General features: G+C 39.4%; 1 pseudogene; it reads right to left on the minus strand.

The window, feature by feature from the left end:
- Nucleotides 1-25,894: 25,894 nt before the first annotated feature.
- On the minus strand, nt 25,895-26,548 carry LOC149184124 (pentatricopeptide repeat-containing protein At2g03880, mitochondrial pseudogene; annotated as a pseudogene).
- Nucleotides 26,549-72,089: the final 45,541 nt, after the last annotated feature.

Raw genomic sequence — 72,089 nt, forward strand, 5'->3', positions numbered from 1 at the left:
TATACCCAACAATGAGAAGGAATTTGAGGTGATTTACATGAAGATAGTGTTATCGGGAAATCTAGTGTCTATGCAGAGCTGCTAGTCCCACTAAGACTGGTAGCTATCTTAGAAACAAACAAACTAAAACTACTTTCATTTTCCTTTATGAGAAGTAGATAAGAGGGGAACAAAGGAGACCAACCTCTGTCTTGCGCTTGGTTCCTTGCTTGATTCCTCTCCCTTCTGATAGATCTTTGCCACTCGCTTCCTCATCTACCCAGCTTCAAAGAGCACCTGTGGAATCAAAGCAGCATAACACTATCCAAGAACAGAGATCTACTATCACAAACAATATAGGACCAGATATATATTGACCACATGAATGCATATATCATCAATCATACAAGAATGTGGAGGAAAACTTGAATAGCTTTATTAATATCAAGAATAGCAAAGAGGATTACAACCAATTGTTCTGACCCAGCGTCATCCTCTCAGCAAGAAATCCCTTCTTCACCTCATGAAAAGCTTAGATCACCCAACACTATGATGTTACACCAAGAAACCGGCAGCACTTCCTTGCAAGATACAAAATTCCAGCCTCTGGATCTCTAGGATGAGGGATCCATATATAGATGATTGCAGGGAGGTGAGTCAGCTTCTGAGATTTGATTAGTGTCCTCTCTCTGGTAGTTCTTGATTCCACTTGGAGATTGATGATCTCTTACTCATCCTTGGGCAAATTCAGAGAGGCAAGTGTCACAGGAGAAGTTTCTGGAAGATTCCATGATCATCCACCTCGCAAATTGACTCTGCCATTTGTCCACTCTCGCCCATCGCACCCCATAGAAGGGATTTCCAGTATGCATCGCACCTCCTGTGTGCATTTAGGTGGGATGCATAGCACTTTGACCATGGAGCAGGTGAGATGGTCCAACTTTGACTAGTTCTGAGTAGTTTTTCATGGAGAACTTCTGGGAGATGATGTAATCAACTGACCTTGTTCTTTTAGGGGATGGAACAACACTTTTAGGGACTTAGGAGTCCTTCGTTTATGGACATGTTTGATTGGGGTTGTAGTGCCCAAAAATAACTATAACAGTTACCCCCTAAAGCATGATGTCGTTAATCTTTTGATGTCGGGTGAAATGCTTTATCATGAGGATCCGAAGTTTTTTCGAGATGGAAGGTGACCTATAATAAGATAAAATAAAATACATTATCTTCATAATATTTTCATGATCTAGCTGAGGCGGGCATTCCCATGCTCAGCTTTATATATTCATTTTCATGTACATAAGACAGACAATCGTCTTTGTGCAGACTGATGATTCTGGTAGAGCCATCATCCCTTAGATTGGATGATTATCTGTGCAAAAATGATGTACATTTGATGTCTTTATTTTCCTGAATATATATCGCAGCCTGGATCGATGAAACTAGATTCGGGGTCTTCAATCTCATTCGATCTTCACTCAAAGTACAAGTTGATCCATGTGAGAGATGTTCTGGAGTTGAACATGGAAAGACATCACCTGATTACTAGCCAGTGATGTAAGTTGTTTACAGGCACGAGAGGAATCACCGATAATGATGATGACCCTCAAGGTATGACAGTACAATTCACGTGGGCTGAAAAAGGGACTTGGTGTCAAACACCACGCAAAATCTTTCAGTCGAAGGCCATTGATGTAAACCTATTGCCGGAAGTGAGAAACTTGCCATTGAGGCATGCAAGCTTCAAAGTACTGAAAGGGTTGTTCCTAGATCGACTTCCTGGATAATGAGCTGATGTAGACAAGAATCGATCTGTCATAGGAGGGCCTTAATGAATCCCACATCTACAACACGGAACGGAGCAAATGATTTTAATGGAGGTGAAAACGATTTGATGAAATAAGGTTCAGGTTGGTGGTCATGAAAGAATGGAGTGTAAATGTATTGCAGTGGATGAGACACAGGTGAATTGTCTGAGCGACTTCTCTTGAACATATCGGTGACACTGACATGATGGATTGGTAGCGTTAACCCAAAATGTGGATGGTGTGATGGACCAATGGTGATATTACCAGTGAACGGAACAACCCAACCCGACTCGGATGTGAAGTGAAAGTGTCATGTTCAAGAGCGACTTGCTACCAATAAAGTTTCTTCAAGTTTTCTTCCCAATTTTTCCCCAGTCATTACTGACCAATACTTCTTTATTTTTGTCAAGCTTGAGGAGGATAACATATGCTTGTTCTATAATTTTCCCTTCGGGCAAACCCATCGCTATGTTTTAACGAGCCTAGCGATAATGAAACTCGTTCTTGTTTGTATGGACAAGTTTGTCGCTATTCGGTTTTAACGAGTTTAACGACAAAGATAACTCGGTCCTTTTCAATTTTAGAGAGTCTGAAAGGGACGTAAAGAAAACTCCAACAATCCTTTTTCGTCATATAATCCCTTAAGTCCGAAAAAGTATAAAATAATACAAAAGGGATGAATTTTCGGTAATTTTAACGAGCCGAGAAAAACAAGCGCTCGATCTTTTTGTGTAATAATCCCTCAGGTCCAAAAAGATTAAAATCTAAAGGAGGGATAACACTTTCGATCACTTTAACGAGCTGGAGAGGCCAATTACTCGACAATCTTTTCATATTTTACGAGTCAGATGAAAAGAGCTTAAAGGAGACTCGTTTTTTGAGGAACGAGTGATAAATTCGGGTAGCAGTTGATTCCAGGTAAGGTTTGAAATTTTCCAATCACGGCAGTGTCACAAGGATGGCTAACAGGATCACTCTTCGCAGTTGTTCCTCAAAAAGGGTAAACAATCAAATGGAGGTGAATGATCGGCCAAAACAGAGTGGAGGTGATGATGAGAAGATGACCAAGGCTCAAATTTTGATGATAATGCATTCACGATGGTTATTTACCGGAAATTGGTTCATTTTTTAATGAATGAGCTTAAACTCTGGGGGAAACATTTGCTCATTGCTTATGTTTAATTTTTAACGAGCTTGAACTCCACATAAAAACTGTTCAATACAATGGTCATTGATTACCTTGATTTTACCATTGACAACTTTGTTCCTTCAAAGGTTGTACTGCCTACTCAATTGCTTCATCAAACTAGTTAGAAAAGAATAATATACGCTTGAAAAATGAGTCAGAAAACACTAATATTTTACTTGAATTACGTGAAAAGTAATTTAAAAGTGGTTTTTACCTCTCATTTTACCATTTCATTTGAACTTTGGTTTGTTGGAGCTTTGGAGGTGCTTTCCCCCTTGATTTTCACTAGCTGATTCTGGGAGATTATGTGGACGATTCTTGGCACCGTCTGGACCAGGTAAGAGCTAAACCTGAGCTCTTTAGTTTCATTCTTTCCTTTCTAAATTCTGAGCATGTTTCCTGGTTTTTCTGAGCCCCTGGGGTTTGAAAAATTTTCCCTGGCTCCATCACACCTTTCCTACATCGAAAAGTGCGATGCATACTAGCCTGGCCATTGGCTAATCAACATGCATCCCACCCAGTACACTGTTTGGGGTGCGATGGGCACAAGGAGGGAAACTTGTGCACAGTTTTTCATGGAATTTTTTGCCTGTTTTTCACCAAATCAGGATCCTAACTCTTCTCTTGTTTGTTTTCAGAGATTCATCAGAGAAAAATGTATGTTACATGGCGAGAACGTGAGCATTAATAAGAGGACATGCTTGCTTTACATGATCCGGGTACGGTAACTGCACTGCGAAACTGTGGCCTGCTGAAGTTTTTTCGCATCTCTAACATGAGGCAACAAATCAAATTGTTGCAATATTTTCTTGATGCATGGGATCCTACTGACCAGGTGTTCCAGATTAGGGGAAAATCCATCCCCTTGACTGTCGTGGAAATCTATTTTTTGACCGGTTTATCGAGCCGTGGTGCCCCTATCTCATTATCAGGTTCGGCCCATGGGGGTGAATCCGTGAGAGATAACATTCGCCGGTATTGCAGAGAGGGATCTCAGCTGAGTAAGGACGACAAGATCAATATCTGAGATGTCACTCACAGGTCCTTGAGGACCATTCTGTTCACTTTTGCTAGACTGGCTGGTAGTGCGGCTCTTCATGTGGCCAACAGGTCTTATATGCAGTATGCCTTGGAATGCCTTGAACCAAAGGTGTTCAACTGGTGTGATGCAGTACTCTCTGTGATGAAAGAACAACTGACCAAGGTAAAAAATAGAAGATTGAAGAACTTTGGTTATGGTTCTATTTTGACCGCTTTTGCCTTGGAAAAGATCCCACTGATGCAGCCACAGTATATTCCACTTGGTTTACCTCTGCCGACTGAGCCACGGATGCAAAGATGGGTTGACTTCATGGCCCAACATGCGGGTCAGTCCCAGATTTCTTTCTCTGATACCTTCTTTGAGTGGCTCAACCGTCAGCAGATGGTTTTTGCTGAGTGTCCATATGTTGGTATGGATTTCCAGGGTGATTCGGATTTGGCACTGCTGGCTGGCGAGCAGTGGGGTGCCATAGGTAAATTCTCTAACCAAATTCCTGTTTATTGCTTTTCATAATGTTCTTATATTTTCTTTACTCAAGACTAATCAAAATTCATGTGATCATGCAGACATTGGACCAGTTCGACCAGCAGTACGTCCGAGAGCGCCAGCTGCCACTCCAGCAGGAGAGGCTGTGGGGAGGGCTATCCTTCGCGACCTTGATGTGGCCGAGACTCTTTCAGCATTGCAGGATCAGGTCGAGGGTCTCACTCTTGGTATTCTAGATGTGAGGACTGACGAGCTGCCTCTTAGGCTGCAACGACATACTACTGGCGTGCCAAGTCGATGGACTCGGCTTTTACGCATGATTGCACAGGCGGTGACTTGTTATCATCAGCACCATTAGACTAGGGTGCCCTCTAGCATTTTGAGTTTTGGGTCATCTGACCAATTTTGTCTTAGTTACAGAACATTATGTGTAAACTACAAACAGTTATATATATATATATATATATATATATATATATATATATATATATATATATATATATATATATATTTGATTTTCAGAGTTTTATTTTGGTTAAGTTACATGATCCTGATGCAAATATTGATTAAATGCTTCTTTTATAAATGTTGCAAATGTCTTTCTAGCAAATAATTTGCCAATGAGTCCGTTAATGTGTCTAAGTTTCTGGAAATATGCTGATATTGAATAGAATCAAACTGTATTTCCAAAATCTTGACCCTCAAGAACATGCGATAGATAGCCGGATTTCGGACGGAGTAGATACCAGTGAGTTGTGGGATGACGAGTTGTGAGTCTAGCCTAACGACAAGTCGGCGTATGCCATGTGTGATGGCATCATAGAGGATTTCTATCAACGTGCTATATTCAACGATGTTATTTGTTGATCGACCAATACATACCCCTCTGAAACTTACTAACTCGCCGCTTGGATCAAAAATGGCCCAGGCCGCAGAAGACAGGTTCTGCGAACTACGACTCGCTCCGTCGGCATATCCAAAAAATGATTCCAATAGGTTCGACATCTGCAACAAATGTTAAAAAATGGATTACCTGATCAGAACAATTACCCTTAGCGAAAACAAAAATTTAACAAAAGCATAGGGGTTACTACACTGAATCATGCGTAGTAACGCTTAAGATACAACTCGTTACGGGGTTGCGCCAGTGGAATCCCATCATAATCCACTAACTCGTAGGCCCCTTTTGCTAATACACGTTTAAAAATATAGGGGCCCATCCACAAAGACTTTAATTTACTTGCTCCCAATTTATCGGATTCCTGGTCGTGAAGTAAGACCAAGTCACCTTTTGAGAAGACACGGGGTTTGACATTCTTGTCGAACTGCGCCTTGACTCGTTTCTTATGGGCTTCGTTAGCCAAAGAGGCATCACGATGGGTTTCATCCAATTGGATTAGTTCCAAGGAACGAGCCTCCTCTTTTGAAGTTCCGGGGGGAAGGTCAACTGTGAGTTTGAGGGACGATATTTCACACTGAACTGGTAAGATTGCTTCTAGGCCATACACCAGTTGAAAGGGTGTAAACCTATTTGCATTCCTTACCGATGTTCGGTATGCCCACAAGGCTGAGTACAGGATCAGGTGTCAACTCCTTTTGTGGACTCCAATCATCCTTTTCAGCATCTGCTTCAGGACCTTGTTGATTGCTTCAACTTGTCCATTGGCCTGCGGGTAATATGGAGTAGAGCTATCGTGGGACAACCCCAATTTGGCAACCAATTCAACCATCATGTGATTGCGAAAATGCGATCCATGATCTGTGACTATGGCCTTTGGAACGTCGAATCTGGCAACTACATGATTGAAAAAGAAAAGGGCAGCCGTTTCGTCGGTGTTGTTTAATGTAGGCATTGCCTCGGCCATTTGGTAAAATAGTCTACCGCGACTATGATATACCCATGTCCCCCGGTCGAGGTGGGGTTACATGTCATGAAATCGATGCCCCATTTGGTGAATGGCCCAACAACAACTACTGGTTGCAGGGGTGTGGGTGGTCTTCTGGTTTTGATATCGAAAATTTGACACACATGGCAACTTCTAACTGCGGTTATGAAATATTTGAACATTGTTGGCCAGAAGTATCTTGCTCGTAAAAAGTTTTGCGCCGTAGCGTAACCAGATTGATGCCCCCCACACGCACCTGAATGGCAATCATTCAGGACTTTTTCGGCCTCCTCATGGGTGAGACACCTCCTCAGAATTGTATCGACACCACGACGGTAAAGCGTATCACCAACGATCATGTAGTCTTTTCATTGGTATCGAATACATCTTTGTTCCGAGCGAGAGGTATTAGACCTATATTTTTGGGTTTGGAGATAGATGATTATATCTCCATACCATGGATTGCTTGAAGATATCAGAAACAAAGATTCATCTGCGATGGTTTCTTCGGATGTTTCATCGTTGGACGACGATGGGAGATCGCATAGTAATTCTGCGAAAACTAGGGATTTCTTCGATTTGGATTTTACAAATTCCAGATCAAAATCTTGAAGAATTGCTATCCATTTTGAATATTTTCCCCCCAGCAACTGTCGCGACAATATATAAGTCATGGGGTTGCAATCTGACAAAATGGTGGTTTTTCGAAAGAGGACATAGTGTGAAAATATCTGTATCACTTGAACAACTACGAGAGCCAGCTTTTCAATGTAGGAATACTTGCTTTCTGTATCATTTAAGTTTCTACTCAAATAATATATAGGATGTTCAATGCCATTGTCTTCTTGAACTAAAACCATTGCGATGGTTGTATCCGCTGCATTCAAATACAAGTTAAAGTTATTTTGATAATCAGGAGCGTACATTAATGATGCTTTTATTAGGGATTCCTTTAAACCATCAAAGGAAGCTTGCGCGACCTGATCCCAGACGAAGGGTACCTCTTTTTTCAATAGACGTGTATAACCTTTAGCAAGTTCGGCGTAATTTGGAATGAACCTCCTCAGAAAGTTTGCTTTCCCTTGGAGTTTCTGAATCTAAAGCAAATTTGAAGGTGGAGGCAAATTTATGATTGCCTGAACCTTACATGGGTCGAGACGAATCCCATCCTTTGAGACTACAAAGCCAAGAAAACGACCAAAACTGACACAAAACACACATTTGTGTGGATTGAGTCGTATCTTGTAGTGTCGGCAACGTAGAAATATCGCTCTCAAATGCTGCGGATGATCGGTCCGCTTTCGCGAATGAGCCAGAAGGTCGTCGAGATATGGTTGAACGATGTTTTTGATGTCATGGAAGGCATAATTCATTGCCCTCTGAAATGTTGCCCCTGCCTTCTTTAAACCAAAGGGTAACTTGTGAGATGCAAATGTGCCCCATTGACAAATAAATGCAGTCTTTGACTGGTCCTGTGGGCGGATATTTATTTGATTATACCCGGAGAATCCATCCATAAATGAAAAGATTTCACATCCGGCGCATTCATCAATTATCTGGTCAATAAAGGGTGTAGGGTAGTTGTCTTTTGGACAAGCTTGATTTACATCCCTATAGTCGACGCACACTCTAATCGTTCCTTGTTTTTTCATTACCGGAACAATGTTCAATACCCAATCGGTTAGAGGAACCGGGTAAATAAAACCAGCATGGAGAAGTTTTTCAACTTCCGCCTTGATGGCAGCGACTTTCTTGGGGTGCACCTTCCATAGCTGTTGTCGTACTGGTTTGACATCTGGATACATATTTATTTCATGTTCAACTATACTCGAGTCAATGCCTGGCATTTCATCATATGACCAAGCAAAGACATCTCTGAATTCGCGAAAAAGAACTTCGTATATTTCCAGTTCTGAAGGAGAACAACATTTTCCAACATAATATTCTCTACAACATCTGTTTTGGTCGAGATATTTATGGTGATAGTCTCTTCGATATTGGACAAGTTTCGCTCAGAATCCACCGTGTTTATAGTATTTGATAGGAAATCAAAAACTGAAGGATGATGAAGGTCATCAGGAGTATCTTCTTGACAATCTGGAAGATGGGAACGATGGTGGTAGTCTTCCCATGGCACCCCATCAATTATCATTGACTGAACAATTCCTTTGTCTGTGTAATGTACTTGCGACCAAGGATCTGAAGGGGTGCCATATTCCTTAGACCTATCTATCCAAACGCTTGATGAGCGTTGATTTGGGTTTGCCTCCCATGCCAAAAACATTGATTGCTACAATATTTCTATTGGGCTTGGAGGCAATACCTGTAGATGATCCATGCTAATATCATTTTCTGAGATCTTTTGAATAGAAGATATCACATTGCAGGTTCCTTCCGTCGCCACTTCCGTCAGATTGATTGGAGGTGGGAGGGCAAAAGTCCCCATTAATATAGGGTCTTTTAGTAGGCCTACTCCGATATTTTGAAGTGAATGGGGGCTTCCATGGATCATCAGAATGCTTCCCGTAACTTGGGAACTATTGGGGAGAAATGTTTGTTGGTCGACGATTGTAATTCCCCCTTGAAAGGGAAATGCAATCTTCCTGAAGTAGGTCAACACAACCCCAGCCATAGCATATATCCAGGGCCTTCCCAGTAGGATGTTGTAATCGAGGTTTCTGTCAATTACTTCAACATCTATTTCTACTGTTCCCCCCCCCAATTCGACTTGCAAGTTACTTAAAATCCCATATGGGGTATATGTTCGTCCATCAAATGCTTTTAATGTCGTCGAAGATCGCGACAAGGTTGGAGATCCTAAAGTTTTCCAGCAACTCATCGACATGATACATGTAGATGCCCCCTCATCAATAATTGTTTGATGAACAGTTTTGTTGAGGGCTTTCACTTGAATGAGGAAAGCTAGTTGAGCTGGTAACTAAGGATCATATCATTTTTTATTAAAGGACACAAGATTAGAATCCTTTGGGTCAATCCCACCTATTGCTGATAATAAAGCCTGCTTTTGGGAGGGGCAATTTTGCAGTACCTCAAGTGTCGACATAGCGGATGGCGATTCGGCCAAATCTTCCACTATATTATAATGTTGTGATGCTCTGGAATGAGGATTAAATGTCGACTTGTGTACTACTCCCTTTGGCAGTTTTATTGTTTTCTCTTGAATGATGGGCGACGTAACTTCTGTCGAAGTTGTTGTCGAACTACTAGGTTGATCTTCATCCTTGTTGTTCGACAGCTGTGGATTCCCGTAATCTTTATTCCTTGTCATTATCAAAGCATCATTTTGCTGTTTCGAAACCGACAACATCAGCACTTGGGACGGGGAAGCATTATCATTGGCAACCAGATTTGTTCCTGGATTTGGAAACGATTTAGTTAATACCGCCGAGGTTTTTGAATTCTTGAAGAATTTTTTAAGCTCAGCTTTATATGGACAATCTCTTATCCAATGATCCTCATCGCATATAATACATGGACGATTTGGTTTCTTATCTCCAGAAGGGTTTGCAGAAGATTTTTCAGGTGATGGTTCCTCCTGTTTCTTCTTCTTCCCTTTGTTTTTCTTCTTGCCTCCTGGTTGCTTGGTTTCTTTGCCTTTGTCAATTGAGACGGAATTTACTTCCGAGGAGAGAAGTTTCTCATTTGCATTTTGACTAGAAATCTTACAGGCCTTTTTAGATGTAACCTTTGTTGATTTCGTGTCTGTCGTACTAATCACGCCATCGCCGGCATGAGAGTCATTGTTCAATTTAGGAGGAGGAGGAACGGAAAATTCTGGTCTGGGAGCGTCAGGGATTTTATCGTAGAGCATGCCAGACTGAGTATAAATCAAGTCTAAATATTGTGCACGAGCAATAACTTGCTCTTCAGTAACGACTCCTCCCTTTGCCACATTTTCTGTAATGGAAGGTAATAATGACTTAATAAACCATTCAGCTAAAAACTGATCAGGAACGTACGTTTTTACCATTCTACGATGACATCGCCACTCATGAATATGATCGAATATGTGAGTGGCTGTTGTTTTCTTCAAATTGGTAAGAAGTTCTGTTCTCGTTTCATAACTTATGGGTAGCTGAAAATGGGTTAAAAAGGTTGTGGCTAGGGTACTGAAGTTATCAAACAAAGCTCTAGGTAATTAGATATACCATTTTGCTGCTGGACCAGTTAAAGTTCTCTGAAAAAGGTGAAGCCTAATTGAATCATCGTTTAGGGTGTTTGATGAGCACCACAGATGAAGGGTCATCACATGATTCGATGGGTCTTCACCCGGATTTCCATTAAATTTAGGAATATCTTATGGAAGTTTATGCGGAATCGCTGGCCACCAAGGGGCGTAAGAAATTGGATCGTTCGTTAGCTGATTTAGATCCGATAACTCTAAAGTCGCCACGAAGAGTAACTGTTGATTCAGGTTTGGCAAAGCATACCCAGGATAAGATGGAATTGCCTGAGTAATTGGTCTTTGCATACCAACATAATGCATTTGATGCTGGTAACTTTGGTAAGGTTGATGGGCATAACCATTATAGAATGGTTGATTTTGACCATTTTGAATATACGGCTGCCCATTATTTGCAAAGATTTGTTTCTCAGATCCTTGGTAAACTTGTTGGAATTGCGGTTGTTGATATTGCACCAGCCATGGTTGTGAAGCCATGTGCGGTTGTCCAATACTGGCTGTTTGACCAAGATGAGGGGTAATTGTACCCGTTTGGGCTTGTGTCATTCCACTAGTTGGCGATTGTGGTTGAGTCGCAGGGATAAGAGGTTGTTGCATTACGACCTGAGAAACCTGAGGTTGGCATACAACAGGCACGCTTGTACTTGCAACATTGTCACAATAGCTGGCATAGTTGGTATATTTGACATAGGTAAACATTGTTGCATCGAGTATACAACTCTTGGTTGTTGAGGCAGTATTGGCACCCAACCGCTAGACGTAATTCCAACATAACCTAAATTTTTTTGTGAACTCTTGTATGGTTGTTCTCCCGGAGGAGACAATGAAAGGGTATATTGCCCCCCATACGGCGGTAATCTGGTACTCAAAGGAATGATCTACCCTTGAGGACCGAATTGCCCAAATTGACACCGTGAAGGATCAATTTGCTGAGACCCAACATAAGAGCTTCCGGATATTATTCTGGATGAACAAACGGGAACGGACCATACTGTCGAAATAGCCCCTGAGTGGGTCCCATCTAGCGATTGAGAGCTAGTTGGGACAGATGGTATGCCGGCAAACATTGTTGGAGTGACAACAGGAGCTTCTGTTGTTGCTGTGTCTGATGACACAGTCCTAGACGTCGACAGTTGTTCAGACATTTCTAGTTTATCCAAAAGATTTCCTATCGATTCTACAAGAGCTTCCGATAACGGTAGACTAATTTTTGATGAAGAAGGATATAGGGTGATCCCGACTCCAAATTGCGATGGAGTACTAGATGGAGGGTCCTCCACAATCTCTTCTATAGCAATCAAACCAGGTGGAAGAGGTAGACCGTCAGGTTCGTAAAATATTTCTGGTGTCAAAGAAGGTATAGATTCCGCAGCGACAAATGTTTGGGGAATAACACCTTCCAAATCAGCTGTAGATGGAGCTGGTTCAGTAATACAAGTGTTTACCTTCACACTAGGATCAACTCTACTGTCCTTTGGTGGCTGCAGAACTTCTTCTGTAAAGACAGGGATACCAGGAATGTTTGGAGTAATCGGATTCTCCAATGGTGTCGAAACACTTGTTCCAACTTTACCAGGGGATTTCGAACCGGTTAAATGAGTTCGCTTCGTCCGTAACAGTTTTGATTCTGGAGACAAAGACAGTTGACTCGTAAGCCTCCGCGAACGACAGGGTTTCAATTGACTTTCTTCCATGATTGCAGATTACTCGATCAACTAAAAATCAAGGGGAAATATGTTTTCGAATTAAATGAATTTTAGATGCTTTGACACAACTTGTTTTTTCAATTTTTAAGAGTCGAGAAAAAACAAAAGATGACTGTAGTTGCCTTCGATTTTTAATGATCTTGAAGTGACAAGTGCTCAGATGGACCTTTTCCTTTAAGGAGTTTGAAAAGGAACGAAAGAGACTACTCTGGAAATCTAGACAGAGGGATTACCAAACCAATCGAAAAATTGCAGAATACTTTTTATGGTACGACAGTCAATCTTCCCGAATGCTGTGTTCAGTGCATTGCGATCGATAGGGCGGCAGACACAGCTTCTTATGGATAAAGAATATAGCCTATTGTGGTCTCCCAATATATACTCGACGGTACGTGGGAGCACAAGTCCGTACTGGCACTTGTCGTCTCAAAGTAGAGGAATCAACCCAACCAGCAATGAAAACAACAGTTACCAGGCTTTATGACGCCAGAATACATCTCTAGCCTAGACTTCTAAATGTTATGCGTTAGGTTCCAAAGCATTTTTAGATTCATTAAATTTATTTTACAGTTGATCTTGTTTAAGAAATTTTCCTTTCAGGTTCACCGCGTGATGTAGATATATAATTCCTAAGATGCAATCTAATATGATAAACAATCGTTTAATATTCTTTTTGCAATGAAAATCCTAGCTACTAAAGAAAGATAGATGATATTCTTTCAACATAGAGCAGAGAGCACACACTATATGCACTGTCCTAAATCAAACCAACAAACAGTCTAAATGTAAATGCACATGCATGTATTTTTTTTCAGCCTTCTTAATGTGTGAATGATAAAAAGAAAGCTAAGTGCAAATATAAATTATTTTTCAAAGCAACATTACTAACAAGCTTCTTTTCAAGACAAAATGAAGACAATGACGAAACTTTGTGATTTGGAATGGAAAACTTGCTTTCAACACTTGAAAAACTATTACTTCAAATCAAATACAAGAGTAACAGTGTAATCGACTATCAAGAACAATCGGATTCTCTTCTATGACTGAAAACGACACTTGCGACACTTCCAAATCAAGAAACGATAGTTCAATTACGCTACTTCTTTGTAAAAGAGAACTGAAAATGGCTCACAATACATAAAAACATTTACAGTTCTTTGCACAATGGAGGCAGAATAATGGCAAGGAAGGGGGTTTCCATAGAGGTATACTGACTACAGACAGCAAAACTTCTGAATAGAGCTGAAAAGAGTGAAGAAAAACCCAAGTCTGGAGGCAAAATTAGCCTTCTCTGACCATCGCACCTGTTACATAGGGATTCCAGTATGCATCCCACCTACTACACTCAGGAAGTGTGATGCGTACTGATATCCTTGAAGAGAGGGTGCGATGGTACAGTGCGAGACTTTTGATCCAGTTCTTGATCACAGTTTGCAGCACAGTTCAAGGATTTAGGCCGAGCAAGTGATAATCAGTAAACAAATCACAAGGGTAGATATAAGGAGGTTACTAGAGCCACCACAAGGGCAATTAGGATGTTTACAAATCAATTTTTTAGTTTATAAACAAAACCCGGAGATAGACTGAAGTAGCATTGATCTACTTTGCACTTGCATAGCAAATGCAGTTCGAAGTCTAGCTGGCTTGACTTCAGGCTAAAACAAAAAAGTATAGAAAAGCAAACAAGCTATTCGCTCCCCAGCGGAGTCACCATTTTGTTATTGGGAAATCTAGTGTCTATGAAGAGCTTCTAGTCCCACTAAGACTGGTAGCTATCTTAGAAACAAACAAATTAAAACTACTTTCATTTTTCTTTATGAGAAGTAGATAAGAGGGGAACAAAGGAGACCAACCTCTATCTTGCACTTGGTTCCTTTCTTGATTCCTCTCCCTTCTGATAGATCTTTGCCACTCACTTCCTCGTCTACCCAGCTTCAAAGAGCACCTGTGGAATCAAAGCAGCATAACACTATCCAAGAACAAAGATCTACTATCACAAACAATATAGGACCAGATATATATTGACCACACGAATGCATATATCATCAATCATACAAGAATGTGGAGGAAAACTTGAATAGCTTTATTAATATCAAGAATAGCAAAGAGGATTACAACCAATTGTTCTAACCCAGCGTCATCCTCTCAGCAAGAAATCCCTTCTTCACCTCATGAAAAGCTTAGATCACCCAACACTATGATGTTACACCAAGAAACCAGCAGCACTTCATTGCAAGATACAAAATTCCAACCTCTGGATCTCTGGGATGAGGGATCCATATATAGATGATTGCAGGGAGGTGAGTCAGCTTCTAAGATTTGATTAGTGTCCTCTCTCTGATAGTTCTTGATTCCACTTGGAGATTGATGATCTCTTACTCATCCCTGGGCGAATTCAGAGAAGCAAGTGTCACAGGAGAAGTTTCTGGAAGATTCTATGATCATCCACCTCGCAAATTGACTCTGCCATTTGTCCACTCTTGCCCATCGCACCCCATAGAAGGGCCTTTCAGTATGCATCACACCTCCCTTGTGCATTTAGGTGGGATGCATTGCACTTTGACCATGGAGCAGGTGAGATGGTCCAGCTTTGACCAGTTCTGAGTAGTTTTTCATGGAGAACTTCTGGGAGATGCTGTAATCATCTGACCTTGTTCTTTTAGGGGATGGAACAACACTTTTAGGGAATTAGGAGTCCTTGGTTTATGGACATGTTTGATTGGGGTTGCAGTGCCCAAAAATGTCTATAACAGATAGATTATTGACTTTGTTGTCACTAATCACATCCAAACTTTGATCCTTGTGAGCATCTAATACCAATGGTCACTTCTCTTATGCCAAACTAATGACAAGAGGCTTTTCACTAACCCTTTATTCCTAATTACCTTGGGTCTTCTTCGACTAATATAGGTTTCTACTAGGTTGACTCTCAACACTTTTGGTTGAATTTTTTTGAATCCATACCTTTCTCTAGTAAGGGTATGAGTAGATAAAGCTAAATGCCCAAAACTATGGAAACACCCACACTTAAAGGAAATGCATTCATAGTATAAAATGAGCTAGTAGAGTTTGTCCCGTGCTTAATAGTCATTTTGATGTAGGTGCATTTGAGCACAAGATATAAGAGTCTTGACAAGAGCTTAAAAATGTGATGGGATGGTCACATGTTAAACTGAGAAAAATTAAATGTTTTTGTTAAGTTTTGAATATTTAATTTAGGAGTGGGTTTTGGTTTTAGAAATAAGAAGGAGAAGTTATGAATCTCATTTAGATGTGAACTTGATAATTTATTTTCTGGTAGTCCAAAAACATAGTTTTTTTTTTTTTTTTTTTTTTTTTTTTTTTTTTTTTTTTTCAGTTTCCCTTATTTTGTGGAGAAGAAAAATTGATTCATATTCGTGAACCTTTGTTTGTAACAGTCAGTTTTAGGAATAAAAGAGTTATTGGAGAGAGGGGAAAATACCTCTGAACATTTCTTGAATCTGTGTGATCTGGAATATAATTTGTGTGAACTCGGGATTATTTGATTTAATGTCTAACTAGAGTGAATGCGACAAAATACTTACATATAATTGTTCAACTAATTTACACAAATGAATTAATCCTTTAAGGTTTCAATTTTTGGGTAATAGTTCATTTTCCTATTGATTCTTTTTGTATCAGTTTTAAATAGCATAAAGGAATGTGTCATTGTACTTTGGAGAAGTCGAATGTGTGTGGTTTTGCAGCGATTTAAACTAGTTTTTTTTTTTAGATTGGTGCATTTGAAATAATGTACCCTGGTGAATGAAGGAAGAATGAAATCATAGACCATGTAGAAGAGCAAGGCAGTTTTAAAAGAATTGAGTTGATTCCTTTTCTCCAGAAATCACAACTTAGAGTCTTTAATAATATGCTACTAAACCATTTTGTGGCAAACTGAATAGTTGGATTGAAGAACCCATCAAGGAACCTGTTGACCAAATAAATTAAGAATTGTGTGTGAATTTAGAAATAAAATAAAATAATTAATTAATATATATATATATATATCTTTCAACATGTTAGTTGCACCAATTTTGTCGTATCACAACAAACTTCTGCATAGTTGTTACTATCTACAATGTAAGAGAAGATGGTTGTGCGAGCAAGAAGACCACGAGGTCAAGGAGGGAGACCCATAGCTAGTGCAGAAATCATAGAAGAGATAAGGAGACTGTGAGCTCATCTAGAGACCATGGAGGCAAGAAGACAATGAGATCCTGAGGCTAGATATATTAGTGAATCTGAAGAGGAAGTTGAGGAAGGAGGAACAACACCTATTGAGGAATCTCTAGAAGTTAAGATATTGAGATCAGTGTTAGGCTCAACTTCAATACCGAAGCCTAAACTATCTACCTATTATAGCAGCCTGACAACTGAGAATTTGATTTATTCGATTAGTGAGTTAGATGAGTATTTTTAATATGAGGAGATTGAAGAAAATAAAAGGGTGAAGTTTTTTGTAATAAGGTTGAAAGGTCATGTTGTACTATGGTGGGACAATGTGTAGGATGAAAGGAAAAAGAAGGAGAAACCATTGATAAAAATTTGGGACAGTGTGGTAGTAAAGATGAAGAGTAAATACTTACTAAAATATTACCAACTCTCTACAGGTAGAAGTAGAACCTTAGGTAAAGGTTGCTGAAATTCAGAGAGTATGCTGAATAATTTTACAAGGTTAATTTGAGGGAAGGTTATGTGGAATATACCCTAGAGAAAACATCGAGGTATATCAATGGTTTAAGAATGGATATTCAAGATGAAATCAATATGTTGTCTCCAAAGACAATGGAAGGAGCATGCAAGTGTGCCCTGAAGGTCAAAGAGAAGATAACAAGAAAGAAGAACTTAGGTAAAGGTCATGGTTTTGCTAAGGGAAAAGGAAAATCAACTTGAAAAGGAAAGTTTCCAGCTCAAAAGAACGATGTTGGCAAATCAAATCAGCAAGGATAGCCAGAGAAAGGAAATGACCCCAAAGGAGGAAGACCTTACCAGAGAGATAAAGGTAGGGGAAGGGGCAGAGAGACTATCTACCAGTGTTACAAATGTAACACGTTGGGTCCTAGATATTTTTAGTGACTTGAGAATGATAACATGGGACGGAGAGATGTGTATATAGCTCAACCAAAAGTAATAGAAGCACAAGCACTTATGGAAGATAATGTGCCAGAGACTCAAGAATCCTTGATGTTGAACAAAGTCTTGTTGAATCCATCCAAAGAGATTGTTGAAAAGCCTTATTTCAATTTGTTTTCAAAGTGAAAGGTAAGTGTTGCAAACTAGTGATTGACAGAGGAAGTACTGATAATCTAGTTCCACATAAATGGTAGAAAAATTGGGATTGAAAAGAATTAAACACCCAAGATCACACAAGGTAAAGGTCACCAATTGTGGGTGAGTGAACAAAGCAAAGTGGAGTTTTAAATAGGCAGATATAAGGACAAAATAATTTGTGATGTCATGCCATTGGATGTCTGCCACATCCTTTTGGGTCGACCATGGCAATTTGACAGGAAGGTGGTGCATGATGGAGAGAGTAATACCTAAGTTTGAAAAGGATGGCATCCACCATATTCTTGTACCATTGAAAGAAGAGAGTACAACTGAAACAAGTAGCCAAGAAGTATTGTTGTTAAATGGCAAAGAATTTATGCAACAAATGGAGAAAGAGGAAGTCATCTATGCAGTAATCTACAAACCAAAGGTAGCACTTCTACACAATGAAATTGCAATTTTACCTATTAAAGTTCACGAAATGTTGCATGAGTTTAATGACATTGTAGTAGATGACTTTCCAAGAGATTTTCCACCTAAAAGAAGTATCAACCCTCACATTGATCTGATACTAAGAACAAGTCTTTTGAATAAAGCTACTTACTAAACGACACCTAAGGAGAATGAGGAAATAAGGAAACTAGTTCAAGGATTTTTAGACAAAGGGTTGATAAGAGAGAGTTTATGTGGTGTGCCTACACTACTAAGTCTAAAGAAATATGGAGAGTGGAGGATGTGTATAGATTATCGAGCAATTAACAATATCACTATCAGATACATATTTATGTTGCCACGGATGGATGATATGATGGATTGTTTGAGTGGAACAACTTATTTTTCAAAGATTGACTTGAAAATTGGTTACCATCAGATCCGGATTAGAGAAAGGGACAAGTGGAATACAGATTTCAAGACCAATGATGGGTTGTACGAGTGGTTGGTCATGCCATTTATACTGACAAATGCACCTAGTACCTTCATGAGGTTGATGAAAAAAGTCTTGAAGGAATTCATCGGTAAGTTTGTTATTGTTTACTTGGATGATATCCTAATTTTCAGTCAAACTGAAGAAGAACATCTTCTTAGACATTTGAGATATGTTTTAGAAAGACTGCAGCAAAAAATTTGTTAATTAACATGAAGAAATGTTCTTTTATGAAGTTTGAGTTAGTATACTTAGCCTTTGTTATTTCCAAATATGGACTGAAAATTTTGTTGTGTTTGTGTTATATTCTTTCCACAACTAGCCCTAGGAAAAAATAAATTGTGCAGACCCAATAATAGTTGGGCAGACCCAAAGATGGTAGGCATACCTACCCATAGTTTAGTGCATGGGTTTTCACATGGTTTTAGGCATGATGGTTTTCTGTGCATGGTATTTTGTAGAATCGGTCAAGAACTGTGATTATTTTCTAATCCAGGGCTAATGGATTGGGGTTTATGAATGTTTTGACATGTATATATATATACACACACACACACACACACACATATATATATATATATGTGTGTGTGTGTGTGTGTGTGTGTGTGTGTATGTATGTATGTATTGTAATATTTAAAGGAATTTAATGAAAAATTAATCTGGTAGTCTTGGTTTTGGGATCCAGGGGAAAATGGTTGTGTATAATTGTTTTATATTCTCGTCATTTCTTTTTTTTTGTTTTAATAATTTGTTTGCAAGTAATTTTTGTACACGGATAAAGCCTACATTTGGTATCAGGGTTGTTTTGGCTTCAAGGGAATGCCTTTGCTGCTAAGGGGTTTTTCTCGAGCCTGTGGTAGACCCTGTTACAGTGGGAGATCTATAGGATTTATTCTTGTGATGAAATAATATGGCGAACAGTGGAAATATAGAGATCGAGAAATTCAATGGACAAAGTTTTGAGTTGTGAAACCTCAAAATGGAGGATTTGTTGGTGCATAAAGATCAATGGATCATGGTAGATCTAGGTACTAAACCAACGGCAATGTCAACAGAAGACTAGAAGAAGTTGGATCAGAAGGCAAAGAGCACAATAGAGTTGTGTATCTCAAATTCATTATTGTTGAATGTATCAAGGAAATCTACGATGAAGGATTTGTGGGACAAGTTAGGGGCTTTGTACCATTCTAAGTCTTTGGTGAACAAATTTTCTTAGGGAAAATGTTGTATAACCTTATGATGAAGAATGGGGACTTGGTGACATAGCATTTGAATGCCTTTAATACTATGGTAAGCTAGTTGCTATTTGTTGATATAAACATTTCGGGCAAAGATAAGTGCATCACTTTGCTATGTTTTATACCTGATTCGTGGGATAGTCTGGTTGTTGCAATAGGTAGCAATAGAACTACATTGAAGTTTGATGAAATACTCTCATCCCTTTTATCAGAGGAGATGAGACGGAAAAATATGGAGAGCTAGAATGGAGATGCCTTGTTTATATGAGGATGGTCCCAGAATAGGAAAAAAAAAATCCTTGAGTGGGAGATCTAAATCTAGAGGGAGATATAAATCTCTAGGAAAACCTATAAAGGTGTATTGGAAATGCTGAAAGGAATGGAACTACAAAAAGTACTATAGATCTAAAGCTCTCGATAAAGGAAAGGAACCTAATGATGCTCCTTTTGTAGAGGTGAAAACCACCTCAAATGAAGGTGGGGATGTGTACTTGTCTTCTTCTTCAAGTACACATGTAGATCATGAGGCATGGTTGATTGACTTAGGTGCATCCTTTCACTTCGCTCCCCATAGGGAGTGGTTCTGTGAGTACGAGAAATATGATTGTGGTGATGTCTTCTTAGGTGATGACAAGAAGGCCATAATCATCGGACGCAGAAAAGTCAAGCTGAAGTTGCAAGGTTGAAGGATTATAACACTTCCTCATGTTATGCATATTCCTACATTAGCCATAAATATGATTTATATAAGCAAGATGGATGATGCAGGTGTAAAACCTATGTTCGAGAAAGATACCTGCTAGATGGTTCGGGGAGCACTAGTATTGATGTGGTGAGTTCAGATTGGAACTTTGTACAAGCTTTTGGGTAGCACTGTTATTGATGGGTGCAACAATTTTGTGGTTCCTGAAAGTGGAGCATAAAACCTAGTGGGCTCTGGAGAAAATACCATGTTATGGCATCAAAGGCTTGGACATATTGGAGAGAAGGACCTTTGAATACTTCATGGTAATGGTATGATAGAAGGTATGTCTAATTTCTCCCTGGATTTCGACTTATGTGAACATTGTGTATATGGGAAGAAGAATCATGTGAGTTTCCTTTCTAGTGCTAAGAGGGTGAAAGAGATATTAGAGCTCGTGCACATTTATGTGTTTGGACTTGTGTCGATTCCATCACTGGGTAAGTCTATGTACTATCTCATTTATAGATGACTTCTCAAGGAATACATGGATATATTTTCTCAAGGAGAAATCTAAAGTCTTTGACAGGTTTAAAGAATTTAAAGCTCTGGTAGAAAATCATACAGAGAAAAAGAACAAGTGTTGAGGACAGATAATGGTGGAGAGTTTTGCAAGAAGGAATTTGAAGATTTCTGTAAGAAGTGTGGTATTAATACATGGTGGCTTGATACTGGTGCTACAACTCATTTTTCCAACAATATGCAGGGATTTCTTACGATCCGAACCATAAATCCAAATGAAGATCGTTTTCTCTTTATGGGAAACAGAATGAAATCTTCAATTGAAGGCATTGGGACTTATCGTCTAATTCTAGAAAGTGGATATGTATTAGACTTATACAGTACCCTTTATGTACCTTCATTATCTAGAAACCTTATTTCCGCAAGTAAATTGGATATTTCTGGTTTTAGATGTATGATTGGATCTGGTTGTTTTGATTTATATAAGAATACTGATAATGTTGGTTCTGGTATTCTAATTGATGGTTTATATAAATTGAAACTGAATGACACTTATGCGAATTCCTTGTTGAATGTAGTAAATAATGTTGGATGTAAACGTAGCAGGTTGAATGAAAATTCTGCTTTCTTGTGGCATAAACGACTAGGTCATATATCCAAAGAAAGAATGATGAGATTAGTAAGTAATGAAATTTTGTCAAATTTTGACTTTAGTGATCTAGAATTATGTGTGGATTGTATTAAAGGTAAACAAACCAAACATAATAAGAAAGGAGCCACTAGAAGCAGCCAGCTTCTTGAAATAATACACACTGATATTTGCGGACCTATGGACACTCCAGCCTTTAATGGAGAAAAGTATTTCATCACTTTCATTGACGATTTTTCACGTTATGGTTATGTCTATTTGCTTCATGAAAAATCTCAATCTGTGAATTTCCTTGAGACGTTTGTAAAGGAAGTTGAGAGGCAATTAGATAAAAAGGTGAAAATCATAAGGTCTGATAGAGGTGGTGAATATTATGGTAAATATAATGAGTCAGGCCAGTGTCCAGGTCCATTTGCAAAATTCCTCGAAAGTCATGGCATATGTGCGCAATACACAATGCCAGGTACACCACAGCAAAATGGTGTAGCAGAAAGGCGCAATAGGACGTTAATGGATATGATTAGGAGTATGATGTCAGATTCTACACTACCTAAGAATTTGTGGTCGTATGCTCTCAAAACCGCTAACTATTTGTTGAATAGGGTTCCTAGTAAAGCTGTTCAAAAGACTCCTTTTGAGTTATGGACTAACAGGAAACCTAGCTTAAGACACCTGTATGTTTGGGGTTGTCCAGCGGAAGCGAGAATTTATAATCCACATGAAAATAAATTAGATTCTCGAACGATCAGTGGGTATTTTTTAGGTTACCCTAAGAAATCTAAAGGGTATGTGTTTTACTGTCCTAGTCATAGTCCAAGAATTGTAGAAACTGGTAATGCAAGATTCATTGAGAATGGTGAAGTCAGTGGGAGTACTAGAAGAGAAATAGTAGAAATAAAGGAAACAAGGGTAAATGTTACATTGCCTAGAATAGTTCCTCCATCTACTATTACTCCAAATGTTGTTCCGGCTGTTGTAGAACAGCATGATGATAATGAACAACATATAAATGAAGAAGTACTTCCTGAAGGAAATGACTTACATAATGCTGATATGCATGAAACAAAACAAGTAGCATTAAGAAGACCTCAAAGAAATCGTAGGTCAGCTATTTCTGATGATTATGTGGTTTATATGCAAGAATCAGATTATGATATTGGAATCAATAAGGATCCAGATTCGTTTTCACATGCTGTAGAAAGTAAAGAGTCAAAGGAATGGATTAATGCCATGAAAGAAGAAATGAAATCCATGCAACATAATGAAGTTTGGGATCTCGTTGAATTACCACATGGCAGTAAAAGAGTCGGATGCAAATGGGTTTTTAAAACCAAACACGACTCTAGTGGTAATATCGAACGGTATAAAGCTAGACTTGTTGCTAAGGGTTACACTCAGAAAGATGGTGTTGATTACAAGGAGACATTTTCTCCTGTTTCGAAAAAGGACTCACTAAGAATAATAATGGCATTAGTAGCTCATTATGATTTGGAGTTGCATCAAATGGATGTGAAAACAGCCTTTCTGAATGGAGATCTTGATGAGGATGTTTATATGGATCAACCTGAGGGTTTTTCTGTAGAAGGTAAAGAAAAATTGGTGTGTAAACTTAAGAAGTCAATATATGGGCTTAAACAAGCATCCCGGCAATGGTATATTAAGTTCAATACCATTATTACATCTTTTGGTTTTAAGGAAAATACGGTTGATCACTGTATATACCTAAAGATCAGTGGGAGCAAGTTTATTTTTCTGGTCCTTTATGTTAATGACATCTTGCTTGCTGCAAATAATTTAAGTATATTGCATGAGACTAAGGAATTTCTCTCAACGAACTTTGAAATGAAAGATATGGGAGAGGCATCCTATGTGATTGGAATAGAAATATTCCGTGATCGATCACAAGGAATATTGGGATTGTCTCAGAAAGGATATGTCGAAAGGATTCTAGAGAGATTTGGAATGAGTAAGTGTTCACCTGGAATAGTTCCTGTACAGAAAGGTGATAAATTCAATCTCATGCAATGTCCTAAGAATGATGTTGAACGAAAGGAAATGGAATCAATTCCATATGCATCTGTTTTTGGTAGCCTAATGTATGCTCAAACCTGTACTAGACCGGATATCAGCTTTGCGGTCTGTATGTTAGGGAGGTATCAAAGTAATCCAGGAAGGGAACATTGGCAAGCTGCAAAGAAAGTTTTGAGGTACTTATAAGGCACGAAAGATTACATGCTCATGTATAGAAGATCCAATGAATCAGAGGTGATTGGATATAGCGATTCAGATTTTGCTGGATGCATCGATACTAGAAAATCGACTTTTGGTTACTTGTTTATGTTTGCTCAAGGCGCCATATCATGGAAAAGTGTGAAACAGACTATCGTTGCTTCATCCACTATGGAGGCAGAATTTGTGGCATGTTTTGAAGCCACAATTCATGCATTATGGTTGCGGAACTTTATTTCAGGACTTGCGGTTGTCGACACCATTAGCAAGCCGCTGAAAATTTATTGTGATAACTCTGCAGCAGTATTTTTCTCAAAGAACGACAAGTACTCTAAAGGTGCCAAACATATAGAACTGAAGTATCTTGTTGTGAAAGATGAGGTTCAGAAACTTATGATTGCAGACCCTTTGACGAAAGGGTTACAACCAAAACAATTTAAGGAACATGTTCAAAGAATGGGTCTTGGTTGTATTAATAATAATTGATGTGTGACATTCTGAGCTCTTTTATGTGTTTCTGATATACAATTATGTGTCTCTTGTTTTAATGTAGTAGTACGTATTTTATGTAATTTTAAACAAGAAAGAGTCTTATAAAGATATTATGTTTAATCATTATGATATAAGACATTATGTGGACCATTATGCTGTTTTATATAAATTATGAGTATGAATTGATGGATTGCTGGTATTGTAGTATATGGAAGGGAATGCATTGAATTAATAGTGCACAACTGCCATAACTCTCAGCAATTTATCATGGTATGATGTTCAACACTTAATATTATGAATAGTCGGGTCAAGTGGGAGAATGTTAGAAATCTGCTATTGGAAACAGCAAATGCTTTTAACGTTAAAGCAGTTTCTAATCTTAATGTGACCCGATCTGATCTTAAAGCATTTAGATCTTATCTTAAAGCAGTTTCTAATCTAAAGCATTAGATCTTAAGCGTTGAATTGGTATATGATGGACGTACCAGACTAGAGTTAAATAATATATAAAGGATTGGGTCCTCTCTCTCCCACACAAGAGTTGTATTCTTCTCCATCAAGAAACGCATAAAGGAAGTGAGGGCAAGAGTAGAGAAACTGAATTCTGAGAAGAAGACAGAAGACAGAAGATAGAAGATGGCAGCAGAAACCGAATTCTGAGAAGAAGACAGAAGACAGAAGATAGAAGACAGAAGATGGCATCCATTACATCTTCCGCTGTTAATCAAGGTATGTCATTTTAAACAACATATTAAGTTCTGAAGGTGAAATATTTGGTATTGATGATGCAACTCCAAATGTAAAATATAGCTACTAATAGCCCAAAGATCATCAATACCAAATATTTCACATTCAGAACTTAATATGTTGTTTAAGATGACATACCTTGACTAACAACGGAAGATGTAATGGCTGCCATCTTTTGTCTTTTGTCTTCTGTCTTCTTCTCAGAATTCGGTTTCTCTCCTCTTGCCCTCACTTCCTTATGTGTTTCTTGATGGAGAAGAATACAACTCTTGTGTGGGAGAGAGGACCCAATCCTTTATATATTATTTAACTCTAATCTGGTACGTCCATCATATACCAATTCAACGCTTAAGATCTAATGCTTTAGATTAGAAACTGCTTTAAGATAAGATCTAAATGCTTTAAGATTAGATCGGGTCACATTAAGATTAGAAACTACATAACGTTAAAAGTAGAAACAACATTTGCAGTTTAAGATTAGAAACAGCCATTTGCTGTTTCTAATAGCAGATTTCTAACAGCCTATGCTTTTAGCTTGCTTCAGTTAGCATCAGCAATCCAAGGCCATGTTTATTCATAGGGTGCTTCAACTAGCATATCAAGTAATCCCCACCAGAAAGTTTTCCATCCTTTAAATAATGGTAATGATCGACATCTCTGGAAAGAATTTCTCATTTAACTGTCTGGAAGATGAAGCTGGTTCCAGAGCTGCAGTCACCATGCACATTAATGTTCTTGATAACTTACAAATCTCTTCTAGAGAACTTGTTTAACATTGCTAGCTCGTTACTATGGTGCCAAAGAATTTCCACTGATTATTCAGCAAAAATCTCAGTAACATGCCCTGCTACATTTATCTCCCAAGATAGACTATTCAAGTTTACATTGATCGGTGGTATTTCTGGGTGTGACTTGTCTCCTATACAGAAAGAATGGACCTTTTTATTGATCTCAATCCAACTGCATCCAGGAGTCCTGTTAACTTCTTTCTCTTTCATCAATTTCCGTATCTTTTCAATGTCATCCCACCTTTCAGCTGCAGCATAGATGTTTGACAAAAGGATATAAGGTGCAGAATTTTTAGAGTCCAACTCTAAAATGCATTCTGCCACATGTACTCCCAGCTCTATATTGTTATGCATCCTACAGGCACTCAGCAAGCAACTCCAGACAGCAACATCTGGTTTTATTGGCATCTTTTTGATAAAGTCATGTGCTTCATCCAAATGCCCTATGCGGCCAAGAAGGTCAACCATACAGCTATAGTGCTCAACTGAAGGTGTTATGTGATAATTTTCTCTCATGCAATTGAAATAATAAAAACCCTCGTCCACTAAGCCTGCATGGCTGCAAGCAAACAAAACACAAACTAAGGTGATGGAGTTCGGGTGCATGCCAGACTGTTCCATTTGCTTGAAGAGTTTGAGGGCTTCCTTGCCAAAGCCATGCAAAGCATATCCTCCAATCATTGCTGTCCATGAGACAATATCTCGTTGATATAAAAATTTCGGGCAAAGATAAGTGCATCACTTTGCTATGTTTTATACCTGATTCGTGGGATAGTCTGGTTGTTGCAACAGGTAGCAATAGAACTACATTGAAGTTTGATGAAATACTCTCATCCCTTTTATCAGAGGAGATGAGACGGAAAAATATGGAGAGCTAGAATGGAGATGCCTTGTTTATATGAGGATGGTCCCAGAATAGGAAAAAAAAAATCCTTGAGTGGGAGATCTAAATCTAGAGGGAGATATAAATCTCTAGGAAAACCTGTAAAGGTGTATTGGAAATGCTGAAAGGAATGGAACTACAAAAAGTACTATAGATCTAAAGCTCTCGATAAAGGAAAGGAACCTAATGATGCTCCTTTTGTAGAGGTGAAAACCACCTCAAATGAAGGTGGGGATGTGTACTTGTCTTCTTCTTCAAGTACACATGTAGATCATGAGGCATGGTTGATTGACTTAGGTGCATCCTTTCACTTCACTCCCCATAGGGAGTGGTTCTGTGAGTACGAGAAATATGATTGTGGTGATGTCTTCTTAGGTGATGACAAGAAGGCCATAATCATCGGACACAGAAAAGTCAAGCTGAAGTTGCAAGGTTGAAGGATTATAACACTTCCTCATGTTATGCATATTCCTACATTAGCCATAAATATGATTTATATAAGAAAGATGGATGATGCAGGTGTAAAACCTATGTTCGAGAAAGATACCTGCAAGATGGTTCGGGGAGCACTAGTATTGATGTGGTGAGTTCAGATTGGAACTTTGTACAAGCTTTTGGGTAGCACTGTTATTGATGGGTGCAACAATTTTGTGGTTCCTGAAAGTGGAGCATAAAACCTAGTGGGCTCTGGAGAAAATACCATGTTATGGCATCAAAGGCTTGGACATATTGGAGAGAAGGACCTTTGAATACTTCATGGTAATGGTATGATAGAAGGTATGTCTAATTTCTCCCTGGATTTCGACTTATGTGAACATTGTGTATATGGGAAGAAGAATCATGTGAGTTTCCTTTCTGGTGCTAAGAGGGTGAAAGAGATATTAGAGCTCATGCACATTTATGTGTTTGGACTTGTGTCGATTCCATCACTGGGTAAGTCTATGTACTATCTCATTTATAGATGACTTCTCAAGGAATACATGGATATATTTTCTCAAGGAGAAATCTAAAGTCTTTGACAGGTTTAAAGAATTTAAAGCTCTGGTAGAAAATCATACAGAGAAAAAGAACAAGTGTTGAGGACAGATAATGGTGGAGAGTTTTGCAAGAAGGAATTTGAAGATTTCTGTAAGAAGTGTGGTATAGCACGGCAGAAGACTACTCCATACACACCTTAACAAAATGGAGTTGCAGAATGAATGAACAGGACGTTGATGGAAAAGGCAAGAAGTATGCTCAGTGGTACCAAGTTAGGACATGAATTATAGGCAAAAGCAGTGGATACTGCATGTTACCTGGGTAACATATCACCTTCATCAACGTTAGAGGATAAGACTCCACATGAGGTATTGACTGGTAAGAAACCCTCTCTTTCACATATGAGGGTATTTAGTTGTGATGCATATTTACATATTCCAAACGAGAAAAGAAACAAGTTGGATAGTGAATCTGAAAGGTGCATCTTTATTGGCTATAAGGATGGTTTAAAAGGTTATAAGCATTGGAACCTAGAAACAAGGAAGGTTGTGTACAACCACGATGTGGTGTTTAGAGAGGTGAAGGATGTTATAAAACATGAATTCCTACCAAAGGAACCTGAGAAGATAGAGTTTGAGCTAAAGGAGGAAGAATCATACTCTACAACAGAACAATAATAAGAAGAGGAAGAACCATAAACTCCAGTTTTGAGAAGATTGGTTTAAGAGAGAGAAGGAAACAATAAAGGTATAGTCCATTTGTGTTATGTTCATATTTTGTTTTATCTATTATAGATGATGATCCTAGAACTGTCATGGAGGCAGTAGATTCAAATGATAGCAAACTATGGAAAGAGGCCATGGTTGATGAAATGGAATCTTTAGACAAAAATGAGGCTTGGGATCTGGTGGAGTCGTCGGCTGTGTTGTCCCTTAAGAAACCAATTTCTTGGATGTGTAGAAATTGTGCTTAAGACGTTAATGTTTATTATTCTTGTCACTTATTTGTTTGATGTATCCTCAAGTGAAGGGCCTGAAGGACCTGAATTTTAACCCTTAATACTTAGGTGATATGAAAGTCTCAGAATGCCATATGATTGCTGAATATAAATGTTGAGTGAAGAATGCCTTGAAAAGTTAGAGACAATATGTCGTTTTTTACAGAAACTATTTTCTGTAACACTTTGATAAGTTAAAGATAATATGTTGTTTTTCACAGAAACTATTATCTGTAACTTAGAAGAAATGTAGAAGTAGGAACTTTAAGTACAGGAGCGCTCTTTTTATAATTTTTCCTCCTTTTATACATCATGGGACTGTTGGTAACCACCAAAAATGTCAAACTGCTTAACTATCTCCTAACTGTCTAAAGTAAAAGCATTTAAAAAATATTACATTGGAGGGTAAAAGAAACCTCATTCTTCTAAGGAAAACAAGATAACAAGAAGTAATAGAAATTAGAATATGATTGGTGATTGCTGCTCATTGTTCGAATCTGTGGCTTGAGTAGGTGGTCTGAAGACAACTAAACTACTTTAACGCAGCAAAGTTGCATCTTTACAAAATTCCATGCATGGACCTGTGGGTTATGGGCCCACGTATATATCGGAAGTGTTCTAATTGGCAGAATCACAAAACAAACCTAACCAATCACCACCGGTCCTTCCTTAAACATTTATGGCCGGAACCAAAGAAATTAAGACTCTGGTTCATAATCTTATCATGTTTTCCTTTTCCACAAACCTTTACCTTCCCCACAAAAGCGAAAGGAAACAAAATTGTAGTTCATAAACTTCTCGGGTCCGAAATTTATAATAAAACCCATGCACTTTTTGACTTGATATTCATCAGATCTCGTCCCTTCTTGATGAGCAGTTGTGATCGATCTGGACTTCAATGGATTAAATCACATTCCATAAACCATCACATCCATTTTCTGGATTAAACCTCATCCTTGTTAACCACACAATTACCGTCGGATCTGAATCCTTCAAGTGGACAACCCTGATTAACTGAGGTTTTAACTCAATTTTATAATTTCTCATGTCCGGTTTTAGAGTTATCCTCCACGCTTATTAGCACGCATTTACCATTAGATCTGTTTCCTGACGATCGAATGGCTTAGATCTTCTCCTGGGTTTCTTAAGTTCGAAAGCCATCAATAATATAAAACAAAGCACTTCTTTCGGACTTCCACAGTCTCTTTTAATTCCATTAGAACATAATTTTTTTTTTTTGATAAAATTGAAAATGAAATTTAAACGACAATGGATGCTACAACATTTGGCTCCACCTGGAGATATTGTTTTTTCCACAAAAGCACTAAGAACAACAGATCAGTGCCTTCACCTCGGGCATGGAGTCACATATTTCTTAGCCAATTTAAATTCTATGGAATTTGTATAATGAATTCACTATGGTATCTACAATGACAGGATGCTTGTGCTTTAGAATTGAAAATAATGTTTGAGGTACTGCCCATTGAGAGGCAGCTGTAAAGTTTGACCATCAAGATTCTCCAAGAAGAATGTATTCTTTGCCCTTGCTTCTATAATTCTAAATGGGCCATACCAAAGAGGATCAAACTTCCCATGTTTGCCCTTATCTTCTCTTCTAGTATCCCACCTTAATACCAGGTCTCCAACTTTAAAATCAATTTCCTTGGCCTTTCTGTCAAAAATACCCTTCATCTTTGATTGATACATAATCAAATTATCTCTTACTTTATCCCTGCTTTCACTCAACTCCACTACCTTATGCATCCTTCTTATCAGAGAATTGGGCTCTTTTTTTGCCTCCTGAATCATTGCAATCGCAGGCTTCACAAGCTGACTTGGGAACAGAGCTTGAGTTCCATACACTAACTCAAAAGGTGATTTGCATGTAGACCTTTTCGTAGTCACTCGGAAAGCCCATAAAGAAAACTTTAATTTTGAATCCTAGTCTTTTTGATTCTCTACAATAGTTTTCTTAAGAATTTTCATCAATGTTTTGTTAGTGGATTCAACCAATCCATTTCCCTGTGGATGATAAGTTGTTGAATGAGATAAAATAACATTATAATTTTGAAAAAAAGCAACAAACTTACTTGAACTGAACACTTGAGCATTGTCTGTTATGATTTTGATAGGACATCCAAATCTGCTGAAAATATTTTCCTCTACAAACTTCATCACCACCTGGTCATTTTCCCTTTTAGTAGGTATAGCTTCCACCCCCTTGGTGAAATAATCAGTAGCTGTAAGAACCCACTTGTGTTGTCCACTTGAAGGTGGATTAATTTATCCAACAGATGCTAACTGACTTACCACATTATTAAACGCATTCAGATGCTCTGTCACCAAGTCTCCATCTTTCATCCTCAGTTATATAGCTTTTTCCGTAGGAACAACTTATCCACTAGAGACTTAGATTGGTACAAAGTCCCTAACTTGTCCCAAAAATCTTCGTTGTAGCTTCCCCTGATACATTCAGAAATACTAAATCTGAGACACACAATCGTATTCTGCTCTTTTCCTTCCAATGCAACTTCTTCCATTGTTCATCAGTCACTCCTGTTGGTTTAGTACCTGGATCTACCGCAATTCACTGATATTTATCCACCAATAGATCCTCCATCTTGAGTTTCCACAACTCAAAACTCTAACCATTAAATTTCTCGATCTTTATCTTTCCACTGCTCGCCATCTTTTTTTACCACTAGAATCGATCTCGCAAATCTCCCACTGAACAGGGTCTACCACAGGCCCAAGCAAAACCCCTCAGCAACAAAGGCATCCCCTTGAAGCCAAAATTTCTCTGATACCAAATGTAGGTTTTAACCCCGTAAAGAAATTGCCTGCATACGAATTCTAAAAACACAGAAAATGAACAATGCGAGAGCATAACACATAAAACACATATACACAGAGATTTTCCCCTGGATTCCAAAATCGGGACTACCAGCTTGATTTTTCATTATATTCCTTTCAATGTTACAATACATATTTATACATGCTGAAGCATCCAATACCATGGACCAAAAACCATCGCATCCAAAACCATGGACCGAAAAACCATAGGTAGGTTCGCCCAACCTAATATAGGGTCCAAAAAAAAAAATTCCTGGGGCGCTGCCCCAGACCCCGTAGAGGGGGGCTACTCGCCCCCCTGTGACCCCCCCACTGTGCAATCGGCAGAATGAAGGGGGGGCTCCGCCCCCCCTCAACCCCCCGGTTAACTACGTAGGTTAGTTGTGGAAAGAATATAACACAACCCAATACCCATTGTCTGAATGGTTCTTCTATGAAGACTGGGATCAAAGGCAAGGGAGCTAACCTTTTCTTCTCAACAAAAAGCTGACACTTCTGACAGCTTATGACAAACTTGTATATATCACCAAATAGGGTGGGCCAATAAAACCCTACCTGGAGGATTCATCCTCTGTTAAACATAACAATAAAACTCCCACAGGATCCTTCCAATACAATCTACCCTCTACAATCACATATGGATGTGATTTGATTTTTAATGCTCTATATCTTGTTCTATCCAAATATTTAGGACAAGAGAGAAAACATAAATAATGAACTATGTGCTTGTACCATTCTGAACATAAAAATTTATATCGGATCTTCATACCTAGGTTTGATTTTTCTTCACCTTCTTCAATTATTTCCTCATTCACAGGTGTTAGCAAGTTGATTCCCAGTGCCTGAAAATTTGACTTTGTCAACATCTTTGCCAATCCCTACCCTTTCACCAGCTTTGTGGGCTTTATGTCCAGGTCATACTCTTGAATCTTGGCTATCCATTTTCCTCTTTTGCCTTCCACATCACTATGGACTAAGACATCCTTTATTGCAGCATTTGGCACATAAGCAATGATCTGTGACTGCAGCACATAAGTCATGAAGGCCTTTAGGGCTTTTACCAAATCATATACCTATTTTTCAATAATATTTTACTTTAGTTTAGCATCTCTGAGAATCTTGCTAAAGAAAGCAACTTCTTGCTCTTTTTCTTCATCATTTTTCTGCAACAAAACAACAACTATCGAATTAAGTGATGCAAATGAAAAAATTTGAAAAGGATTTTGATAATCAGGGCTAATTAAAACTGGAGCTACTTGTAATGCTTATTTAATCCTAGAGAATGACTCTTTGGCTTCCTTGGTCCAATGCACCTCATTTTCCTTCTTGACCATATTGGTAATTTCTTTTACAATTTCATCATAATTAGACACAAACCTCCTTAAAAAAATTATTTTTCCAAAAAAAAATTGAATGTCTTTCTTACTCCTTGGCAGGGATTTTTTCTGCACAACTTGCACCCTTGCTGAATCTATCTTCACTCCATCTCTAGAAACAATGTGCCACAGCAGTTGGCCTTCTTCTAGAGCAAAAATAGACTTCTTAGGATTCAAAGAAAGCCCAAATTTTCTACATTTCTCAAAAGTCTTTTTAAGATGGTCCAGATGCTCCTCATCGGACTTAGAGAAAATAGTGATGTCATCCAAGTATATCACTACAAACTTATCACCTAGAAATTCAATGTCCATAGCCCTCTGAAATGTTGTACCTGCATTCATCAACCCAAAAGGCATTGGAGCATACATGAAGGTTCCCCAAGGAGTTTTGAATGCAGTCTTTTTCTGATCTTCTTTATCAACAGCCACCTGGTTATACCTAGAGAACCCATCCAGCATTGACATTCTAAATGATCATGTTACCTTCTGCAACACATGATCCATTTTAGGTAACGGATAGTTATCTTTTAAGGAAGCCCTATTCAGATTTCTAAAATCCACACATAGCCTTATTTCTTCATTTTTCTTCCTTACAAACACTAAATTGGCCACCCAATCAGAGTACCTAAGTGGAACTATTATCTTGGCATCAAGCAACTTTTTGACTTCTTTCTCAATCAATGGTAAAAGCAAAGGGTTCATCTGCCTGAGTTTTTGCTTAAATGGTTTAATCCCTTCTTTCAAGGGAATCTTGTGTTGAATAATATTTACATCATATGTTTTGAGATCCTCATAGGACCAAGCAAAAACATCAATATAGTCCCTGAAAAGCTTAATATATCTCTCCTTATAATTAAATGGAACTCCATTAGATAATTTGATCAACTTGGGCTCCTTCTGGGTTCCAATATTGTGATATTGAATCTGTTCATCCTGTGGAATTTTCTTTGAACTAACAGCTACATCATTGGAGTTAAAAATTCTTTCAAGAGGGACAAGCCCCCTTGGTAAAACATTATCTTTCAATTGAATAATTTTTTGATTAACTATGGAATTTTTAAAACCACTTACTTCTGCACCTTTTGTTGCTTCATCTTCATCCTGATCAATCTTGGTGCCCTAAAAATATTTAATCATAGTCAAGAATTCCTTAATCTACTAATCATCCTAAAAAATCTGCTAGTGTTTTATATTATCCGAAACAGAAGGCATGTGCCTCATTTCAACCCCATATCTTAGTTTTGGATTTATAAGAGGCCTAAAAGTACTGGCAGCCATAACCAAAGAGTCTGCTAATATGTTTCCATCTCTTGGAATGAACTGTATGTTGAAAGCCTCAAAGAAGTTCTCAACTAAATCCCACACTTCATTTATGTATGCCCTAAGCCTAGGGTGTTTTGTTTGACAATGGTTCTTTATTTTCTTTATAATCAACTCTGAATCTCCAAAAACGAAAATTGACTGGACTCCCATTTTTTTTGTTGTTTGCATATCAATGATCAAGGATTCATATTTTGCCACATTATTAGTCACTTCGAACTCCAATTTAAAAGAAAAAGGGATCATATTACCTCCAGGTGTAACTAAAAGGAAACCAACACCTGTTCCTTCTTTAGAATAGGCTCCATCAAAGAAGCACTTCCACACCCCTTCTGTTTGCAACTTTGTATTTACACTAGCTGAAGTAAGCTATCTCTGGTTATCTTCAGCCAATTTTGTATTGTCATGTAGCATGAAGCAAGAAAAGTCATCTTTTTCTTGGCTATATACAGGTGAATTACTTGCTCCGTTCTTTGTGAATTTTTTTACAAATATTGTTTCTCTGTACAATCTTCTTTCTTCTCCACCAAAAATTAGTATGATATCATAAGTACAATCCAGTAAAAACACCACCCAATTTATCCCCCCATGACCTAGATAGCAACATTCCAAACCTAGCAAGGATATCTGCTACCACTAGATCCATTACCAAGCTTCTAGTTGGGATCTGGGCTAGTGACACCACCATATCTTTAATGACCCCGAGACACTTGACTTTATTTGAATCAAAAGAATACAGGTCTCTGTAAGGTTTAGTAACTTGTAGGTTTAGTTTTTTCATCATTGATAGTGGCATAAGGTTATGTGAAGCTCCTGAATCAAACATACAATTATGCAAGAGGAAATCATGAATCAAAAAAGAAATGCATAAAGGAGGTGTTGAAGAATCTACCTCCTCCACATGTGGACCAAAAACTAGTACTGGTTTATCTTCTTGCAGATTCATAGTGTCATTTATATTCACATTCTGAGATAGATTAATAAACTCAGCAATCTCTCTTTGATAAACTGGTGTTTTGACCAACTCTATGAGGGGCACCTGAATTCTGATTTTTTTTAACTCTTTAGTAAGACTAAACACATGAACCTGTTTAATATTCCTTTCATTTTTATCTTCACTTTTATTCATCACTGAAATCTCATGTGGAATGGAAACAATTCTTTCTGAAGGAATTTTGTCACTTTTATCTTGAGAAGACTCACCTTGAAGTATTTGAGTCTTGCTATTTGTATTTTGTTGTCGCTTTCCTTTATTTAATTGTTTTGCAGGTTGTGGTTCTTGTGGATTCTCCTTTTGTAGGGGAGCTGGAACTTGCTACTCACCTTCATTTTCTTGAATTCTAGATCTTTTCCTTGATCTCAAGTCATATTTCTTATGTAATTCTACCTCCATAAAATCAGTAAATTGCTTCCAATATTCATCAATTTCATTGTCATCATAAATGGCATTTGTTTCAGTATATTCTTCTCCCTCAACACCTAGTTCATCTTCATCTACTGCATATAATGTGGAAATATGATCATCATGGTCCCTAGAATGCTCTGGTACTTCATCAAGATCTGCCTCTAAGTAAAGTGGTTCTTGAACCTAACCTTGGTCTTTTCTCTCCTTCTGCAAAATTTGCATAGGTTGTATTCTATATTTAGGATTAAAGTTTCTATTATGTTGTGCTTGCCTCTGAGAATTCTTACTCTCCAATTCCAATTTAATCAATTTATTAGACAAATTTTTAATTACATTATTCATATCCTCTAATGCTTAACTTTGAGAGGATTCCACTTTAGCCTTTCCCTTATCTTGAGTAGGTTGTGTCTCTAGTGCTTTACCTGTAGCCACCAGATTTGCTTCTATTTCTAAGGCATCAGTTTGGATCTGATCAATGGTTTTGGGTCTTCTCTCCCTCAATGTGAACCCAAAATCTTATTCAAATTCCCCTGAAAAAGTTATTTTTGCACTAGTAGGAGGGGGCTTGATCTCTACTAGAAGACCGTTGTAAAGTTTATTGAACCTTCTGATGAACTCAACAACACTTTCATCAGATTTCTTCTTAATAGCATTAAACTTTGTGAGTGAATACCCATGGTCTTGTTTATCTCCCCATCTCTGAGTGAACAAGCACTCCATATCTTCCCATGTAGGAATAGAGTTATTATGAAGCCCTTTAAACCACTTTCTTGCTTCACCATCCAAGGATTACACAAAAAGTCTTAAAACAACATCCAGGTGTTCAACATTTAGATTTTATGCAAAATTACAAAATACTGCTATATGCTTCTATGTTGTTTATTCATCCTCCCCTAAGAAACGAGGAAGAATTTTTAAGTATTCTTGAGGTATTTGATTCAACTTTTGTGGCAACTGTATAGGTGCATACCTATTCAACAAGAATGTAGGTGCTGCCATGTTTGCTCCTGAACTTACTGAACCTTGAGTACCAATAGATGTAGAACCTGTCTGACGAGTAAATGGAGTATGAAAAGGTGGCAATGTAGTTATAGGTTTAGATTGAACAACTATAGCAAATATATCTCTAAATACTGAAAAGGAAACAGAGTCTAAAGAATATTCTTGACAGTTGGGTTCTTGAAATGAAGTGGATGTAAAAGGTAGCTCTTGGTCAATAAAAGGTGAATGTTTGGATGAAAGATATGTTGAACTGCTGCCAAGTGTAGACAGTGTAGGACTTGGTGTAAATGGAGCTTTTGGCCTTCCAACCCTCTTAGAAACTAGTCTTTGAGGTTCTGAAAGGGCTTGAAGTTTTTGTTGTGAGGTATCTGACCTCATATGAGGCCTCTTTGAAGCTGGAGTTATTATTTTTTGTTCAATACAGCCAAATATTTCCTCCTCACTAAACAACCAAAGGAAAATATTGAAAACCCAGGGAAAAGTGTTCATGATTTTGTTCCCCGACAGTGATGCCAATTAATGTTGTCCCTTAAGAAACTAATTTCTTGGCTGTGTAGAAATTGTGCTTAAGATATTAATGTTTATTATTCTTGTCACTTATTTGTTTGGTGTATCCTCAAGTGAAGGGCCTGAAGGACCTGACTTTTAATCCTTAATACTTAGGTGATATGAAAGTCTTAGAATGCCATATGATTGCTGAATATAAATGTTGAGTGAAGAATGCTTTGAGAAGTTAGAGACAATATGTCATTTTTTACAGAAACTATTATCTGTAACGCTTTGAGAAGTTAAAGACAATATGTTGTTTTTCACAAAAACTATTATCTATAACTTAGAAGAAATGTAGAAGTAGGAACTTTAAGTACAGGAGCGCTCTTTTAAGAAATTATAACTTCATTCACATAAGTAAACAAAGACCTGCAGCTTCATTACCATACTTAAAGAAAGGAAGATACATGATGACACATAACAAAGAAATTACAAATCATACCTAACAATGTGTGGAAAACTCTTGATTCTTTCGTTAATCATTAGCTTTATCAAGAATACAGTAGCCTAGTCTCCAAGTTCTTCAAAATTCGAACCTTTTTTTCTATAATTTTGCCTCTTTTTATACATCATGGGATAGTTGGTAACCACCAAAATTGTCAAACTGCTTAACTTTCTCCTAACTATCTAAAGTAAAAGTCTTTACAAAATATTACATTGGAGGGTAAAAGACACCTCATTCTTCTCAGGAAAGCAAGATAACAAGAAGTAACAAAAATTAGAATATGATTAGCGATTGTTGCTCGTTGTTCAAATCTGTGGCTTGAGTAGGTGGTCTGATGTAAACTAAACTGCTTTAATGCAGCAAAGCTGCATCTTTACAAAATTTTATGCATGGACCTATGGGTTTGGGCCCACATATATATCGGAGGCATTCTAATTGGCAGAATCACAAAAAAAACCTGACCAATCACCGTCAGTCCTTCCTTAAACATTTATGGCCGGAACCAAAGAAATTAAGACTCCGGTACATAATCTTATTGCGTCCACCTTTTCCACAAACCTTTATCTTCCCCACGGAACCGAAAGGAAACAAAATTGCAGTTCGTAAACTTCTCAGGTCCGAATTTTATAATAAAACCCATGCACTTTTTGATGCGATATCCGTCGGATCTCATCCCTTCTTGACGAGCGGTTGTGAACAATCCAGACTTCAACGGATTAAATCACATTCCATAAACCATCGCATCTGTTTTCTGGATTAAACCTCGTCCTTGGTAACCACGCAATTATTATCAAATTTGAATCCTTCAAGCAGACGGCCCCAATTAACTGAGGTTTTAACTCAGTTTTGTAGTTTCTCACGTCCGGTTTTGGAGTTATCCTCTGCACTTATTAGCACGCGACCACCGTTAGATCTGTTGCCTGCTGATCAGACAACTCAAATCTTATCCTGGGTTTCTCATGTTTGAAAGCATCAATAATATAAAACAAATCACTTCTTTTGGACTTCCACATTGTCTTTTAATTCCGTTAGAATATAATATTTTAATTTTTAATTTTTATTTTGTGATAAAATTGAAAACAAAATTTAAATGACAATGGATGCTACAACAAGTTAGAAGGAAACCCATTGGAAGCAAATGGGTGTTTAATAAGAAGATAAATGCAAAAGGAAATGTGGATAAATACAAAGCTCGGTTGGTAGTAAAAAGGTTATTCCTAGGTGCTCGGAATTGATTTTGGTGATATTTTTTTCTCCTAATGCCAAGTTAGCTTCTACTAGATTAGTCACTATATGTGGTTGCTATTTTTTATTTTGAGGTAGAGAAAAAGGATGTGAATACAACATTTCTTCACGGGGATCTAGAAGAAGATATCTACATGAAGCAACCTGAAGTCTTTGTGGTGAAGGGTAAGAAATAACTGGTATGCAGGTTAAAAAGTCTTTGTATGGCTTAAAACAGCCACCAAGGATGTGGTATTAGAAATTCGATACATATATACGGGAACTTGGCTTAACTAGAAGCAACGTGGATCATTGTGTGTATTTTAAATTAATTGGTGGCCGTATTATTTGTTTTTTCTTGTATGTGGATGAAATATTATTGATTGGAAATGACAAAGAAATTATCCAGGATTTGAAGACCCAATTGTCCTCCAAATTTGACATGAAGGATCTTGGAGCTACAAACTATATTTTGGGCATGGAAATTAAACGAGATCGGGGAAAGAGGAAGCTCTAGTTAAACAAAAGGAAGTATGTCGAGACAATATTGTAGAGGTTTAATATGCAGGATTGTAAACTGGTGAAGGTTCCTATTCCTATAGGTGTAAAGTTATCTATTGAACAGTGTCCTAAGACACAGGAAGAGGAAGAGGACATGTCTCATGTTCCATATGCTAGTGTAGTTCGTAGCCTAATGTATGCAATGGTTTGCACCAAACTAGACATTGCACATGCAGTGGGTGTATTGAGCAGGATTATGTTGAAACGAGGGAAGGAGCATTGGACAGCAATGAAGTGGGTTTTCAAGTATTTGCATGGCACTAGTGATTATGGTTTGTGCTACCAAGGAAGACAAGGGTTGGATAGAATTTTGCACATCCATGGTTTTGTTGATGCAGATTGGGCTGGAGATCTGGATCAAAGAATATCTACAAGTGGGTATGTGTTTAACCTATTTGGAGGAGCAGTTAGTTGGATGAGAAAGAGACAACCTGTAGTGGCACTTTCAAGTACAAAGGCAGAATACATGGCAACCACTCATGCAAGTAAGGAAGCAGTTTGGTTTCAGAGATTGTGTTCAAGTATGGGGTTGGTACAATAAGCTATAAGGATATACTGTGACGTCCAAAGTGCAATTTTCTTTGCAAAAAACCCTACTTATCATACAAATACAAACCATGTTGATGTTCAGTGTCACTTTGTGAGGGATATGGTTGAGGACAAAAAGGTTTTGTTGGTAATGGTGGACACTTTGAAGAATGTTGTAGATGCATTGATGAAGTCTGTGAGCACTAAGAAGTTTTCTTGATGTAGAGAAACAATGGTTGTTGCAGGGTTGAACCAATGACTAAGCTCTCCTATGACCCCTTATGTGGAAAGAAAACAAGAAGTGGGAGAATGTTGGGTGTGTGTTATATTCTTTCATGACTAGCCTTCACAGGGTCCAAGGCACCGCCCTAGGAAAAAAAAAATATGGGGACCCAAAGATGTTGGGCAAACCTACCCACGGTTTTGTGCATGGGTTTTGCACATGGTTTTTGGCATAATGGTTTTATGCCCATGGTATTTTGTAGATTTGGTCAAGAGAACTATGGTTATGTTCTAATCCAGGGTTAATGGATTGGGTTTTATCAATGCTTCGATATGTATATATATGTATTGTAACATTGAAAGGAATATAATGAAAAATCAATATGGTTTTCCCAATTTTTGGATCCAGGGGAAAATCTATGTGTATATTTTTTTTCTATTCTCGCCATTGCTTATTTTTCTACTTTAATAATTTGTTCGTAGGTAATTTTTGTACAGGGTTAAAGCCTACAAATGGATCCAGAGAAAACAGAGACAATTGCAAATTGGCCTTCACCCAAGAATATTTTCGAAGTTAGGAGCTTCCATGGCTTAGCTAGCTTCTACTAGAAATTTATCAGGAATTTCAGTGGCATTTGTGCACATGTCCTAGATATGATCAAGAAAGATAGGAAACCATTATATAGGACAACAGTGGCAAATAAAAGTTTTCGACTATTGAAAAAGGATCATCGTGAAGGCAGCGTTGAAGTTTCCCAACTTTAATCAGCATTTCCAAGTAAGGTGTGATGCTAGTGGGATAGCCATTGGAGTTGTACTGAGTAAAGAAGACAAGCATGTTGCATATTTCAGCAAGAAGCTAGTTGACTCAAAACAGAAATACTCTTCTTATGACAAAGACTTTTATGTTGTGGTTCAATATTTGAAGCATTGGAAGCATTATTTAATGCCTAAGGATTTTGTATTGTTCTCGAACATTTCTGCATTATAGTATATAACATAGCACCCTAAGTTGAATCATAAGCATGCCAAGTGGATTGAGTCCCTACAAAGTTTTACCTTTGTTCTGAAGCACATCAATCGACAAGCCAATAAGGTAGTTGATGCTTTAAGCAAGAGAAGTTTGATTATGCAAGACAGTCAAGTACAATTCTTAGGCTTTGACTATTTGAAGGATTTGTATGAAGTTGATGTTGATTTTCAAAAAGATTTTGAAACATGAGAGAAGCCTGTAAACAGAGATAGCAGCCCATGGAAATAGTTCATGTTGTAGGATGGTCTATTGTTAAAGAAAATCCAGCTATGTATTCCCAATTTCTCTATGAGGGAGAACTTGATATAGGAAAGAACAATGGAGGGTTGGCAGGGAATTTTGGAGTTGATAAGATGCTTGGGAAGCTGAAGCATTTTTATTATGGAAAAATATGAAAGTGGATGTGCATAAATATGTGAGAAAGTGCAAAGTATGTCAGCATGCAAAAGTGAAAAGTCAAAATTATGGACTATATACTCCCTTTCCCATTCCCAACAGGCCATGGGGCTAAGTGATTATGGATTTTATTTTGGGTTTACCAAAAACCTAGAGAGGTAATGACTCTATACTTGTGATTGTGGACATATTTACGAAGATGGCTCACTTTTCCTATATTACAAAACTAGGGGTGCTACACATGTGGCTAATTTATTGTTTGTTGAGATTGTTAGCCTGCATGGTTTTCCAAAGAGTATAATTTTGGACAATGATACAAGGTTTACAATTTTTTTTTGAAAAACATTGTGGGAGAAGCTTGGAACCAAGTTAAATTTTAGCTCAACCTAACATCCATAGTCTCATAGATAGAAAAAAGTTGTGAATAGAAGTTTAGGAAATCTGTTGAGGAGTTTGGTGGGTGAATGACCCAAGTAGTGAGACCATGTATTAGACCAAGTTGCTTTTGCATACAATGATTCACCAAATAGGAGCACGGGAAAAAGTCCATTCTAGATATTGTATGGACTGCATCCTAGGGGATTTTGTGAACTGCGGGATTTGGGTAAACTTGAACAAAGAAGTGTTGATGGAGAGGACTTTGCAGAGAGCGGATTTTAAAAGAAGAGTAGTGAACTTTGAGGTGGGGGGCATGGTCTTAGCTCACCCAAGAAAGTAGATATTTCCAGAGAGGAGTATAATAAACTTTAGATGAAGAAAACAAGTCCTTGCAAGATATTTATGAAGTTTTCTACAAATGTTGATGAGTTGGAGTTACCTTTAGGCATAGGTATCTCACCTATTTTCAATGTGGTTGATTTGTATCCTTATCAAGCTATTGACAAAGATTCATCTACAACATATGGGGATAGTGGAGAAGTCACTGAGCATAAATGAATGAATCAAATACCTATGGCAAATAATTTGGAAGCTAAAATGATTTTAGACACAATGGTTACAAATCAAACAAGAGGAAAGGAATATCTGGAGTACTTGGTGAACTAGAAATATTGTTCGTTTGAGGATTCTACTTGGCTGAATGTTGTAGCTCTACAGAAAGTAGGTTATTACGTAGAATACCTTATGAGAAAGAGCTCATAAATCTTTCTTTCCGGGGCATTCTGATGCAGGTGCATTAGGAAAGCATGAAATATGAAGAGTTTGGACAAGAGTTTAACAATGTGATGGGATGGTCACACATTAAACTGAGAAAAATTAAACATTTTTGTTAAGAAGTTTTGAATATTTAATTCAGGAGTGGGTTTTGGTTTTAGAAATAAAATAGAGAAGTTACGAATCTCATTTAGATTCAATATTGAAAAGTTATCTTTTTGTTAGTCCAAAAACATAGTTTTTTCCCTTATTTTGTGGAGAATAGAAATCGATTCATATTCATGAACCTTTGTTTGTAACAATTAGTTTTGGGAATAAAATATTTCTTAGAGAGAGAGGAACTCATTGTTTTTCCTTCTAGTTGGTGTGGTTGAAGTTAACCAGAAGTAGAGAAAATACCTCTGAACATTTCACAAATCTATGTGATCTGGAATATATTATATGTGAACCAGGGGTTATTTGATTTAATTTCTAACTGGAGTGAATGGGACAGAACTCTTACATATAATTTGTCAAGCCAAGAGGTAACTTGTTGTTCTTGGTCCACATATGCTAGCAAGGACACTCCATTCATATATTTGATGGCAAGGTTGAGGTCAGAAAATCATTAGATCACTCACTTGTCATGACGGGGATAGAAGAAGAAATACTTCTGAAGTTGCAAGGTACCTCTGCTCGTGCACAAAACTTCTCATACAGTTCTCATTATGACGAAGGTACGTTTCCATCAAGTCTTTTATGGCATGCTATATTTGGACATTTGAATTATGACAACCTTCGTATGTTGAAGAAAAGTGGTGTTACTGTTTTGCCTACAATTCCTAGGAAACTTAAGCAATGTGATGCTTGTATTCTAGGAAAGCATAGCAAACCGTCCTTTCATGATTCTCATTCCAGAGCACATAGAAAACTTGAACTTATCCATTCAAATTTATGTGGCCCAATGCCTATTCCTAAGGAAAATGGAAATAAATATATGATGACATTTATTAATGACTACACCAGAATGTGTTGGGTTTATTTATTGAAGAACAAATCTGATGCTTTTCAAACATTCAAGAAATTTCATGCATGGATTGAAAATGATGCACACTCTCATATTGGCTTTATTCACATAGATAATGGAAAATAATACACTTCAAATGAATTTGAAAACTATCTTCGCCAACATGGGATCAAACATCAAAAAATTGTGCCTTGTAATCCCCAACATAATGGATTAGTTGAAAGAATGAACAAGACAATATTAAATATGGTACGTTCCATGATGTTTTTCAAGAATGTAAAATTGATGTTTTGGGCTGATGGAGTTCTGTGTGTTCTGCATATAAAGAATAGGTGTCCATATAATGCTATTAGAAACAAGACTCCTTATAAAATGTGGTATGGCCACATTCCTTTTGTAAATCATCTCAGAGTGTTTGGTTCCACCTGTTATGCCTTGATACCAAAGGAACAAAGAAACAAACTTGGTGCAAGGAGTCATAAGTGTATGTTCTTGGGGTATTCAAATACCTCCAAAGAATATCATCTTTATGCTAAATTTAATAAGAAGTTTGTTGTATCTAGAGATGTGATCTTTCTTGAATCTTCCAAGGCAGATAATGTTGTTGAGCAGCAGCTTGATTGCTTTTATAGATTTGGAAATGCAAAGCCATTTCAAGAATTTGATAATAAAAATCCACATATTGAAGGGGGGATTCCTATACTTGATCAATCTGTGGAATCTTCTTCTAAAGAATTATCTCCCCCACATGAATCTCCAGCCACTTATGACAATTTGAGTGATGTGATTGATAGAATTGGGAGACTCAATATTGATTCAGTCCCAACTCAGTCAACTGAGCATCCTGGGCCATCTCATAAAGGTCCTTTGAAATGGCTGACAAAGACACTTGAAAGTGTTCATCCTGATGAGGTTGGAAACGCATGAAAAAGAAATTCAACTAAGCAAAAATGAGGTGATGTAGATGATTCTGATTCATGGCGAGCTCCAGTATTGTAGCAATAATGCTACAACTCCTGGGGCTTCCTGTCTCTCATTTTATCAACCCGGTAGTTCGTACAAACTTGGAAGCGACGGTGCTATATGCACAAGTACTAGCTCTTGTCACAGCTATCACTTGGTCAGCTGGCACAAGTCCCCTAGGGCTCAAGCCAACTTCTATAGGCTCTCAGAAGAAGCTTGCTAATTGATGGACGAAAGCTAATCTCAAAGGAAAGCTACTCTACTTGGCAAAATGAACTGAAAGCAAATCAAAGCATGTAAACCTAGGAAACCCTAATTTAACTAGTCTAACCTCTACAATGCAAAGCATGTGAATCAAACTTCTACCAATGCTGTTGTTACCTCTAATAAGTGCAAATGCATGGATCTAGACTACTTGCATCATGAAAGATATGTTTTTGTATTTTTCCTTTAACTGTGTGGAATGATTGTGATTTTGTGCTAACTAGGGTTTGATTGTGCAGATGGGATGGAGAAGGAAGGAAAGCGTGGGATAGGTTAGGGAGGCTAGGAGAGGTCCCTAGGGATCCTTAGCATCCATCCACAGAGGTTCCTCGCATTCAGATGCTCAGCAACCGAGAGAGTGGCCTCCTACAGGATGGCTGTGGAGGATCCTACAAGATACTCTGGTTTCTATAGGATGTCTACAAATGGCTGCAGGATGACCTACCGTGAGTGTTTGGAGTGATGGAGGAGTAATGGAATGGTAAGGGGAGATGTGTAAGGTAGGAATGAGGCTGGTGATGGCTGTAGAAGTGGAAGAATAGGATGGGAAGTGAGTGTAGGGAGTAGGTTGGAAGGTAAAGGGTTAAGTCAACGAAAGGGCTAGAGAATGGAAGCACGTGAGGAGTGAAAGACTTTGGGTGATGGCAGAGTAGAGCAGGGGTCGAAAATGTGTTTGCATGCGTGATTAAGATGGAGGACGAAGTGATGGAACGAGAGAGCGCAGTGTAAGTGAAACAAATGCTTATGACTGTCACCAAACCAAAAATGCATCAACCTAAACTACATGTGCTTATAAATTCAATGAACAACAATCTAAACGCGAAGGAGAATGTGCATGAAGTTGTGATGAAGGTGTGTGGTGCATGTGTGAATGACAAGGAAGCATCTAACGTGACCGTGGCTATATTGCAGCAATCATCAAGTAAAGAAATGCGTGTTTTTGGTGGCTAGTCATGGACTGCACTCCAATCCCAGATGAGACGGCAGTGAGCCTTAACAACCTTTTTTTTTGGAGCTCCAATGGACTATATCTATCCTCTGCTACACTAAACAACTGTAAGCAAACTCACCATAAGCAAATCCTATCTAACTCATGAAAAAGACCAACTTAACAACCTGTAATTCGAATTGCATGTGCAAATGAAAACTCAAAGTGCTGAAAACGAAATGGAAACAACACTACAGCAGAGGGGATCTATGGCTCTCAGGTTGGGCCCTAACCTGAGAGCTATAGTCTCCTTAAGAAACTCAGAACTAGATCACAAACTGCCTTCTTTATTCATAATCTGATATCATGCCAAATTGGCTTACAAAGAGGAACAAAAATTGAACTGTACTCCAAAATTACAATAGCAATACGAGAGTTTCAACAACCTATCTAAGGCTAAGGCCTCCATACTTATACAAAAACGATGATCCAACAAGTGTCCTTGATTTTAGGAGCTCGGCTGTCCAACTAGAGTTTAACTGCTGATCCTGTAGGATGGTCATAATTGTTGTTCCTGTAGAGCAGTTTATAACTGCTGTTCCTGTAGGACACCTGGCTGCTTCTTAAGCTCGGAGGGGAGATGGATTGGAGCTCGGAGTTCTTGGTGGGAATCACGAGGAATGTCCCAAGATCGTGGACATCCTCTCCTAAAAACCAACAGTGCCACCTCATTGTCTCCTTATCTCCTTTTTCGTTGTCTCTTGCTCCCTTTTAATGCCAAAACCTGGGATCACAATGCATTAGTCACGTAGATAGAGTGCCTACCCTTCTTCCTACAAAAAACATGAATAAACTAAGAAATGCATGCATAAGAAGTAAAAAATGAATGGTTTGAGCAAGTAGAATAGGCCAAAATGAGCCCAAATTGTACCAAGATTGGGGCTCATCATCACCCCCCAGCTGAACCATTTTCTCATCCTTGAGCAATTTTGCCCCGGCTCCTTGTCCTTGGCCGAGAGCTGGGGCCCAGAACCTGCTCCTTCTTCTCTATTTTTGGGGCCTCTGTTTTCTCTGCCTCAGGTGGAGACGAGGGTGGTGCTTCTTCCCCCTTTTTCATTTCCTTGAGCCGGGCTTCAGAAGGCGACTGGCCTATTTTCCGCGTCCAGGAAGTGACTTTTGGGCTTCCCTTCTCAGGGGTGGCCTGTGTTTTAGAGGGAGTTCTTGTACTGGGTGAAGTAGGGATGTCTCCTGAAGTGGGTTGGCTGCTGGGTGGAGGCTGCGACTTGTCTGTTTTCATTCTCTGACTTCTCCTGGCTTCAGGTGGTAGAGGGGTCTCCCTCTCCCTTTTCTCTTTCGGTTTTGGAGGTGTGCTGAGGGCAGCCAGTGCCACTGCTGCCTCCTTTTCGAGAATGCCAGCCTTCTCTTTCTTGTGTTTTTCTCTCTCGGAGCTCCTTGTAGAGGGCCCCTCCTTTTTAGATTTCAGGCTTCCTGTGGAAGACCCTGCTTTGCCCGCTTCCGGGCCTCCTGTAGCAGATTCTTTCTTTGTCTTCGGACTCTCTATAGGAGGATATTTCTCAATGACCTTCGGGCCTCTTGTAGAAGCCCCTCTTTCCGACCTCGGGCTTCTTGTAGAAGCCCCTGTCTCTGTCTTCGGGCTTCCTGTAGAAGCCTGTGGTTGCACTTTCAGGCTTCCTGTAGAAGCCTTTGTCTCCGTTTTTAGGCCTCCTGTAGAAGCCTGTTCTCCAATGATTTTCGGGCTTCCTGTAGAAGCCTTGGTCGTTTCTCTTGGGCTTCCTGTAGAAGCCTGCTCCTTACTGATCTTCGGGCTTCATGTAGAAGCCTTTGTCTTTGTTTTCGGGCTTCCTGTAGAAACCTGCGTTTGTGTTTTCGGGCTTCCTGTAGAAGCCAATGTTTGTGTTCCTGCAGATGCAACTCTCACCACCTTTTCTTGCTTGGCTGCATGGATTTTTCTTTTGGCTTTGACTACAGGAGCTGACGAGGTGCTTGGGCTGGTAGGGACCACCTCGGTTTTGACTGCCCTGTTTTTCAACCTCTGTTCTCTTGCTGTCAAAACAAGTGTGTCACCTTTTGCTCTCTCCTCCTTTCCCTCCTCCTTCTCCTTTCGTTCTTTCTTCTGTGTTGGAGTCGGGACCTTTTGGCTTTTCCCTTTCCTACCCTCGGCTACTGGCTCCTCTTCTTCTCCGCTAGAGGATTCCGTTTCTTCAAGCAACATTTTTATGTTCCCTTCTCTTGTTAAGTTCCTAAATGATTCCCAAGCGAGGGGGACTTTATATGAGTGGAGAGCATCCTCCACAAGAAGCTTGACTAGCCCATGGTGGGCTACCTGATCCGGAATTCCGTCCTTGAGCTTTGTGGAGCACTCCATCAAGGACTGCAGTAAAAAGTAAGGAATGCTCAGCCTCTGTGCTGCAGGGAGGTCAATCTGGTGTCTTAGTTCATTGAGCAGCCTGAAGTGGTACGCATATACGATGCTGTAACGACCCTCACAGGTGATATATTTTATAATTTGCAAGCTGACTTCGTTCCATGGTGGCAACAGGCTTGACCTTTTCACCCCATTTTTGTCCTCTGTGAATGATTCCTCAGGTGGGAAGAACTCCTTCTTTGCTTGCTGGCTCTGCTTCCGCTCTTCTTTATCCCATGGCAGACCCATGGGCAGTTCTGTGATTCGACTTATATGCTCTGGGGTGAGTTGGAGGCTGAGACCTCTGAAGCTTACTGTGGCCAGTGTCTGGGATTTAGGCTTCAATGCCTGCAAGAATTCCTCGGCTACTTCATCATCGTAGCCCTGTAGTTTATCACAAAAAGGCATCCATTGTGCTCTAGTGAAGAGCTCAACCACTGCCGGGTTTCTCCTTAATGCATTTGAATCAGTGGGCTCTCGCCTGATAAACCCACCAGGCATGACGAACACAGTGGTTTTGACCAAAGGCGGTAGATACAAAGGAAATTCGGTCTTATAGACAGAGCATGCAATGAATTCACAAAACCACAGTCTAATTATACTGCTATCCTGTAGAAGCGATAGTATAGGCACGGCAATCCAATTTTTTTATGACCAGACTGTGAATAATGACCTTGCCACCTTTGAAAACCAATTGCGGAAGGAGTTTCAGGGTTACCTCTTTTCCGCCACCTTTTTTACGTGAAGACTTCACCTTCCTGTACGGACTGCTTTCCTGTAGATACTGCTTCCTGTAGGACTGCGTTCCTGTAAAAACTGTTCCTGTAGGAGTAGTGCGCAGACTTCGGGGGGAGCTATAGTTGAACAGCGGTCGAGAGGTGCGCTTCACTGGTGTTCAGTCGGCCGAAAGCTTGGCGTATCAACATGCAGAGGTAATCAGAGGAGCTACTCGAGTTTTGAAGTGAGGTTGATGGATATACACACTTAATCGAGCCGATTAGATTTTGAATCGGCGCAGCTCGTGGCGCGGGGGGTTAGCTGTCCCCGTCGGACCGTTGGGTGACGTCACCCATCATCCGCCTGCACATTCGCTTGCTGCCGCATTCATTCCCACAGATCTGCCGCCACCCTTTTCGGTTAAACTCGTTTCACGGTTGACGGGACTAATCTTCACGTGCGTGCTACGTGTGTCTTTTGTCATGGCTGCCACCTCATCATCTGACTGTCCCTTCACTAGCCGATGTGGCCAGTCAACTGGCCTTACGGCCGCTCAACCATTCACCTTTATGCCATGCAAAACAAATCAAAGTAATATCCATGCGATTTGATCGAGAGAAGGATTAGAACACTTACTTGCGCGCGGCTGCACATGATTTCCAGTTTTTTGAGCGATGGATCTACCTGCTGCATGTGGCTGCACAGTCCTGTAGACTCGTGGTTACAGGATGCTGGCGATGGAGTGAATGGTTTTGCGTTCATGCGCCCGTGTTTTATCTCAGATGGCGGTGCTGTGGACGGTCTTCACTCGAGCAGGTTGAACTGTTACAGGATCCCCGCGAGGGGTCTTGTCACAGTCCTTTCTCCTTGGGTGCATGCTGCATGCTGGCAGTTCTGGCTTCTCGATCACGATCCCAGCGCTTCTGATGCATAAAGTGGATGTGGTATGGCTCTCGGTGCTTGGTTTTTCTTTGACAGATACTTTTTTCACGAGAACTCATTGCTTTGTTGTGCTGCTGCAGGGATCTTGGTTGCATGGTGACGAGGATGGTGGAGCTAGATAATAGCAATGTTCAAGGGTGCCATCAGTGGCATGCATGCATTCAATCCACTCCTCAGTCGCTAGATCTTCATTTGAAACACATTTCGGCCGTCGCAACCTTCTACAGGAAGTTTCCTGTAGACCACATAGCTTCCTGTAGAAATTTTGCACTTTCCTATAGAAGATCCGCGTCTTCCTGTAGGAAGACTGTCTGTTCCTGTAGAAAACTGTATCTTCTTGTAGAAGATCCAAATCATGATAAAAATTGCACATACCTTGAAAAACATTTCTATTCTTGGAGGAGGTGTTGATGACATTCCTTGATAGCATGATGAAGGCCCCTGGCTCGGAGTGGAGAGGCTTCTTCTCCTCCATAGAACATCTGCATGCAAAAATTTTATTGTGCTTATTGTTTTTTTCTTTTTTCTCTTTTTCTCTCTTTTTTTTTTTGAAAAGATAGCAGGGGCGCCCCAAAGAGGTTTTCACCCTTGCTACCTGCCCTGAGTGCCTCAAAGAGGTTTTCACTAAAGGATCTTTTTTAAACTTTTTTTTTTTTTTTTTTTGAAAGACAATAGGAGTGCCTCAATGAGGTTTTCACCCCTACTGCCTGCCTTGGGCGCCTCAGAGAGGTTTTCACCCAAGGATCTTTATTTTTTTCTCTTTTTTTTTTTTCTTTTTTTTCCTTTTTTTTCTCTTCAGGGTATGCCCAAAGTGGAGGCAGAACCCTTCTCTATGACCAAAACAGATTTCTCCATAGTGCTGATAAACTCTTGTCTTGAGAGAGGTCTTCTGTAGATCTTCAATCGGTGCCCATTGACAAGCATGGGAATGGCTTCCTCATCAATGGTTCGAATGAGGACCGATCCATTTTCATGGCACTGCTCCACTACATATGGTCCTAGCCATCTGGTTCTCAACTTCCCCTTGAAATATTTGAATCTGGAGTCATACAACAAAGCCCAATCTCCTGGCTGGAATTGCTTGTCATGGAGATGTTGGTCATGCCACACCTTTCTCTGAAGTTGAACCACTTCTGAGTGAAGGAGGGCCTGCATGCGGTGCTCATCCAGTCCATTCAGCTGCAATAACCTTTCTTGCTGTGCATGGCTGAGATCTAGGTCCAGCTGAGCTGCCATCCTCAAAGTGTTATACTCAAACTCAATGGACAACAAAGCTTTCTTCCCATAGACCAGCTCATAAGGTGTGAAGCCGGTGGTGGTATTCCAAGTGGTGTTGTAAGCCCATGTGGCCTCAACCAGGCGATCTTCCCAGTCCTTTCTGCTGCTGCTCACCACTTTGGTCAAGATCCCTTCTAATGCTCTATTGGTGACTTCCACCTGCCCATTTGCTTGAGAATGATAGGGGGTGGAAGTCTTGTGCTTGATCTTGTGATGAGCTAGAAGATCTCCAATCAAGTTGGATGTGAACTGGCTCCCCTGATCGGTCACCTGCTCTCTTGGGTAGCCAAACTTGTAGAAGATGTTCTCTCTTAAGAACTCGACCACCTTCTCTTCTGTTGCTGCTTTGATTGCTTTAGTCTCTGCCCACTTTGTCAAGTAGTCAGTACACACAATGATGTAGGATCTCTGCCTCGAAGAGGGATTGATTGGACCCACAAAGTCCATGCCCCACTTCTCAAATGGCTCAATAGTCACTTGAGGTTGGAGAGGCATCTCATCCCTTTGGGTCGGTTTCCCCATTCTTTGGCATTGGTCACACTGGCTGACATATCTCCTGACTTCTTGATGAAGTGTGGGCCAATAGTAGCCTGCCTGTAGGATCTTGAAGGCAGTTCTCTTTGCTGCAAAATGTCCTCCACAAGGCCCATCATGACAGGTGAGGAGGATGTCAAAGACTTCCTCCTCTCTTACACAACGCCTTAAGATCTGATCGGGGCCAAGCTTGAACAGATTGCCCCCAATCCAAGTGAATGAGGCACTTTTTCTGATGATTTTGCTCTTCTCTTTTGAAGAGAGGCGTGGAGGGAACTGAGCTGAAACAAGGTAGTTTGCTATATCAGCAAACCTTGGAGAGAGTACTGAGATAGCAAACAGATTCTCATCAGGCATCTGGTCATCCACCGTCCCATCTTCACCTGCAGACAAATCCACTCTAGATAAAAAGTCAGCAACAACATTCTCTCTACCTGGTTTATCAACAATGGTTAGATCAAACTGCTGCAATAAAAGTAACCATCTAATAATACGAGCATTCACATCTAGTTTATTCATCAAATATCTAATAGCAACATGGTCAGTATGTACAAAATTCTGGTAACCAGTAATGTAATGATGGAACTTGTTTAGTGCATGGACTACAACTAAGAACTCTTTCTCGGTTACAGTGTAATTCAGCTCTGCTTTGGACAAGTTTTTTCTGACAAAGTAAATGGCATATGGAAGTTTTTCCTCAACTTGTCCTAAAGCTGCACCTATGGCTTTGTTCGAGGCATCAGTGTGGATGTGGAAAGGTAGGGCCCAGTTTGGACCTCTCAAGATTGGTGCTGACACCAACTTGTCCTTTAACTCATTCAAACTCCTCTGACAATCGTCAGTCCACTTAAACTCCACATCTTTTGCCAACAGACCAAACAATGGTGAGGCTAACTTGCTGAAGTCCTTAATGAATCTCCGGTAGTATCCTGCTAATCCCAAGAAACTCCAGACATCCCTTACTTTTTGAGGAGGTGGAACCCTCTTGATGAGAGCAATTTTGTTAGGATCCACCTGCAATCCTTGGGAAGAAATGGTATGGCCTAGCATGGTCCCTTCAGTCATCAGGAATTCACATTTTTCAGGACTGAGGGACAGGTTCATCTCAATGCATTTGGTTAGGACCTTTCCGAAGTTGGACAATGCTTCCTGGAAGTTGGCCCCATAAGGAGTAAAGTCATCCATGTATATTTCCACTGCATCGTGGACCAACTCCGAGAAGATGCTCAAGACAGCTCTTTGAAAAGTAGCAGGAGCATTGCATAGCCCAAAGGGAAGGACTCGGTAGGCAAAGGTACCCCAAGGACAAGTGAAGGTGGTCTTATCTTGGTCTTCCGGGCTGATTTGGATTTGATTGTACCCGCTAAACCCATCCAGGAAAGAGAAGAACTTCTTTCCTGCCAGTCCATCCAAAACTTGATCTATGAAAGGTAGAGGGAAATGGTCTTTCTTGGTAGCTTTGTTCAACTCACGGTAATCTACACAGATCCTCCACTTCCCATTCTTCTTGGGAACCAACACTAGAGGGGACACCCATTCACTATCTGAGATGGGGTAGATGAATCCGGCATCCAACAGTTTTTGCAACTCTTCCTTGACAATGTCCTTAAGGGCTGGATTCATTCTCCTCTAGGGTTGCCTAACTGGTTTACAGTCCTCTTTGATGTATATATGATGGGTACAGACCGAGGGATGGACTCCTTTCATCTCCTTATAGCTCCAAGCAAAAGCATCTAAGTGGCTGGCCAATAGGCTACACAACTCCTTCTCCTGGGAAGGAGATAGGGAGGAGCTGATCTTTAATGCTCTCTCAGGACCGAACTCCACACTTTTGACTCTAGGAGTGACAGGGCTGGTTGTACAAAGGTCCACTACGGTGCTAGCTTGGGCATCCTCCACCAATTTTTCTAAAGGTAGCGCACTGGTAGGTGGGTTTTGGATCAAGTTCTCGATCAAGTCATCCTCGGTTGGGGGATTTCTTATATTGGTTTCTATGGTACACAGAGGTGCTGAATACACCTCGTCTTCTTCTCCTTCTTCCAACCAGAGTGGTAAGTCATGCTCCAAAGAGGGTTGGGCAGGAGGGTATAGGACAAGTTGCTTGGACATAGGACCATTTTTGATGGTCATATTTCCGGCACGACAACTGATATAGGCATCTGCAGTGGCTAACCAAGGCCTTCCCAAAATGAGGGGATATCCAGTAAGCTTTGCCTTTGGTTGCAGAACTAGGAAGTCTACAGGATACTCCCAAGAGTCAATAGAGACCAAGACATCCTCCACCATCCCTTCGGGAGTCACAGTGGAGCGATCTGCTAATTGCAGTACTGTCGAGGTCTTCCTCAAGGAACCTTGAAGATTGAGCTTGAGCATGGTATCCCTGGTCATAACATTAATGGCAGCCCCCAGATCAATCAGGGTGTGGGGTATGATGGTGCCATTGATGTGGACATCTACTACAGGACTTTCAGGATCTAAGTACTTTGGGCAGATGACTTGTCCTAGCATAAGTTCAGACAGTTGTCCTATGACATTGATAGTTGAGGCATCTTTCTTCCGTCTGCCTGGGTGTTTGAAACACTTCTCCTTAACCAGCTTGTTATATATTGGCACATCCTTGATGGCTTGGAGAAGTGGGATTTTTACACACAACTACTTGAGCTCACCCAGAAGCTCATCTTCTTTTGGGTTGGGTTGTGTGGTGGCTGTAAGTCTCTCAGAAAAGGGTGGAATAGGCTTTGGTTCACTCTCCTGATGGTTTTCCTCATCCTCTGGGGGAGGAGGTTGGCGATCTGGAAGAGTCTTTCCAGATCTAAGATTGATCTCCTGGATCTCCACAGCATAGGTAGGGCATGAGGTCTCCCCAGTATATACCTGCTGAGCCTGTCTATTGTTGGGGTTCGGGTTCAGTTGAGCAGGCATCTGAGGTTGCCTTGGAGGAGCAGGAGGTAAAGGCTGAGGTTGAACTGGTGGTGGAGGCAAAATGGCAGGAGGAGTGTTGTATTGGGGCCTCCACCCCGACTGAGGAGCACTCCATTGAGGCTGCGACTGGGTATGTGAGTGATATGGATGAGGAGTAGGTTGAGTAGGGTACTGAGGTGGATAAGACCATGGAGGAGGCATGGACCAAGAAGGATGAGCACGGGGACCCCAGGAAGGCATGGGAGTCGAGTGGTTGGGGTTGTAATAAGCTTGAGATGCCCCTTGCATCCCCTGCTGATAAGGTCTAGATCCTTGAGGCCTCCTTTGGTTGATGAAGTAGAGAGGTTCAGTGGGGGCTTCGGTTCCTTGGTACATGGCTTTAAACCCAGGTAAGGTTGGACACTGATTTGTTGGGTGGTCCTCCTCACAAACGAAACACACTTCAACCGAATGCAATGGACATTCGTTCTTAGGGTGTCTTCTGGTGCACCTAGGACAGAAGACAGCCAAGGCTCTCTCAGCTTCTTCTTTCTTCTGCTGGATCCTGAATGTGTCCAGCTGCATGGCAATGGTCTGTCTCACCTCACTCTTAAGATCTTCTAATTGGTTTGTAAGCTCATGTTTGGAGAAAGGGACACCGGTGGAGAGGAGATTTCCTCTACCTCGTTTTCTAGCTGCCCTGGAATGATTTCGAAACACAGTCTTGATATCCTCATAAGGCAGTTGGTAAATGTCCCCCCCAGCTAACATGTGAAGGGTATCTAAGAGATCTTCAGGTACTCCTCGGAGCAGAACCAACTTAAGGGATTCAGGGTCAAGTGTGCACCTGGCCCGCTTGTAACTAAGTTGGAACCTTTCCTCATAATCCTCTAAAGACTCATCATTCCCCATGGTCATTCGAAAGATCTCTCCCTTGGTTTCCTTGGACCTACAATAATCCCTATACTTGGTATTGAAGGCTTGTTGCATCTGAGCCCAAGTAGCGATGCTATTCCCAGGTAATCCCATGAACCAGCGTAGTGCTGCATCCTTGAGAGTGGAAGGGAAAAGCTTCAGCTTTTGCTCATCTTCAGTATAGTCATAGGTTCTACAGAGGACAGCAAACTCAAATAGGAAGGTATCAGGATCCTTAGTGGTCAGTCCATGGAAGTGAGGCAAAGCAGAGGGGCTAATGTTTTTCATTTTCATCTCCCCATTGGTCTCTCGGATGGGGAAAGCTCCTTCTATTCTCTCATCTTCTCTATTGTCAGCCATAGCTTCGGATGGAGTGGTCTCTAACTCCTGTTCTTCTATAGGGTCTTGGTATATCTCAGGATGTTCACCTATAGGTTCCTCTGGGTCACTGTCACCAAAGAAGAGAGAAGGGTGACTTAGTGATGTGGTGGGGGTGTTTGGTAGGAATTTGCCTGATCTATCTCGGTTCCTACGAGGCATGAAATGGAAAGGACTTTTTTTTTTTGAGTGCTTTTGCTTTTTCTTTGGTACCTGCAAAACTGAGACAAAGTGATCTACAACTAACTATATTGCTCAAATGAAATTGCAGAATTGGAAAGCTAATCTAAGAAAGCAGGAAATATTAATCTATGAAAGCAGGAAATGCTAATCTATGAAAGCAGGAAATGCTAATCTAGGAAAGTAGGAAATGCTAAGCTACTTTTGCAGAATGGAAATGAAATAAACTACTGAGCAGAAGTAAGAGTGCGAAAGTAGAAGAAAAGCAACAATTACTAATACTCTGACGCTTCCCCGGCAACGGCGCCAAAAAGATGGTGAGCTCCAGTATTGTAGCAATAATGCTACAACTCCTGGGGCTTCCTGTCTCTCATTTTATCAACCTGGTAGTTCGTACAAACTTGGAAGCGACGGTGCTATATGCGCAAGTACTAGCTCTTGTCGCAGCTGTCACTTGGTCAGCTGGCACAAGTCCGCTAGGGCTCAAGCCAACTTCTATAGGCTCTCAGAAGAAGCTTGCTAATTGATGGACGAAAGCTAATCTCAAAGGAAAGCTACTCTACTTGGCAAAATGAACTGAAAGCAAATCAAAGCATGTAAACCTAGGAAACCCTAATTTAACTAGTCTAACCTCTACAATGCAAAACATGTGAATGAAACTTCTACCAATGCTGTTGTTACCTCTTATAAGTGCAAATGCATGGATCTAGACTACTTGCATCATGAAAGATATGTTTTTGTATTTTTCCTTTAACTGTGTGGAATGATTGTGATTTTGTGCTAACTAGGGTTTGATTGTGCAGATGGGATGGAGAAGGAAGGAAAGCGTGGGATAGGTTGGGGAGGCTAGGAGAGGTCCCTAGGGATCCTTAGCATCCATCCACAGAGGTTCCTCGCATTCAGATGCTCAACAACCGAGAGAGTGGCCTCCTACAGGATGGCTGTGGAGGATCCTACAGGATACTCTGTTTTCTACAGGATGTCTACAAATGGCTACAGGATGACCTACCGTGAGTGTTTGGAGTGATGGAGGAGTAATGGAATGGTAAGGGGAGATGTGTAAGGTAGGAATGAGGCTGGTGATGGTTGTAGAAGTGGAAGAATAGGATGGGAAGTGAGTGTAGGGAGTAGGTTGGAAGGTAAAGGGCTATGTCAACGAAAGGGCTAGAGAATGGAAGCACGTGAGGAGTGAAAGACTTTGGGTGATGGCAGAGTAGAGCAGGGGTCGAGAATGTGTTTGCATGCGTGATTAAGATGGAGGACGAAGTGATGGAACGAGAGAGAGAGCAGTGTAAGTGAAACAAATGCTTATGACTGTCACTTAACCAAAAATGCATCAACCTAAACTACCTGTGCTTGTAAATTCAATGAACAACAATCTAAACGCGAAGGAGAATGTGCATGAAGTTGTGATGAAGGTGTGTGGTGTAGGTGTGAATGACAAGGAAGCATCTAACGTGACCGTGGCTATATTGCAGCAATCATCAAGTAAAGAAATGCGTGTTTTTGGTGGCTAGTCATGGACTGCACTCCAATCCCAGATGAGACGGCAGTGAGCCTTAACAACCTTTTTGTTTGGAGCTCCAATGGACTATATCTATCCTCTGCTACACTAAACAACTGTAAGCAAACTCACCATAAGAAAATCCTATCTAACTCATGAAAAAGACCAACTTAACAACCTGTAATTCGAATTGCATGTGCAAATGACAACTCAAAGTGCTGAAAACGAAATGGAAACAACACTACAGCAGAGGGGATCTATGGCTCTCAGGTTGGGCCCTAACCTGAGAGCTATAGTCTCCTTAAGAAACTCATAACTAGATCACAAACTGCCTTCTTTATTCATAATCTGATATCATGCCAAATTGGCTTACAAAGAGGAACGAAAACTGAACTGTACTCCAAAATTACAATAGCAATACGAGAGTTTCAACCTATCTAAGGCTAAGGCCTCCATACTTATACAAAAACGATGATCCAACAAGTGTCCTTGATTTTAGGAGCTCGGCTGTCCAGCTAGAGTTTAACTGCTGATCCTGTAGGATGGTCATAATTGTTGTTCCTGTAGAGCAATTTATAACTGTTGTTCCTGTAGGACAGCTGGCTGCTTCTTAAGCTCGGAGGGGAGATGGATTGGAGCTTGGAGTTCTTGGTTGGAATCACGAGGAATGTCCCAAGACCGTGGACATCCTCTCCTAAAAACCAACAGTGCCACCTCATTGTATCCTTATCTCCTTTTTCGTTGTCTCTTGCTCCCTTTTAATGCCAAAACCTGGGATCACAATGCATTAGTCACGTAGATAGAGTGCCTACCCTTCTTCCTACAAACAACATGAATAAACTAAGAAATGCATGCATAAGCAGTAAAAAATGAATGGTTTGAGCAAGTAGAATAGGCCAAAATGAGCCCAAATTGTACCAAGATTGGGGCTCATCATCACTTGTTGATATGAATGTTTCTTATGATTGTGAATTGAATTTGTTTACATATTTTGAACCAAGTTCCTTCAAAGAAGCCTCTTCTCACGATGAATGGAAAGAAGTGATGCAGAAAGGGTATGATGCCTTGATAAAGAATGGCACTTGGAAGCTGGTTGATCCTCCATTGGGAACTAAACCAATTGGTTGCAAGTGGGTCTACAAGAGAAATTATAAAGTTGATGGCTCACTTGACAAGCATAAAGCCAGGCTTGTGGCAAAGGGTTTTGCATAGAAAGAAGGGGTCAACTATGAGGATACTTTTTCCCCCACAACAAAATGGGCTACCATCCAGACACTCTTTGCCTTGGTAGCTCAGAACGGTTGGAAAGTCCATCAAATCGATGTAAAAACTGCTTTCTTGAATGGAGATTTGAAAGAGAATGTTTTTATGTCCCAGCTAGAAGGATTTTTTGTGAAGGTCCAAGAACACAAGGTATGCAAGCTTGTGAAATCCTTATATGGCCTCAAGCAAGCACCATGAGCCTAGTATGAAAAGTTAACTGAGCATCTTCTGAAACTCAACTTCAAACATTATGATCTTGATGATGCAACTTTGTTTGTCAAGAAAGTTGGCCAAACAATTGTATATATTGTGGTGTATGTAGATGATCTTTTGATGACATGGAAAAATCAGATCTACATTGCATCCATAAAGAAGGAATTAAGGAAAGGTTTTGAAATGACTAACTTGGGATATGTTCACTACTATCTTGGTATTGAAGTAACTCAACATCCGAATTTTATATTCCTCTCTCAGAAGAAGTACATTTGAGATCTGTTGAACAGGTTTGGCATGGCTGAGTGCAATCCTTTGACTACTCTAATGGAATAGAAATTGAACTCACAATGTCCATTAAAGGAAAAGAATTTGAGGATGCAACAAAGTATAGACAGCTTGTAGGAAGTCTCAACTGCCTAACTACTATTAGACCAGACATTTGATTCACTATTGGAATCCTCTCCACGTTTATGCAAAAGCCTTGTGAGGGACATTGATCTGCTACAAAAAGAGTTCTAAATTACTTGAAGGGAACTCAAGACTTTGGACTCAAGTATACACAGGTGGGTGACTTCAACTTGATTGGATACACTGATTCAGACTTTAATGGAGATAAAGAAACTGGCTATCTACTTTAGGTTATGCTATGAGTCTTGGATGAGGAGTTGTCTCTTGGAGGTCACACAAAAAATCAGTTCCAGCAGAGTCTACAACAGAGGAAGAATATGTGGCAGCAGTTGAAGAAACAAAGGAAATTGTGTGGCTTGGAAAAATTTTGGCAGATTTGCAAGTGAAACAAGGGCATTCAACTCCATTCATGATTGACAACACTTCTTCAATAAATTTGGCCAAGAACCCAAAGTTTCATGATCGAACAAAACACATCAATACAAAATACCATCTTATTCGGCATCATGTTGAGGCCAAGACAATCCATCTACGCCATTGTTCCACAAATGAGCAGATTGCAGACATCTTCACTAAAGTGCTTGGAAGAGAAAAGTTTGAAAGATTCAGAATGATTCTTGGACTCACCAACATCCCTTCAGATTAAGGGGGGGAATGTTGACACCTAATCTTTGAGATTAGGAAATTTATGTAAATAATGTAAATAGAAAATAATGAGATTAAGAATATGAAGAGACACTGGGAAGTGAAGCCCAATAGTCTCTCCCTCCATGTATATATCCATGATGTTGAAAAGGGTGCAACAAGAAATGCTAAAAATAGAAATTGCTAAAAATAGCACTGCTATAAATAGTCGGGCTATAAATAGAAATTCAACCATTGGAGGTCTTAGCTACAATGGGTGAAAAGTGAAAGTTCTAAAAATAGCTTTTCTAAAAATAGCATTTCGGGATCCCTTCTTATTTTAGTCAGTTCCTGGACTAAACATAGGAAGTAAAATTCGAATTTGATATCAACAGCAGTTTGAAAATTAATTAATTAATTCATCTTGAGTTAATTAGTTAAGGAAATTCAATCTTGAAGTCTATGTGAGGACATGCAACAGTTTCTCCATTAATTGAGGAATTTAACCTTTAGTTAAAGAGATAAGGATGAGTTGTAATATTGAGTTGTAATCAGTTGACTTAGTTTAACTTAGTCAAGTCCATTTAGATTAATTTAATAGTTTGTTAAATTAATGAGAGTTCAGTTAGTTAATGCTTGCATGCATGTAACTACTATATTTCAGATAACTGAGTATTCACTCATGGATAACTCATGCATGTCAGTTCAGTCAAAGACCCAGTTGAGATCAGATGGAGGGACAATGTACTATCAGTTTCTAGGATATTCCTTGGTGAATATTCTTTACATGCAGAAGGAATATTATTCCTTGAGGATTGCGCAGTTGGACCTGAGGTTACAGTGAGTGTGATGAGGCCAATTCACACATGTGATATCATTGGACACCAATCAAAACTGCGCAAGGAAATATGAGGCTTGGAGGGCTTGAGGAAGATATATTCTATGTCTATTGAGTCTGTGAGCAGAATTGTTTGATTGCAGAAAGATCGGGATAGCTTGAGAGCTAATTCTTTTTGTAACTTGAACAAGATTTCCACTTGTATGATAATACAGAGTTGGGGTTTTAGGCTGGTGCTTTCCCCAATGATATATCTTATGTGTTATGGTTGATTACTTCTCATCCTCAGTTATATATTTTCATGCTTGATGTTGCTCATGTTTGATTAAGCTTCCACTCAATTGTTGTAGAAGTAGATCAAGTGTTTTTCTTTAGTAAATTGCATTACCAGGTGATCTGCAGTAGGAATTTCTACATGGTATCAGAGAAAAGGTGATCAAGGAAGAACAGTATACAATCAGGAGAAGTATGAAGTTTGGGTTCTGAATATTTAATTGAGTTCCTATCACATATATTTCACCGATGGCGTTCAATGGTTTAAGACTCGAATATGCCCTTGATGGCAGTTCGAATTATATAGCTTGGAAGTATCGCATGGAGGCAGTATTGGAAGATAACGGTCTCAAGGACTTCATTGATCAAGAAGTCCAAAAGCCGACTGATGCTACTCAACTGGAGGAATGGAAAAAGTGTGTGGCTAGAGCAAGGAGAATCCTCCAGGAGGGAGTTCGAGATCACATTGTCTCAAACCTCCATGGGAAGGAGACTCCATTTTCGATGTGGAAAACATTGAAAGATCTTTATCAGAATAGCAGCAATCAGAGGAAGTTGGTGTTGAAGAACAAACTTCGAAAGATCAAGAGTGAAAAGGGCAACACAATCTCTACATTCCTAAACAAGCTCACCACCTGCAGGGATGAGCTTGTAAGTGTAGGGGTCGTGACTGTTGATGACGACATGGTGAGTCTAGCACTCCTCGGTCTTCCAAAGAGCTGGCATAGCTACCAGGACTCGGTTAATGGAAGAGAGAAACTGCCAGATTGGGAACGACTTTGGTCAGATCTAACGCAGGAGGAAATAAGGCGAAGCACCAGGGATGGATCTTCATCAAAACAAGATGATGAAGAAAATCTAGCTTTAGCGAGAAAAGCTAAGAAATGGAAAGGGAAGGCGTCCCAATCCAAATCTTCTCATGGTGGGAAGAAGGTTGACAAGTCAAAGGTGCGATGCTTTCACTGTCATGAAGTGGGCCATTATGCTATGCATTTTCCACTGAAGAAGTCCAAGAAGGGCTCCTCTAAGGGATCTGATGGTGATGCACTAGCTTCACAATTTGAGCTGGATTTCTCGCTTATCACATGCATGGTTTCATCCATGGTGGGGTACCTGGACAGTGGAGCTTCTCTCCACATTTCGGGTGACAAGAATCTTTTCAGTACATTGGAGGACAAGGATCTCCAGATGCGGATCGAGATGGGAGATGATGGAAAATACTGTGTCTCAGGTGAAGGTACAGTTGTGTTTCAGAGGGAGCATGGTGCTCCTCTCACCCTATCTGATGTTAAATATCTACCAGGTTTGAAAAATAATCTTGTGTATGTTGCTATGCTAGAAGATAAAGGCTATGATGTAGTCTTTAGTAAAGGAAAAGTGTTCCTGAGGCATATCGGCACCGGACAGACCAAGCGAATAGGGATTCGAGTAAAAAATCTCTACAAGCTGGAGGTAGATGATTGTGTTGCACTGAGTTCCAAAGCAGAGGTGGTGCAAAGCCAAGATCTTGGTGAGCTGTGGCATAGAAGACTGGACCACTTGCACAACGGGGCCTTGAAGATTACCCAAGGGAAAACTGGAGCAAACAGACATATGCAAAGGATGCACCCTAGGTAAGTATGCGAAAGCTTCCTTTCAGGATCAGGATAGTAGAGCTAGAGAAATCCTGGAGTGAGTTCACTCAGATGTATGTGGACCATTCTCTATAACCTCCACCACTAAACAAAGGTACTATGTTATTTTCATTGATGATTTTTCTCGTAGATGTTGGATCTACTTTATGGAAAAGAAGGATCAAACCTTATTGAGGTTTTGTGAGTTCAAAGCCTCAGCAGAGAAAGAATCTGGGAAGAAAGTAAAAGCCTTGCATAGCGACAATGGTCGAGAGTATGTTTCCCAACAGTTTAAAGACTTCTGTGTTGCATAAGGAATTAAAAGGGAACTGATGGCACCTCATAACCCACAACAGAATGGGGTGGTCGAAAGGAAGAACAGATCTATTGTGGGAGTAGCTCGAGCATTGTTTCATGACCAAAGCCTACCACTTCATCTGTGGGCTGAGGAATGCAATACAGTAGTGTACCTTCAGAACAGAAGTCCTCATCGTGTTTTGGGGATGAAGACACCTATGGAGGCTTTTTCGAGGAAGCAACCAGATGTGAGTCACTTCCACATTTTTGGATCACCATTTTTCTGTCATGTGACCAAAGATGCTCGGAAGAAGATAGACCCAACAGTTGAGTTGGGGATACTTGTGGGGTACACAGATACACCCCACAACTATCGTTTGTTTATGCCTGCCACTCAGAGGACCATAGTGCGTAGGGATCTGAAGTTTGACGAGCAGACAGCCATGCGAGTGTCTCTTGAGAGGGAGCTCAAGTTGCATGGTGATGAGGGACTTTTAGTTCCAAAGGAGGAGGAGCCTCCTGATGATGTGGATCAGCCACATGCAGAGGATCCAGTAGTGGAGACCACCACTGCTGGAGAGTCTTCCAGAGACGGGCGGAAACACACGTGGGAAGATGATAGATTGATGCAAGATGAGAGAGAGAATGTGGGGTAGCCATCCTCTCAGTGAAGATAGAAGAGATCTCCCGAGAGATACATTGGCTACATGGCCATGGTTGGGGAGTGTGTGGCGTCCAAACCTTCTTCTTTTCAAAAGGCAGTGCTTCAACCAGTCTGGGTTGATGCAATAGTAGAAGAGTATGATTCTATCATGCAGAATAGTGTGTGGGATGTTTTCCCTAGACCTGCGGACAAATCAATGGTTAGTTCCCAATGGCTTTACAAGGTAAAGCAGGTAGCGGATGGTAGTGTTGAGAAACAGAAGGTAAGGTTTGTTGCCCAAGGTTTCTTACAGGTCGAGGGGATCAACTACGATGAGACCTTTGCTCCCGTAGCAAGGTACTCATCTATCAAATCAATGCTAGCTCTATCAGCTCAAATGGGTTGGAAGATCCATCAGATGGATGTGAAGACATCGTTACTCAATGAGAATATTGAGGAAGAGGTATACATTAAGCATCCCAAAGGTTTTGAGACCTTCGATCACGAGTTGTATGTTTGCCAACTCAAGCGAGCACTGTATGGGCTGCAGCAAGCACCCCGTGCTTGGTATACCAGGATCGACAGCAAATGCGAACCTATACCACATCATGGTAGATGGTAAGCCCTTGATTATTTTACTTTATGTCGATGATCTGATTTTGACAGGTGATGAGCAGCCGATACAGTCTTGCAAGGAGGACCTTGCAAGAGAGTTCAAGATGAAGGACATGGGCCTCATTCACTACTTTCTAGGCATGGAACTGTGGCAGAAAGATGGGGGAGTATTTGTGTCTCAAGGCAAGTATGCCAATGAGATACTCAGGCGCTTTCACATGGAGAAGTGCAAGCCCATGCAGACTCCTCTAGCTGGCAACTGGAGGAAGGAGGATGCTACTTCAGGTGAGGTACTAGCTGCTACTATTTATCGGTAGCTGGTGGGTTCACTTATGTATCTGGTGAACACACAACCCGACTTATGCTTTTTGGTGAACCAACTGAGTCAAGCTATGGTTCAGACTACCAAGTTGTTTTGGAAGGCAATGAAGCATGTGCTGAGATATCTTAGAGGCACTACGCAGCACAATTATGGTACAGACGAACAGAGGGAGTGAAGGTGCAAGGCTTCACGGATGCGGATTGGGCAGGTAGTCCATCAAACAAGAAGAACACTTCTGGAGGAATCTTCAACCTTGGTTCAGCTGCAATTTCTTGGTATAGTAGGAAACAGAGATCAGTTGCACTCAGCTCAGCAGAGGCTGAATACATAGTTACGAGTCAGTCAGCATGTGAGGCCATTTGGATGCGAAAGATTCTAGTGGTCAGATGGTGGATCCTAAGGTGATATATTGTGATAATCAGATTTGCATAAAACTCTTTGAGAATCTAGTGTTTCATGACAGGTCCAAGCATATAGATATCCGTTACCATCATCTACGGGAATGTGTGGTCAAGAGGATCATGATGTTGTAATATGTTTCGACCGAGGAGCAGGATGCAGATATTTTGACAAAGGCATTGTCAAAATGCAAGTTCGAGTTCCAGAGAGACAGGATCGGGGTTGTTGATAATCCCTTTCTTGTTGAGAGGGAGTGTTGAAAAGGATGCAACAAGAAATGCTAAAAATAGAAATTGCTATAAATAGTTGGGCTATAAATAGCAGTTCAACCATTGGAGGTCTTCGCTACAATGGGTGAAAAGTGAAAGTTCTAAAAATAGATTTTCTAAAACTAGAATTTCGGGATCCCTTCTTATTTTAGTCAATCCCTGGACTAAACATAGGAAGTAAAATTGGAATTTGATATCAAGAGCAGTTTGAAAATTAATTAATTAATTCATCTTGAGTTAATTAGTTAAGGAAATTCAATCTTGAAGTCTATGTGAGGACATGCAACATTTTCTTCATTAATTGAGGAATTTAACCTTCAGTTAAAGAGATAAGGATGAGTTGTAATCAGTTGACTTATTTTAACTTAGTCAAGTCCAGTTAGATTAATCTAATAGTATGTTAAATTAATGATATTTCAGTTAGTTAATGCTTGCATGCATGTAACTATTGTATTTTAGATAATTGAATATTCACTCATGGATAACTCATGCATGTTAGTTCAGTCAGAGACCCAGTTGAGATCAGATGGAGGGACAATGTACTATCAGTTTCTAGGATATTCCTTGGTGAATATTCCTTGCATGCAGAAGGAATATTATTCCTTGAGGATTGCGTAGTTGGACCTAAGGTTACAGTGAGTGTGATGAGGCCAATTCACATGTGTGATATCATTGGACCCCAATCAAAACTACACAAGGAAATAGGAGGCTTGGAGGGTTTGAGGAATATATATTCTATGTCTATTGAGTCTGTGAGCAGAATTTTTTGATTGCGGAGAGATCAGGATAGCTTGAGAGCTAATTCTTTTTGTAACTTGAACAATATTTCCACTTGTATGATTTGGGGTTTTAGGCTGGTGCTTTCCCCAGTGATACATCTTCTGTGTTATGGTCGATTACTTCTCATTCTCAGTTATATCTGTTCATGCTTGATGTTGCTCATGTTAGATTAAGCTTCCGCTCAATTGTTGTAGAAGTAGATCAAGTGTTTTGCTTTAGTACATTGCATTACGAGGTGATCTACATTGGGAATTTCTACACATGAGCAATATTAATCCAAAATCATATTTTTGATAGTGGAGTTACCTCCTGGCTTGACATAATTGTTCAACTGATTTACACTATTAATCCTTTGAGGTTTCAATCGTTGGGTAATAGTTCATTTTCCTATTGATTCTTGTTGTATATATTTTAAATCCTGTGGAGGAATGTGTAACTATACTCTGGAGAAGTCAAATGTGTGGTTTTGCATCTATTTGAGTGCTATTAAAATTGAGATAGAGCATCTTGTTTTAGAATACAATCCAAACCCTTTTAATTTGTTTATTTTCATTAGATTAGTGTATTTGAAATAATGTTGCAAATTCGGGTCAATGAAGGCAAATGAAATCGTATACCATGTAGAAGAGAAAGGCAGGTTTTAGAAGTAATGAAGTCGATTCATTTTCTCCAGAAATCACAACATATATTCTTTAATAGTATGCTACCAAACCATTTTGTAGCGAACTAAATAGTTGGATTGAAGAACCCATGAAGGAAAACATTGACCAAATAAATTGAGAATAATGTGTAAATTAAAAAAAAACCTTTCAGCTTGCAAGTTGCACCACATTTCCTTGCCAATTACTTATTTTTCTTTAACCCCACTAACATTATTTTTATTCCATAGTACCCAATTTCATGAAAGGTGTAATCTACTTCATCGTACAAGCTGAGAGCACTCCATGTTGTTGTAAATACCTTATTTGAACATAAAACAAGAGGAAGACTTATAATGTGAACTCGTAATATAAGTATATCAACCCATGCAATTCTCGCATTGAAGTTGACATGCAATTTCTTCAAAATAATTTTGGCAACCAACTTGCATCTATTATGCAAGACTTGATTTACCTTAGCCATTGTTTTGAAACCCAAACCAACCATATTTTGACTAAAGTCATAAAGGGAAAAGGTCATCCAACCATAGGTTCAAAGTTTTCTTTGGTCCACTCCTTAAGACAATCCTCATTATCTTCCTACTTGGGAGTCAATCAACAACCACTTGTTCTTCCAATTACATCACATCATTGAGCCTAGTTTTGGCCCCCAAGTTCAAGCTTACTAGCTCCTCCAATTTCTTGATACATTTTAATTTCTTGGATCTCATATCTCCTTCAAAAGAAGGATACCCTTGGCTCCCTACTTCAACTATGGTGGAGCCACTCATTAAGATAAAATCTAGGGATTTTATGATAAAACTTTAATTTTCTTTAGCTACTAACAAATCAAAGGGGTTGTAAATTGAATGATCAACATCCTTGTAGGAAGCCAAGGTCATATCATTAGTATCAATACTTTTATTAAGTCAAGTAAAATGCTCCATTCTCTTTAGTCTAGTAGATCAACAAGGCAAGATTTGCAACTTCCTTCTTATCATGTGCAACAATTGGTGTAATTGAGGTTACATCAATGCCCTCAAGTGAAAATGATAGCACATCCTCTTGCCTTCACCTCCAATTTAGATTCCACCCTATAATAAATATTAGATAATCAGTGTGCTAAATCATTGATGATGATCAATATGTCCTCCTCCAATAGCCACTTCCCATAGGGTACCTCCTCCCTGTAGGCATATGATTTCTACGTGTACAAAGAACAAGCTTGTCTAAATTGGCCACCCATGTGATAGGTTAGCTAGGTAATTCATTCTATCCTCTTCCATTGTTATCTTTGGCATCAGGTCCTCCACCTATCAAAACCTTAAGATTTCCTTAGCTCACTATCTATGAGAACCTTGGCATACTACTATAGAAACCCATGTCCATCTAAAAAAATTCTTATGATATGTACCTCCATAAATCTCTAATTCCCAAGTTTTAGAATACATGTGAGAACATGCTTAAATAACTCCGTTATTATCTCCATAATTGAATGTATCTACTATAATTGGGAGAGTTCCAAAGAATAAAAGGACCTTGCTTCTATTGGCGTTTCCTCACCCTTGGGTTTTACCACATAAATCTCTTGTCTCCTCTCTCTTTTTTATCTACTTTTGGTTTTACCATGGGAGATTAGATAGCTTATATATTTTCTTATATTTGCATGCATTTGTTTCCAATGTTGTTCATAATAGGAGGAATCCTCTACTCCACATGAGGTTCCTATCATTTAGGAAAAAGAATATTTCATTATTCACCTTACATAGCATATACTTATACATGAAAGAACCAACAAATACACCACCAAGAAAGTACCCAAGAAGACAAGGTTCATTGTTGTAATGGATAAAAAAAAATCCAACACTTGTTATGGCCACAAGCTTGGTTGAAGTTTTTATGACATAACTACATATAGCTCAAGGTGAAGCAACTAAATGGTGTTAGGTAAACTTGACTTGGGGAAAGAGTCAATGGGTTCTAAAATATTGGTCATGGGCCCATGGTTTTTTGGTTTCCTATGGTTTTGTGCCTGTGTAATTCATGTGATGGATTCTTTAAAAGGTTGGTATACACTCTATTATAATGGTCGGGGAGGTGAGATGGAAATGAGAATGAATCATAGGTAAGTTTTTTGTGTTTTGTGAGTTCTTTATGACACTGAATGTCATGTATAAGTGGTTGAGAGCATGACATTTCTGTGAATGGGGTTGTATGCGGCCCAAAAGCATCGAAGCAGTAGTGTGTAATTTGATAGTACTGTAGCAGAGAAAATTGGGGATAGGGTCACATAACATGAAAGATTGGTGCAGGGGGCTTGACATTTCAAGTGGTGCATCTGCAAATGAATTGGAAGTGGATTGGTTTGGATATTATGAAAAAACAACCAAGGACATGCGGATTAGAAGTGGTCTTTCCGAGAATATTCTAAATAATGGAAAAAATCATAACGAGAGCAACAAAAAAATTTCCAAGAGGTGTGTGGGAATCGAACCGAGGGTCTCGAGGTTGTCTGTTGCATCGATCGATGATAGGCACTTCCTGGGCTAGTCGAGCCTTAACAAAAACCCTACTATCTTAGTGATGATAAGGATGATTCTGACTGGTGGCTCTGTTAAGTTAAGAAGTTCAGGTGAGTATTCAGGATTAGCCCAAATGTGTCACTAGTATACATCGATGAGCATTCCCATGTGGTAAAAAAATAATCAAATTTCAATGAAATACCAGTGTATGGTGAACCCTGGTATTGAATAAGTAGAGGTCGATGTAGATAGTTTATTTAGGATCAAATAACCATTTAAATTTACTACTAATTGTAGCACCTGTGCTTTGTAAAAAAAAAGTCTATAAGGATGGATCTTAGAGAAACTCAAGTGGGATGTAGAGAAATGATGGTGGAAAATGTGATGATAGAAGTTGTGGTTGGAATTATTTAAAACTAAGGGTTTTGATAGGTCAAGGACAACACCAGGACGAATGGGTTATACACATTAACTAATTATGTGAGTTAGAGACATGTCTCTAGAGGTTAGTCGTTGTAGGTATGTTAAATGTTTAAATGAGATACATCCATATAAGTCATCTTTGGAGAGGAGACCATGAGGCTTAGAGTGTGTCAAGGCTAGAGGAATGGTCATCATAGCAACAACAACCAAAAAATGTTATACCATAGTTCAAATCTTTTATTGCATGTAAATGGGAAAAATACTATAAGACTTAGTAAGGCATGTATACACCTGAGAAATTTTCGATAAAGTCTAGCATTAGACCTAGGTGATAGGGGGCATGTCAGGTTAAGAGATACCCTTAGTATGAATATTGAGGGGGGTAAGGGCTAGAGTAAGTGGGGCTGACTTACTTCAACGGTTTCGTAGGATTTGGTTAAGGAAACCCTAATTCAAGGTTTAAAGGAGGATTGTTGGGTAAACTTGACTTGTGGAAAGATTCAAAGTTGATCAATTCTATGGTATTGGTTTTGGGCCCATGATTTTTTGGTTGGCCATGGTTTTTTGTTCATGAAATTCATGTGACGGAGCCTTTAAAAGGTTGGGAGGAACTCTGTTATAATGGGCTAGGGAGGTGAGTGGTAAAGGCTCACTTAGCCTAGTTTTTGCCAAGGGACTAATGGAATACCATTAGTTGTGTTTTTCCCAAAGTTGGGGTTTTCCTAGGGTAAACATTTTGTTTATGTTTTATGATTGTTTCTATTTAATTTATTTTTCTCTTGGTGGATTTATTTTCTTTTTGGTAATTTTTCTACAAATGGAAGTACAAAGCTAAAGAAAGAACTAAAGAGGTTATTTTAGTTATCTAACATCACCATATAATAGCTTAATTTGAGGGAAAATATGTATTTAATACAATTGAATTTAGTGAAAACCTATAAATCATCAACAATGGGAACAAGAAAATCAAAATTAAACTAGTTAAAACAATTATTGGACACTATAGAGAAGATAGGGGAGATTCTCATGTTGAGATATATATGAGTGAATAAATCATTGAACATGTTGATGAGATGTTATCATGTACAACACCTACAAAGGTCTATGCATTGCATTTAAAAGACCATTGTCACAAGTTCCAAATTGAATGTTGTGCTTCACATATCGAAATACATTTCTAAAATCTTGGTAATTTTGTGAACTATACTTCGACATTACCCTAGAAAGGAGAAATATTATAAATCATATTTATTTGCACAACTACATGTTAAAGTAAAGAATAAGGTGTTTTCAAACAGTTGCATTGCAAACATAGTGCTTACAACCTCCATGTCTTAACTATAGAATGTGAACATTGGATTTACAACTACAAAATGATATGAAGCTCCATAATTAGAGGTAACACTACATTAACAGGAGAAGTGGCTAGTCCTAGTGAAGTTCGGAATAACCACGTCCAAGTGATAGTAGATCCACTTGCATAGTGTTAGAGAGACAATTCGATGCAATAGGATATAGTACACTTATCAACAACTCCATGGATGAAGTATTAAGGTATGTAATGACAATGTGGTGAGGAAAAAAAAGGAATTACAAAAGTGTAAAAAAATCATTGTAAGGAATAAGGACAATTGGCTAAACTATACATTCGAGGCCTCGAGAGGATCACCTCCAACCATATAAAATGAAAATGAAACTTTCCCCTTTTGTTGCACCTCATTCCTAATTTCAAGATATTAGGTGAACTAGATATTGATGTCAATAGGGAAAGATGGAAAGAGATTGCAAATTTTTCTAGATAGCACACAAATTAGAGATACCTACACTATAGCTTATGATCTCAAGACTATATTTCATGTTGCATAAAATTCTACCGAAGATAACTTAGCTTTACATGGGTGGATGGTACTTACTCACCATGAACAAGTAGTTGTCCAAAAACCCCAATAAGGATAGAGTATCCAATAACAACAACAACAACAAATCCTTTTGGTAAGGACAAAGTCTCTAATAGAAAAAGAAGAACCATCCATATCTATAGAACTAAAGCATGGTCAACTACAACATAAATTCAAATGACATCATTCATTATAGTAGAAATTGAAATGGAATCAACAACTGCAACAAAAAATCAAAGTAGAATCAATAGTTACAACAAAAACCAAATCAATAGTAGTAGTAGTAGGGGTAAAATTAGTAGCATCAACACAAGATAAAGAA

The sequence above is a fragment of the Pinus tabuliformis genome, chromosome 3_2 (assembly GCF_031772625.1).
Source record: "Pinus tabuliformis cultivar Carrire ecotype Pingquan chromosome 3_2, CPIR1, whole genome shotgun sequence".
Taxonomy (NCBI): domain Eukaryota; kingdom Viridiplantae; phylum Streptophyta; class Pinopsida; order Pinales; family Pinaceae; genus Pinus; species Pinus tabuliformis.